Source organism: Thunnus albacares, chromosome 5 (genome assembly GCF_914725855.1).
Source record: "Thunnus albacares chromosome 5, fThuAlb1.1, whole genome shotgun sequence".
NCBI lineage: Eukaryota > Metazoa > Chordata > Actinopteri > Scombriformes > Scombridae > Thunnus > Thunnus albacares.
Window position 1 is genome coordinate 9,527,157 of NC_058110.1, and position 72,089 is coordinate 9,599,245.

General features: G+C 39.9%; 1 protein-coding gene across 1 annotated transcript; it reads left to right on the forward strand.

Annotated features, from left to right (window-relative positions):
• The first annotated feature begins 1,554 nt into the window (after nucleotides 1–1,554).
• tafa5l (TAFA chemokine like family member 5, like) lies at nucleotides 1,555–53,390 on the forward strand. The gene is made up of 5 exons (XM_044350653.1): nucleotides 1,555–2,711; nucleotides 16,994–17,143; nucleotides 29,565–29,692; nucleotides 49,187–49,230; nucleotides 51,448–53,390. Exons 1-4 carry the CDS (start codon nucleotides 2,615–2,617, stop codon nucleotides 49,208–49,210), a joined length of 399 nt encoding a protein of 132 aa, XP_044206588.1. The 5' UTR covers nucleotides 1,555–2,614; the 3' UTR covers nucleotides 49,211–49,230; nucleotides 51,448–53,390.
• The last annotated feature ends 18,699 nt before the right edge of the window (nucleotides 53,391–72,089 follow it).

Below are 72,089 nucleotides of genomic sequence, written 5' to 3' on the forward strand. Positions count from 1 at the left end.
AGTAGGAACTAAACCGTCAGATAAGTAGTGGAACAGAATAATGAAGTAGCATATAGTCAAAATACTCAAGTGCCCCAAAATTTGAATAATACTGTAATTAATCGTAAACTGACAATCTTAGGTCTGACCAAAGATGGCAGCCAAATAACACAGCATAGCATTAATGATCATGTTTACTAAAGCATAATAATCACATATGTCATCATAATAATAATCACATGAATCATATGACAGTTATAAAGCATGTGTGTAAGCATCCAACATGAATAAATTACTATTGTTATCTTTTTAAAATGTTTGTTGAGCACTTTTAAAGCGGCATACAGTGTTGTCTGACTGGCAGCACTATTAACACAATCCACACATGCCTAAATGCAATTAAAAATACGTTTGTATATTATTGGTAAATATGAGGGGTAGAAATAAACTGGCAGAATTTTTACAACCCTGCCAGTCACAGTGATGGATTATGATTAATTACACTGCTGGGACTTCACTCTGACAGACTGAAGCTTGGTTCTTAACTCGGATAGCTGACTGAGCCGCGCTGCAGAAGAAAAGAGAGGAAAACAAACCTCGTCTCAGCCGAACTCTCCCTGTAGTAGCTGCTGCAGTTGGCCACGGAGATGCTCAAAACACCAGCAGGTTTAAAGGCATGTGGAAAATCAGCAAAGTATCTCTTTAATACTGAACAAATGCATAGTCTTTGCAGTGTGTCATTTTTCATGTATTACAGTCATGGTGTGACAGGCCAATACGTCATTATAAAAGCCATTCAGTGAGAGGCTGATAGCACAGCAGCACACCGGGGGAACTTCTCCATCTGCTAATAAAGTGCACATTCACCGGTCATGGGAATCTGGTGTATGTGTGTGTGTGTGTGTCTGAGGGGGGTGAGTTATTGGCTAGTAATGGTGCTCGACTGGCAAGGGAGTCTTAAATGGTGCTCTTTCAGAAGATAGACTGGCATCTGCAGGGCTTTAGCTCACACACACACACACACACACACACACACACATACACTCACACTCACACAGGGGAGCGCCAGTCCTTATGTGTGCACACTTGAGACCTGATGTGATATTACACAGTATATAATAATGTAACTTCTGCTTTAAAGAGCTCTCAGGCACTGCACCTTATAGTAGCACCAGTCCTCCAGTCTCATATTTTCCCAGAATGCCAGTGTGCTAAATGTTAACTGTAGTCTCTGGACCATGTAGCCCTCAAGGGCGTTTTCCACCTATGAAAGAGGGCATAAAGACATGGAGAAAAGTAACATGTCAGGATGTGGGGACGGATGGTGCTGCTTTGTGACTCCCTGAGGGCTGAGATGGGACATCTTACTGTGTATAAATAAGCATTATCATCTACACTGTGGGATTTATAGCCTAGGAGCCCAAAGTTTTAGGAATTAGGACACTGTGTGTTTGTTTGTGTGTGTGTGTGTGTGTGTGTGTGTGTGTGTGTGTGTGTGTGTGAGAGAGAGAGAGAGAGAGAGGGAGAGATAGAGAGAGAGAGAGAGCGAGAGCGAGAGAGAGCAGACATTGTAACTCAAGGCAACAGGGTGCTGTAGCAGCAGCAGTGTTTTCTTTCCATGGATTGAAAGGGGGGGGAAATCTTCTTCGGCGTCGCCTGCATCCAAATGGAGCCGGCTGGGACAGAATAAGGCTGGGTTAACACACTCATCTGTAACCAACACTTGACTTTGCGAGGAGGGGTGCTTATCCTCGAGCCCGAGAAGCAAGGCATCATCCCTGAGATTTTTCCAGAGCCTCCACAAAGGCTCATACAGGTGACAAAGTGTGTCCCTTTGCAACTTCACTGCACCCGTCCGCCCGTGTTGACGCGCTCTCAGTGCGTTTTGTCCAGCGGCAGTGCGCTGCGTGAGACCCGCCGCTCTTGCTTTGACGTGACATTTTGCTTGCGCTGCGTGCCGTGCCTATGTGGCCACATATGACGCATTTGCGCCTTTAGCTGTTTTTCCAAACGCAGTTTTTTGGGAGCTCGACTGTTGTCGGACAAGTTTCCGTGCTGATTGGTAGGTTAGTCATGTCCGCCTGGGTTCACTTGCGCGTTGCTCCGTAGCGCCACACAGCCAGGCTCGGTGCAGAAGTTGGTTGGGAATAATAATAATAACTGTGCGGAGCGCAGAGGAGGGAAAGAAGAGGTGACAGCGGCGTCCAGGGGCTGAATTTACTACCAGCATCATCAGCATCTCTGTGTTGGGGATCAAAACTGCGGGGGACTGCTGCTGCTCACTCTTCCTCCTCTACATACTTCCAGTTTTGTGCAGAAGCCAGCCAGTGAATTTCTGCTCCTGCAACCACAGCTGCGTAAACTTGGCCAGATCTGGTGACATTGTAGCCTGTGTGTTTGTGCGCGTGTGTTGATCACCCCTTGATGGATATGCGGCTCACCGAGGTAATTTGAAGAACAAGGGGGGGTGGGAGGGGGGTTACTATCAGTCCCTCTCCTATTATAACCTCAAAATGGATGCCGACGACAGGCTGTGGAGACGCCACTGGATTAGTCACTCTTCCACTGATCTGCTTGACATCTGAGCGGCACGAGCGTTCAAAGTTTGGATAATCTAAAAGGTTGAAGGTGTAGGATGCAGTCTGGAGTGAAGACGCTCTCCGCAGGTGGAGGTGCGTCACTCTGCTGCCTGCTGCTCCTCTGGCTCATCTACTCCCATCTGCTCAGAGAGGGTAAGGACACTTACAGCTATTTATTACTTTGTCAGCAGCACTACTGTCTCTAAGGGATGCAGCTGCTCATGGTGTGCCCAGATCCTGGGATCCTGAAGAAAAACCCCTATCATGTTCAATAAAACAGCCCTACAGGGACTTGTAAAGTGTCTGTGTTCACCACTGGTCAATATATGATGACCTTTTGGTATTTTTGTATTCTAATTTGGTATCTTTATAGTAATATTCCTGCAGGAAGTATATGATACTGAGCAGCCAGTGTATAGTGACATTACTGGACCTAACAACCTTTTTTATTTTGTCTGGTAGTGCTATAATATTCCCAAGAGCTTGTGTTATATTGCAGTGAACATATTTTCATAATAACATTCCTATTGGACAAGTTTAAACTTTGTATCTGGACATTTCTTCAGTTTCTCCACACTGTAACCTTGTTGCCAAACTACTGTAACCTCATACTTTGCTTTATTCTGATGCTGCAACAGTAGGCTCTTTGACACGTTGTGGAGGGATAATTTGGTGAAACCATAATTAAACAGCTCAATTTGTTTTAATTCCTGGTGCAGACAGCAAATGGCCTGACTTGTACCCTCAGAGCTCTATAATTTCATTCAGGTTAAGGCTATATCCATCCACACCATGCTTTCCTCTTGAATAATACATACGCTGGTGCAATTACACCTTCACCCCGACAGAGAATAGAAAGCAAAAGGATGTTTCTCTGCACTTCACTGGCTGCCGTCCACGACAAAACATTGGGATTGCAGTGCTGTCAAAGACACAGAGAACAGGCTTAAAGCACTGGAACTTGTTGGGAGATGTTGAACACTAAGTTTGCAGATTAGATCTTTTAATCAAGCATTGGCTAGCAGCATAATTACCGCTATGGAGGAGGGATAGTGCCTACATCAATGTCTTTGGCAGCTTGCTGGGAACAAAAGTAGACACTGATGTGAAAAATGAACTGTCTGTGTGCTGAAATGTGCTGCCTTTGTCTCTAATTTGCAGAATTTTCTCCCAAAATGCTGCTGTCACCAGTCTCTTATTGCCACCTCTGAACCTTCTCTCAAGCTTCTGCATATTATCTGAGGAGCCACAGCCCCCCCACCTCCCCCTCAGCCATCTATTATTGACTCGTTTTCATCTGAAAATGATCTCATTAGCGTGTTATTGTACAAAATCGTTCAATCAATCTCTCCTGAACTTTACTACCCTTGATATATTCCTAGAGTAAATAGAGTCTCCTGGGTTGTGCCTAATAGTTAAAACCTCTGGATATGATTTGAGCCTTGACATTTTCTGTATGTCGCTCACTCCTCTTTCCAGCTCTGAGCTGAATTTTAAGAATGAAGCGTGTAGTATCTTTTAATCCATATTTATAATCTTCATATCCTACCAAAATCCTCCTTTGAAATTGGCTATTTTGACCAATCAGTTTTAAAAGTAGCTCTGATCACCGCTGTTTTTTTTATAGTTTCATCAGCTAGTGGTAACCTCAGTTTACGGTATTTTTTTATGTTGGTTTTTGACTAAGTACTAATGGTAGAGTCAAAGCACCCCTCACTTTCCACAACTGAATACCTGCTCTCTACGACTTCCACCCCCACGGCACCCGAGGGTCCTGGAAGCAGAGATGAGTGTGGGTGAACTAGTGGGCAGAGAGGTGAAGCCTTGTGGTGGTAAGAGGCTGCGTCGTCTCCACCCTCTCCGTAGCTCATCTGTCATGGCGGCCAGGACAGGAAATCAAAGCACAGCAGCCCTGTGTGCGCACGCCATTGGGCCAGCGCCCGCCACGATGAATGGCCTGTCAACCGCTTTCTACATTGCCACTTTATTCAACAATAAATTTGGAAATGTCTGGATTTCCTCACTGGACCACATTCCGGTTCAGTGGTGCAGTCAGAGAGCAGTGGCAACTCCTCTCTGCTTTGTCAACCACAAACCTTTGGGGTTGGTGTGTGTGCGTGTGTGTGTGTGTGTGTGTGTGTGTGTGTGTGTGTGTGTGTGTGTGTGTGTGTGTGTGTGTGTGAGTGAGTGAATAGGAGGGGGGATTCGTTTTGAGGTCGGAGCATTTTTAACCACATTTGTAAATTGAAGGTGGACAGACAGCTGGCCTTTGCTCTAACTCAGCGTGCAGAATTCTAATGCTATGAGCCAATGTTTCATCTTAAAGTGGAAACATGAAAAGTCCTTTGAAATAACGTGATTAAATGAAATCATTGTACATCTTAGAAAGTGGCAACGCTAAGGCAAGAACTCATTGCTGTGGTGTTTTTACACCACACTGTCCAAAGATCATCTGTCAATCCAACAATTTGTACAGTAGTACAACTACAAATTACTGTTTGAAATGTTTTTGGCAACAAATCTACAGAGAATTATCACCCAACTCTGCAGCTCTCAGATGTTTTAAAGACCCCCTCCAATGACAATCATTTTTTTTACCATGTTAACATGACCATGGAGTGTTTTTCGTATGCTACAAGACATATCAGGAGCGAAATAAGCAGTCAACATCATGGCTGAGCATTTCCGCTTTGAACCTGCAGTGTACCAAGGACAGTCTCCAAAACATGGATACAGTCAGGCAGGATTTCCTGCGTCAAAAATCTAAGGAACCAATCATTTATAATTAAAGATAATTATATGCAGGGTCTTCCTCCTCGGGTTTCCCCGACAGCTGATCTGCATGGAAGAGTAGCAACTCGTCAAGTTGAAAAGTCGAGTCCGGCATATTGCTGTTTAGCCGAGTGTCTGTCAGGAGAAAACACACAACAGTTCCTCGTCTCCTGATGAAGATCCATGTTATCGAGTGAGCGAACGTTGACCAGAAAGAGCGATGGAATGGCTGGCCTGGTTGCGTTAGCTTTTAGCTTGGCTAACAGACCGGCCTGCTTATCCCTCCTCTCCTCAGGAGCTGCAGTCTGCTGAGCGCTGCTCTAAGCTTTGGTGGAAGTGAGGAGGACAAGTTGTTGATAATATTCAGAAGTTCAGTTGGGCTGTACCTTCTTGGAGTTGCACCGGTCATGCTATCTGCACACTTACTCACGTTAAGAGAAGAGACGCTAACACTCTTTACACCATAACCAGGAGCCAGAGAAGCTGCTGCACTGCTGCGCGCCACCATGAATATATTTGCATATTCATAGATTCTGGACTTTTCAATGAGGGAGAAGAAGTAGACGTCATTTTAAGGATTTTAAAGTGGTACTTTTTTGCGGAAAAACTATATCAGACACACGTTATTGTTCCAAGCAGAGTATCTTTATACGTCTTAATAGATGTCTAGAGAGGACCTTTTAGCCTGTTTTATCCCTGGGACACACTGGATGCGTGAGCAGCGCGTGTGCGTCGCGGAACCTCTTGCTTTTCATTTCGGCGCCCATGTTAACAGGTTAGAGCAGCCACACTGCCTGCATGAGACGCGCGAGGCTGCTGCGTCGCTTCATCTAGAGATTCGAGGTCTCGCCTATTTTCGCTGCATGACGCCCAGGCGTTAGGCCATTGTTTTGTTTTTTCCTGCCTGCCTCACTTTGAGCAACAGTAGGCAGCTGTTTTCAGTAAAAATATTCAGATAATATTCGATTGTTGACTGCCATAGCTGGTGAAAAAACTGAAAGCTGAAGAGCCAGGTATTTTTCTCAAGGACTAACAGAGACTAAAAGAGCATAAAGGAGAGTGAACATTGGACAGAAACACAACTCCAAGTGTTGCTCTGTCTGCTGGATGTGTAAATAAGTAATTGTTTGCCAGCACATTATCCATAACAAGGTTCTAAGTTGGTAACATGTCAGATGTTACAGATGTTATGTTTTCAGTGTGTTCCACTGCCCCTAAATGGCCAAAAAATTAAATTAAATTTTTGATAAAATGCAGCTTTAAATTTTTGGTGGTTGGCACACTTTTCTTTTTTTGCTCAGCATTCACTCCTCATGCCAGTTCTTCCTCTGATATTCCAGATCATTCAGAACCAAATTAAAGATCACTTCCCATGGTGCAAAACAGGCTGATTTACAATGTGGGATAAGGCAGAGATTATTAAAATAACAAGTTAAATTGGACAAACCAAATGACTGATATTCATCTACAGATCTACAACCTAAACTCAGTGTCAAATGTGTGCAACAGGCAGTAATGCTGCTTTTTACAGCACATGTCACATGTCATAATTAACAAGTCACTTTGATTTGTTTGAATAATCCAATCGGGGCTTCTGAACGCAAATAACAGTGTCCTGGAGCTGAGGAGCAGAGACAACACTCCATTCTGTTATCCCGCTCTGCAGGATAAGCTGTCGATGGCAATGACAGCGCACATTTTATGAGATACGACTACAGGCTATGTCACTAAATTTCGAAATGACTCACTGTGGTTTAACAATCAGTACAGAGCTGCTCCATTGATGACCGACTCACACAGTCAGTCCACTCTGCGTTGTGGACTGCAATGTGTCTCTGATGTTTCCTGTCCAAATGTCATTCACAAACCAGACTTGATGATATCCTGGTGAATTATTCCGAATGCTATCATGGTTGCTTTTTCCATTTTTAACAAATCACCTCCTGTGTCAGAGACAGCTAGTTTCATGGGGCACCAGAATGATGAATTTAAAAATCTTTAGTTGGTATTCTCTTTTAACTCGGGGAGCAGGGCCTCTCCATCCAAGCATTAAACTAATCAGAGTAGCAAAGAATTACTGACTTTTTGAAGTGAAAAGGATGATTTCCATTCCAGTCTTCTTCAAGGCGGCATTAAGCATGCAAAGAGAGACCCGCTTTGATTATGACCTTGGCTGTAAATTGTAAGCAAATCATCGAGGCCTGCTTCTATAGGCGGAGGAGCTGTAAAAGTATGAGCGTCTTTATGGAACAAAATGAAAAGAATTTTTACAGCTAAATCAATTTGGCACCACACAAAGCTCATATTTCATAGCTCCCTGAATATGAATTCTTTCTAGCCATCAGCTTTGACCTCCCTTGTGGTTGAGTGTAGTGCACTGCTCAGTGTATTTCTGCATTGTTATTTTCTCTGCGGAAAGCTCTGGGCTTGAAACTGCTCCATCATTGGCAGAGTGGTGCAAATGATTTGAGTTATGTTCCTTCTGTCTTGTGTCCTATTCTATTTTCCGCCTGATGCCGTGATCATATTTTCTGAGAGGGTTATGCTTGAATATTAAAGCTGCAGTTCATGCAATCACGCATTACTGTACAGTACTTATGGGGGCATAATAGTCTTCTGATGCTCACCGTTTTCTCTGTGTTTGCATTAAAGAAGGAGGGAATCCTGGAGGGCTATCTCAGTGAAATTTGAAGTGAGTCACTGTGGCTTTACAGTCCTCTCTGCATTACATTCAGCATAGCTACTGTTATCTTTTACAAGGCATATTGTACATTCCCTCTTTATGCCTCAAGCCTGTATTCACCCACAACCAAATGTCTGAGTGTACTCTACATTGTAATATCACTGCAGCCTGGACTGTGCTGCATCACTGCAACAATTCAAGTCACAAACCTATCAGAAGCCACCTCCATCATGTGTACTGTACAAGACATGTAGCAGACCAGACCTAAATTACAGTGTCAGTCCTAGCAGAGGATGTATGTAAGGGGAATATTTTCTATTTTCTATTTTAAAGCTGCCCTCGGCAATGTCACACAATAGCAGCTCTGAATGACAGAGTGGTAACTCTATGAAAAACTGAATTGCAAAGACATACAAGTCCTATAAAGTGATGTTAGCAAACTCCATGCAGCGCGCCCCTGCTTTCCAGTGAGAAATGAAACAATCTAACAATGTTGAGTCCGGCTTTCTCCCGAGGGTGCGCTATCCTACTGCTGCTACGAGAAGTTTCAATTTGTCATTCCCTGTGGGTGGAGAAGTGTACACACCTGACACGAGAATTAAATTTGGGCAAATAGAGCACATCTCCAGCATCTCAGTTGGTGGGGGTGGAGTGCTTTTCTCTCTTTGGCTGCAGCCGCACCGGGTGCTCGTGATTGCATAAAAATTATGCTTGGTGCAGCTTTAAAAATTCCCACATTCAAAAACAGTTCAGGTACGCATTTGTGAATATGAAGAGCTTTTTAGAGCAGAAACTCCAACCTGTGTTGTCATCAGGATGTGAGAGGAGGAACTGCTCTGCAAAACAATAAATGGTAGACTGACTGTGTGCCAACACAGTGCTTATATTACTGCTTGAAGATAAGTGAGCTTCATCCTGTAATAGCATAACAGACCCCCAACTCACCCCGGCTGCTCTCTCACTTCCCTTTACTGTTTGCTCCTGATTCATTTCTGTCAGCTTCAGATTAAATTGCATACTTAGGTACCATTACAGGTCCTCCGACTTCAGCAGAGAGTTGTTCGCTTGCATAAATATTGATCGCACTGCTGTAGAGTATTCAAATAGCATGTGAAATCAAGCGGTGGTATTCCCTTTAAACCAAGCACATTAATATAAAGCGCATGTTTTTGCTCCAGTGCTCCGCTGCCCCACTTGTTTAGCAGCAGAAGATCACGGCGGCGTCAGGAAGCGTATAGCATGGGGTCAGTCAAACATCTGCCTCTCTCACCTGGTGTTCTATTACATGCTACCTACTGTGCGGCACGCGTCAAATGGTGTTAAGGTAATGAGATGCACTTGGCTGTGGCTGCCTTGACTAGCATATGCTCAGTTGAATAAGATTGCTGTTTGATGTCACCCTGAGTTGTTACTAACAGACAGAGCTGTGAGATGAGAACGGGCATGAAGGGGAGATTAGATCTTAGTGCTGCAGTCAAAATCAGGGCTGCAGTGGAGGGTAAATCCTGGATTGAGTTCATTAGCCGCCTATTTAGGTAACAACACTGTGAATAACAGCATTATGTCAAAGTAAGTCATTTTGATAGTTGATTACTGTTTAAGTTGTCTATCAGCAAAAAATCCAAACAATGGGCTTCATGCCAGAACATTTTCATGTTTTTGTCCTAAACATCTCCATTAGGTTTTCTCATACGAGTGTTTCAAGCTGAATACTGCAAATTACTCTTTGAAGTTGATGAATGTCACCTGGTCATGAGTGGGTGCACGATTTTGAGATTTTATCATTAGAATAATCAACCCCCCTCTAAATCCCCCTAAAATGTTTAATTTTAAAATATAATAAACTTAGCAGTGTCAGTGCTTGTAACAGGGGACCAGAAAACAAAAAATATCACTACAGCTGTCGACACATTTCATCACAGAGCTACTGTGTACTGTGACTGGAATAAAGAAGGAACTGTTTGACATGTAGGCTACATGGGAGACGTGACATAGATGGACAAGAGAATACATTCCGTTACAGGTGCAACCCTGTCTCCTAGAAATCACGTTCATATACTATTAAATTGTTTTCCCAATTTCAGAGTTGACAGTTGATGCTACTGTCAGATGTTACACAGAGGATGTTCACCTGGAGAGATTTTTCTAGCAACTACTGATTTGTATAAACTGTCATGTCAAAACACTCATGCCAATAAAGAAACATTGTAGAACCTCTCAGTAAATTGGCAAGCGTTGATGCACATCACACTGATGCGCTGAACAGAATATTCATTTTAGATTAAGTGTATTTATTTATTTATTTGAGTTGAGTGGGTTTCTGCCAAAGAGAAAGTTCCATGCATGAGAAAATAGCTGAATGCGATGCATTCTCTCCATCCATTAATCGTACGGTTGGCTCCTCCCGTCCACATGCTGAAGTGTCCTTGAGCAAAACACTGAACCCCATATTGCACCTTACATGGCAGCTCCACCATTGTGTGTGTGAATGTGACTCTTTGCTCAAATGAAAAAGCGCTGTATAAATGCAATGCATTTAAATCGTTTGGTAAATCTATAGCCAATAATAAAATAATCATTAGTCGCAGCCCTAAACATTAAGCTTTCAAAGGTAAAAGTATAAATCTGAGAAGTATGAGGAAGGGTGGATGGATGGGGGGGTGGGGTGGGGAGTCAATGCTCATTACATTTTAAAATTTGATAACTGCAGCCACTACAAATCAATTTCGACTGATTACCTGCGGCATTAATATTTATAACATCTCACACAATGTTTTAAATCTTCCATAGAAGATCAGTTGAATTCATATCTGATTTGATACATGTTAATATGATTGTCATGCTCTCTAAACTGGTGCTTTGTTGGCAGCTCCATTTTCATCCTTGAGAACAGCACTTCTATCAAGAAAGGAATATACAATGGAAAGAAGATAATCACTCAGACTTATTATTGTATGCCAGTGTAGTGATTAGAGTGTGATTGGCTCTCTCAGGGAAAACTAGTTAGATTCAATGCCAGGACGTTTAAGCCAAGCCAAGCCGGCACAGCATGGCTGTGCGCTATAGCTGGGTCTTTATAGGGAAATACAATACATATTGTCATGAATAATTAACTGCCCTAGCTTTACAAGAAGTGGGATTTTTAATAAATATGGTTCGAAACTATAGCTCGCAAAGACGCTCTTTGCAATAAAACATTGTAAAACCTCACTTCCATCTTTAGCAGCCCGCAAGTAATTACAATCTATAAAGGGAGATTGTTTTAATATGGAAATGGAATCTTTGTCATAGTTCATTCAGTGCAGCCTGTCATATAATTTTATGGCAAATTCCCTGAGGAGAAGCAGAGCCTTTCTTAACAGCTCCCAATCTGGTTTCAGTTGTACGGGAGTGGTGCAGAGCTGTGATTGCCTGTTAAATCTGATAAAGGTATTCTATCAATTTGGTCTAACTACCGATGTATCTGCACTGTCTTAATTGAAGAGACAAACAAGAAAATAGATAAGCTAGAATGAACTGAATGTTTTGTTGGTAATTACAACTCCGTCTAAATACGGAACAGTAACCAGTTGGAAGAGATTGTGTTGTTAACAGGAAAGACGAAAATTGGTTGTTTTATGTTTTTATGTTTTTTCTATATTCACCCTGCATTTTACCACGGTCTGGTAGTGTAATGTATCTAGAGTTTAATAACCTCATCATGCCACCCAGTTCTCAGTGCTGCTATGACGCACATTGAATCAGGGGAACATTGTGAAAGCGAGTGTGGACTCCTGGCAGCCTATTGCAGACAGAGATATTAAGATATTTGTGCTCCTGTGCTTTGCTGATGTGCAGTGTGTCTGATCAAGTGCTGATATGTGCAGCACAGATGCACATTTTTGCTCAAAGGTGTGTGTTTGAACCCCTGTTTGTGTGTGTATGGGCTGCCACTTTGCACTTGTGTAGTGTTGTGATTCAGAGATAAGGTCATCAGGCTGCCAGTCAGTGCAGAGAGCCAGTGTCTGTGCTCTGTATCGGCTTCCTGTAGCCCTCTAGATGTCATTTCTGACAGGATCCAGAGCCTGGACAAGAACGTGGCGCCATCCCTCACTCGGCACACTCCTCGCTGCCACAGCTGTATGCGCGTTTCATCGTATGAAATAGAGACGAGGCCAAGTGTCTCTGCTGAGTGACAGAAACCCCCTGTCACATGAATTAACTCGTGTACCTATGATGAAGCGCTGGCCCTAGCTAAGGGCACTTTACAAAGCGACCCCCGCCCACACACTACATAACTCTTCCCCCCCCTACTTGCTTTGCTATTCTCCTTCCTTCAGGCTTATTGCATGAAGCCCATTCATCTGTTTAGTGGTGAAACATGGCAGGGAGCACTGATATCTGATGGCACCTCTGTCCTCCAAGCACCCACCAAGCATACAGGGACTCGTCTCAGCAAAAAAAGAGCGGAGGGTGGGCTGAGTGGTGGTGGTGGGTAGTGGGTGGGTAATGGTGGGCAGCCTGGCTAATGCTATGAAATGAAATGTGCATAGCAGTTCTTCGTTGAGGTGATAGTGTTTTATGACTCTCAAGACTGCTCTAGGTAATAATTTTATATAAAAATACAACACCAATCTAATCAGCCTAACACACAAAGTGCAGCTGCATCTGAGAGCCCAACTACTCCTCCATAAACTATGATGCAGTAGATTTGTCCTGTTTGCCTGGCAAAAGTTTGGTGTCAACTATCGTTACTCAAAAAAACTCCACCAAAATAGTCTACCAACCTCTAAAGCTTGACTAGCAGCCCCTAGACGCTGCAGTGTTGAGATGGTGAAGTTGGAGGAAAACTCATGGTCGAAGATGAAAAGTGTTCATCTTATGGAGAGTGTTCAAAAAATATCATGACAATAAGATAATTTGATATTTCATGTGTAGAATTTGGAAAATTTGGGCTGATAGTGGTGCTGGAGAATGGTCGGGGGTTTGCCAACAACAACATTAGAATCCATCCTCCTATGACCGTGAATATTCATATAGACATTAGTATTATTCCAATAGCCGTTTTTAGGATAGCATGGCCCAAAGTGTTGGTCAAGGAGAAATTTGACCTGATTATGAAGCTAAATGAAAGGTCAAGGATCCACCATCTGGAGACTGTGAATATTGACAGCAAAGTTGGTTGAAATTCAGCCATTGCTTTTTGAGATACCTTCACAGGGGTCTAGAGTAAGACTGGATTACCGACCCCTGAAAGCTACAAGTTGACTGGGTGTCCCTTGATTTCTGGTCATTTGATTAATTGAATTTTTAGGGAATATCCATGGAAATCCAATATCAGCTGATATGATAGGGGCCTTAAAGTGACACCTGCATTATTATCATCATTTTTCTGTGTTGTTGAGGGACTGTTTGTCAAAACATGCATAAATGGTGGATATTCTTCAATAAATATGTGTTTAAACAAATTACCACAAACTAATTACCATGCAGTACACAGAGCTGGAAGAATGAGGGGCCGAGGTTCATTTTTGCCCCTTGGCCCATAAATACGTTAATGACCAGACATGGTGATGTTTCTGAAAGAAAGGTCACATGGTCACCATAAGATGTCTTCCTATTAGCTTCCTGGCAGCTTCTGAAACTTTGAAGCCTCAGCAACTCAGCTGAAGTAATTTTATGAACCATTTGTGTTGATCAACAACCCCTTCAACCTTTGCCATTATTACAGTCATTTCATGCAATAGAGCAGTTAACATCTCACTTAATGAAGCTTTAAGGGTGTTGGGAAGCGACTAGAAGCAGCAGTATAAAGGAGTGATGGTTGGTGAATGCCAGAGATTGACCTTACAGGAACTGCAGCACAGACTCTTCTCCAAACTACCTTCCCCCAGCTGATTTTATTTCAGTGTCAGCTTGAATGGCTTTCACTGGCAGCTTTCCATTCAATAAAGAAAAGAAGGAAGAAACTATGTTACTGTTTCCAGATCGTTACAGAGGTGAAGGAAACTTCTGAGCTTTACTGTCCAACCTGGAGCAGAGAGTTCTGTAAATTTCACATGCATTTATGTTACACTTATTTAGAAATGTGTTGAGTTCAAGCTGAGTCAGATTTGATTCACTCACACATATTAATATTATTCAGCTGCAGTTCAGCGGGTTATTGATTAATCTTTTAGTTCTCTCATTTGAGGCCACAACAAAATCTCACTTTGATTTTAAATGACAAAACCGATACGGTTAAATGTCATTTACTTATATTGAAATATTTTATTTTTTTCCAAATGTGTTTTTGAAAGCTGCAAACACCCTCAAGTAATTCACCGTGATTAAAGCTTGTTCATCTATAAAACACAAGACTGTTAACAGTTCATAATTCCCTCAAATATACCAGGAAGGCCTAAATAAAAGACAATTAAATGTGTTCCCTCAGGTTTCCAAATAATTTACCCAAACAAAACTGTTACCTCATCATTTAATGTTCAGTGAAACTGTCAGCTACAAAAGGCCGTGCACAGGGTTCATTTAATAAATCAAAACATTGAAAACATCATTGTTACTGCTCCTCTTTTATTTGCCCATGGCTGTTGGACAGATTTCAGTTGGACTCGTTTCTGCATGGAGGGAAGTGATCATCAGAGCCATACATGGGTGACTGTAGAGCTGCATTCATGGCCACAAAGCTCAATAAATTAATCTGTTGTTCTTATAAATTATTATATATTTAAATTTAAAGAATAAACTCCAAACACTTGTCGTTGTTACAAAATATGAAATAAATTCATTCAAACTAACTTAATATTTAAAATGAGATTAATTCCTGTTTGAATTGTGTGCATTTCATAGCACACGTTGACTAAAAAGTTTTAAAAGTGTTTCACGCTCCCTGACTTTCTGAGTAACTCTCCTAACATGACAATGTGAAGATGATGAAGAAAATTTGCACTTAGATGTTATCTTTATCAAGATAGAGATCTGTTTTTTTTCCCCCTTCCCAAGTTCTCCATTTGCAGTTGAAACATCCTTGTGAATTGTCAGTTTCTCCAGTTTGTTTAATTAATTTAGAGATCACATTTTGACAAACTTGAAACCTTGCTTAACCACAGTTCCCTGGCCTGGGAGTTATCCATCAATTTGTAATGCCTGGAGAACCCTGAAGTAATTCTCTGTGCTTGGATAGAAATGTAAGAATAGCACGCGTGTGCACATACACACACACACACACACACGCACGCACACACACACGCACACACACTGCAGATATTTCTGAGCAAGGTAATCATCACTTAAAGACATTCTGACCATTTGTCGTCTCAGTAGAGCTTAACTTGGCTTGAAAATTGGACTGTTGTCAGAGCGCAGTGCCCAGCAGCGACTGCCATGTCAACCAAATCACACATTATTTCAACCAAATGTCCGTGTTTCATTCACTAGTTCAGGAGTCAAATAAGAAATACAAAAATGTAATGTTCCATATTTCAAAACATGATTTCGTTCCCCCTGGATTAATGTTTAATTTAGATGTTATACTATTTTTTCCTGAAAAATGACTATACTGGTCTCAAACACTATCTTAGGGTATTGTAGTGGTGTTAGTAAAGGGTAAGTCCAAGCATAGCTCTATAGAACCGTGGCAACTAAAAAGAAACACCAGAGCTTAATGATTGTTGACATTTAAATTCTTAAAGTTAAACAAACATAACACTGAATATAATTTAAGTTTTAAAGATAATTAAATATAGAACTATCGAACTATCGTAAAGTTAGAATTACAATTTAAAATTGTCAATTTATCATCATTTAATGGGGAAAAATATATTGGTTTGCTGGTGTTGAGGTCTAAGGATGGTGAAGTTGATCTGTCTGTCCAGCACCAGGATAACCTGGAACCTACTGGCCAGGTTACCAAGATATTTGCCATATTCATTGTATTCAGAGGACGACCCCCCTGACCTTTCTGCTAGTGCCACCACCAAAAGTTCTGAGCATGTATTGGGCAGATTGCCATGAAATTTTCTGAGCACATTCATGCTTCACAGAGGATGACATCTTTTCCATTTTGGATACTCCACAACCCTGAGAACAAACTATCATCTGTGCACATAGGATATTTCCAACAAGTCCTCCAGACTTAACCCCTAAATATGTTGTTTGTCATTGCCTTCCAAAATGCATATAAAAATGGTTCATATGCCAGTTTTCTGATCAGCTATAGTTAATGTTTGGTTAGATCTAGGCACAAAAACTACTTGGATTGGAAACTAACATCAACACCGACGGGAAACGGTCTCTATTGTATTATTGTTGAGTTTTTGCTGCGCTGCAACAAACTCATGTTTCTGACTGACAAAAGCCTTTATTCACACGCCCATGTAAGGTCCTTGTCTGGTACACATAAACAGGTTGTTCAGGCATTTGAACAAACGACCAACGCAGCTGATTTTCTAGTGAGGACAGTCTCAATGTCTCATACTGTGCTGGGTTCATCTCTATGAAATTTTCTGAGCAAATTCATGCTTCCAATCTGAAAAACTCTTTTCATTTTATCCTTAAAGCTCTATGAAAAGCAAAGCAGCCAGTATGTTGTTTCTTCTTTTTAGCAGTTTCATATCGCAGCTTTTAACATGGAAGGCTTGTTAACTTGCAGTTATGACTAGCCAAACAGAAAATGTCCTTTTAACAGATTCATGGAGGGATCTTTGTTTTCCTCATGATCATTTTAAGACACTTTTATCAACAGAGCACCCAGCCATACTGTTTTAAAACTGAAGCCTGCTGTTTTCTGGTTTTAGAGCACTGAAATCAGTTTTCCATTTTTCTATTTGAGACTTTAAATGAGAATATTAAATTGCCAAGTGCTACACAGACCACAGAGAAGACTCTGTGTCCAGGCCGCCTGTTGTCTGCACCTTCGAAGACCATTTGCTCCTCTGTAATATGTTCATTACAGTCTCATTATGCTAATGTGATGTACTTTGTTTCTCGCTGCTGTGTTTGGCAGGCCAGTTGGCGGTGGGAACCTGCGAGATAGTGATGCTCAACAGAGACAGCAGCGTTCCCAGACGGACCATTGCCAGGCAGACGGCCCGCTGCGCCTGCCGGAGAGGCCAGATCGCCGGCACCACCAGGGCAAGGCCGGCCTGCGTAGACGGTGAGTAGATTGACCTTTCTAGCACAAGGGTGGGCAATTGTCCCGTGGAGGGAAGCCACTACAGACTGTAGTTGGAATGAGTCAAAACATCAGGCCAGTGAGGAAATGTCTTGGAAAGGTGAAAGTCCCCTTCTCTTCACTATGACTGTAGTCCCCTTGAGCAGGGCACTGAAACACCAAGTGTGTGTATGTGATGCAGGGTGGTCTGGAAAGAAGCAATGTTCTGTGGATAAATGAATGTTAAATTAATGATAAAATGTTCCTCTGCTGCTCCTTAGGAACATTAAGAACTGTTTAATTTACCTCTAATTTAATTCACAGGAGGTTATTCCATTTGTTGAAAGTATAATCATTACTATTCCCATCATAGGCACCTCTCTCTCACCTCTAGTAACCAAATAATTTATCACTAAACGAACAACATTATAGTGGGCCAAACCCTCACACTGTGAAAAGTTTGTAGTCTCATGTTTGTATGGGGTCCATTGCATGAATCCCTGCCGTAGATCACTCTATTACATGCTCGGCAGTGTTGTGTTTAAATTAAAATTAAAATTACTCTCTGTGCATTTGCTTTGTTTGAGTCAAGATTTGACTTAAATGTGCACAAATTGAACACTGAGGTTTACTTGTGTAATCTTAATGCTTAACTTGTGGCTTTATTTTGATGCAGTGGTAAATAAAATGTTGACGATCATCAGGGCTGCCAAGTTTTGACTTCAGCTTGGAGTGAGAATTTGGGGGGGTGGTACTTAAGTAGTGCTTATTTTTGTTCATAATAAAATGAGCATTATTTTTATTTTAGCCTCTCTCTGGCCTTATCAACCAACACCTTTTTTAAAAAAAATTGTAATTTGCATTTCTACACCATCTAACCTCTTGGATTAAGACAAGAAACAGCCACCTGCACTAGTCTAGATTAGATAGATTGAGGGTGCTATTAAAGGAATGACTATTTCATATTTGAAATTATATTTATAAAAAACATTATGTAGCCTAAAATTTTAGTAGGTTGCAGACTACTTGGCCATCTTCAAGGTTAAACAAAGACGAATAGCCTTTCAACACATCACAATATGATTGGGATACTTAAACCTGGTTAAATAATGTTAAAGCTGAGAGTTGTTATTGTCAATATTCAAGGTCTAACAATTGCAGTACAAACAATTTGGATGAATGAAATTGCCTCACAGTTAACCTGAAAACCTATTATTAGGAATTTGTAGAAAGTTTCAGAGTGACAGAGACACAGAGCGTCTCCATAACCATAGTTATTCACTGTCTCTCCTGTCTGCGTGCGCACGGTGTGAGAGGAGAGGAAGAGACGCTCTGCTGCTGCCAGAAGAGCCGCTGACTGAGATTACTCTGAGCAGCATGCATGGGAATAAATTATGATATAATAGATTTATATATATCTCACTGAATAAATTGCCATTGCATAGTGCTGCTGTCACGCTGTGCTGCTCTGTCTTGTCTGTCTGTGCGCTCTTAGTGTCCTCTTTTCGCATTGCAATGTTATCAGTTAAGAATTTGTTTTTTACTGCGTGAGAAAATGGACGTGTGGTGTGAGAGCACCACGTGAAATGGTTATCCTGATGATCATCCCAAAACAACCAGTATAGTACTTGCCTTTAACATACAGTATAACATCAGTTTGATACTTCTTACTAAGATGAGTACCGTGCGACTCTATAATGTAAAGATTTATGTGAGTCATTCATAATTTGACATTTGACACTGAGACTTAGTTGAGAAGATCATTACCACTATCAAGGAAATATGAAGCTACTGTGAGCAGTCTGACAATAACCCCCTGTAAGGCGGCATTAAACAGACATGACATAACATCTTAATTAATGAGCTTTAGAGGTGCTTGTAGGCGGATGTTGTTACTGCTGGACAGAGCTGGGCTACCTGTTTACCCCCGTTTACAGTCTTTATGCTTAGCTAAGCTAACCTGCTGCTTGCAGTGGCTTCATATTGACAGATATGAAAGTGGTATCACCTTCTTGACTAACTCTCAGCAAGAAAGTGAATAAGCATACTTCCGGAAAGGTAGAACTATTCTTTTAAGGTAGGTGAACTGGTTAAAAAAGAGATGTTGTGTACTCAACTACTACAAAACTACTACAAACCAGCAATTTTGTCTCTAATCAGCTGTTTCTTCCTGGTAACAACAGAAAGATATAAAGTCTCCCATAGCCAGCTTTTTGTTAGAAGCTTCAAAAACACTAAAGACAAAGAAAGAGATCATTTAGCTAACTGCTGGTTAGCAAGCCACACCGCAGAGATTTCTTTTGACGCCAAGTGAGTCACGAAAACATCTAAGCTAGTGTGCTTGTGTGTGGTGTGCTTAACAAGTTACTCACAACCAATATAGTCACAGAAGCATCTGTAGAGGCAATTGGGAGCTCTTTTTAACATCTAGCATCCACATTTTGAAGTATTCTAACAGATCTTATTACAGATAACTACCACAGGGACAGAATACAGCAAACAGGCACTCATAGTACAGCCATCAGACCAGACCCAGTGGGAAACAAACGGAATACATTATAAACAAGATAATGAATAAAATAAAGTAGAAATAAAATATTTAAATAGAACAGTGACTAATAATGCATAATATAAACAGCGATAATGGCATGTGGAATCATTAACTCTGCTACAGCAGCATCCGTAGACCTTTTTCTGGCAGACATTTTGACATAACAGGAACATCATGAAAAATCATTGCAGGAAAAGCACAGGTGTAACTATTAACATTAATGATAGATCCATCCCATTAGGTGTCCCATTCTAGTGAACCAGCATGCATAATACTAGGGCCCTGGATCCGGCACACCTGAATGGACTGTCATTGTTATTTATGTTATCAATTAAACCTGTGCTTTTCCTGCTGTCAGAAATTAAAATGTCACATGTCATAATGTTGTGAGAAGGTGCTGTTGTATTGTGACATCGGGTCTCTACAGCTTTTTGGCTATAGACAAAATGAAAAAGTAGCTAATTCCTTTCTTTTTTAAATTTTTTTGATAAATTACAGAAACAGACAAATTACACAAATTACCACAGCAGACTCACTGGCAAGTTGAGGAGGCAAACTCACGATAAGGTCCATTAAGTAGCTGTTCTGAAGCTTTCAATCATATCACATGATCTTCATCAGCAGATGGATTTTCCTTTTTTTTCTCAAGCACTAAGGAATTATCATCCATGTTGTCTTAAAACCTCAGATTCAAACTTAAACTTGGAGTGAGCAGTTGAAAAAACAATCTCAACACAAGGTCCATTTAGTAACTATTTCTGGGGATTTTGATCATAACACAGATGTAATATCATGTCGCATGGACAACTGAGCAAACTCCATCTGCTGATTAGGATAATGTGATAGAATTAGTAATTGGCAAGTCATCTACCCCTAGACTCTGGATAAAGTCAGGCTTTAAGAACAGCAACAGAGCACACCTGGAAAAAAAAACTAAATGTATTGGCTTCCTTCTTTCACCATTAAAAGCAACTACCGCTGTAATTTGGTTGTTTAACCAGCCAATCGATAATCACTTTGTGTGTCTCCTTTTTGATGCCTCTTAGACTGTTCACTGTTTTACCAGCACATAAGTAATCATTTTGCACCTTGTTCGTTGTCTTCAGTGTGTATGTATCCTGTTGAATTTTTACTCCTCCTCCTCCTCCGGTGTTTTTAATAACTCCAGCTGAATAAAGATCACTTGTAGTGGAGAATGTTCGCTGGTTATTCACTTTGTAGATAAGGTTTTATATTTGGTTGCCCTCTCTGTGTTATCTAGAAATAAGTGAAGTAAGTGATAGATGATATGAGAGGACTGGGAAGAGGGGAGTGACACAGTCCATCTGCGATGCTGATTGGATTTTACAATATCACAATCACATGCATCAGATGCACCATTAGTTCCATCATGCAATGACTCATGTTGGCCTTAATCTAATAACCCTGACATAAGATGCGGTCCCACAGCCGGTGTCACACTCCCCACACTGCTTTTAACCACCTTTCCCTCTCTGCAGATGCTTCTCCATAACACTCCACAGATGCTAATTAACTTAGAGAGAACTATGATTACAGCAGCAGGAAATTAATTATTACTGGCTTCCCGCCGCACCACACCCTATACTCCATTAATAGCCAGTGCATTAAAGACGGAACCTGTTGCTCGCTGGCTCATTCAAATGCTTTCTGCTGACAGCTGAAATGGTGTCCATCATCTCAAGGCTTTACAGAGGTATTTCTGCATATTGCATGAGAATGCAATGGGTCTAATGCTGCCACTGTTCCAATGAATGAATGAATGTTTCTTGTTCTCACGTCTCTCTTAGAAAAGAGATCTTAATCTCAATGAGACTGCCTGATTAAATAAAGATTAAATTAAAAAATATATCCTTGCTGACCTTTAGTTCAGAGTATATTCAGTTGCATTTGCTTTTGATGTGGATTCCTATAAATGCCCCTTTGCCCTTCTAAGCACATAAACCCATTTACTGATTTATAATGTTTATTCATGTTTATTCATTTGTATCTCTCACTGAGGCTTTGGAATATACCAGTTTTCAACACAGCAAAGGCTCACTGTCCTCTGGGTCAGTTTAATATAACTCTCATATCAGCAGCAGCAGGACTGGATCACTGCCTTTTTGATGTGTCTCGATAGAATATTGACCTTTAATGAAAGTTGAACAATTATTGACTGACACTGTATGTTTACATGAACTGTATTCTCTTGCCCCCCATGTTTCTGTATTTCAGTACCCTGTAACCTAATAAAGGCAAAATGCAAGAAAACACCTCTGATAAGACAGGGGTCACTGGAAGTGGCACTGGTCATTAACCTGATTTGAAGCTTCTGTTCTGCCCAAAAAGGGCCCTAGACAGAGGAAGTAAAATAACCTTCAAACGTAATGTTGGAGGAACACATTATATTACTGTCTTTTTGGCAAGTGTTTCTCTAAAGTTGTGATTCACAGGCAAGATAATGCCAGAGACAATAAAAACCTCACAATCTGTTCTGCACAGTCCATCTTTGTTAGCAGTAAAGGCTGATCATGACGTCAGATCTTGTTTTGGATGTGAAATCAGTGATACTGTAAGTGTAACGTTGCTGAATAACACCCAAGTGCAGAGAGCATACCACACACTACTTCATTACTTTGATTAGCTTTTGAAGGAGCATACACATAAACAAAAAGCTTGTGCCAGAGTGAGCATACATAATTAAGCTTGCCACAGACATTAGGCAACCAAACTCATACTAAAGTTCTCCTAAATGAGGCACATTATGCTGGAACAAAGTTTGGTGTCACGACTTAGCAACCAGAATCTGGATCAATGAGCTACATATAATGAGCTTAACACGTGAGACAATATGATGAGGCTGATCAGTCAAGACAACCTATAGGTCATCAGTCTCTGCCAGCGCAGATGTTAGACGTGCACCAGAGACAGCTGCAGAATCAGCACCATGGACAGCAGTCAAGACACTTACATTTACTAACACTTATGATGTGTCCCAATTCCATCCTGTATACTAATCCTAACTGGTTTTAAGTGACAAATTGTGGATGTTGTCCAGACAGTTCCAGGAACATCTAAAAAAAAAAAATATATATATATTTTTACTTTGTCTTTGATAGCATTAGCAATACTGTTCCAATGTTTTGTCACAGTTTGACTGATACCAGCACAAAGTACTGGCTTTACTATAATGATTAGTTTGTAGTTTATACTTAATAGTATTAGTATGTAGTGGAGATGTAGGACACAGCATTTATTTTGCCCTCTGCTGGAGCCCCAACTTGAGCTTTATATAACATCTAAATGAAATTAATGGACAGTAATGGATATGCCTGTTCATTCGCCTGCTTTTTCATCCGTCATATGCAAAATGTCAGGTGGCACTGCCTGGATTTTTAATGAAACTCACAGAAATGACACATCTTAACACAGCGTTCAAGCCACTACCAGTTATAGTGATTGGCATGTTAGTGGTGGGGGGGATTACAAGTCAGAGCTAAAACTTTAATAAACATCCTCTCCTACCCTGCAGGGGTGCACATGCACAGCTATTCTTGCATTACAAACTTACTTCAAGGGCCAGTTTATGTCATATTAGATTTTCCACCATTTTGAATTACCCCCCCCCCCCTACACACACACACACACACACACACTCCTCCAGTATGAAGGAAGAGAGGCGAGTGCACTTATTCAGGCGAGTGTAACTGACTAAAGAGTGAGGAAACTCTTCTGCAGTGTCATAATCACCAGCAAAAGCTCATGCATTCAAAACTCCTCTCTGTCTCGTGTAATGAATATAAACTAAAATCCAAGGCTTTCTTCTCATGTAGCCTCTAGGACATTTTCAAATTTACAATAATTTCCTGCTGGTGGCTTAAAGGAGACAATTGAACAAATATTTTTTATCTCCCTTGCCATCCTGCTAGTTTTCACACTTCCATAATGACACACCAACAAGCCTACCTAAGCCCCACAGTGCATTAAGTTTGTTGTATGTGAGTTACCTAAGGATCTTTTGGCTGATTGGCCCAGATGGCAGCTGCATCGCTGGTGCAGTATGACATGTTTACCCCATTATTCCTTATTTGTTGTAATTCACTGAACAATTTCTCGCTTTGTGACAAGAAGTGAAGTGTATTTTTTTTTTCTCAACAAACTAACTTTTGTAAGTCTTTCTTCTTTTGCCCTCTTTTTGTGCTGCTGTGTGTGTCACTGTTGTGTAGTTTTAGTCTGCACACTGTACACAGGAGGATTATGTGCTTTTCCTTGCTTGTCTCCCTGCTCTCACTAATCTGCTCCCTGACTCTCTCCCTCTGCCTCTCCCTTTCTCTGCTTGGCCCGTTGTTGCCATGCCACCACATCACACTGTAATTGCATGAAGCTTGATAGCCACCATGATAAGAGGCTGCAGGCTGCAGGGAGACGTGTGTACATACTGGCTGCGAGCTTCTGCATTCACACTCATGGAAATGATTGTTGACAGTAAATGTGCAAAAAGTGATGCTGAAAAGAGATTAAGTAAAAGGAATCAGAATTATAATGCAGACATGATAAATCACATTTTAATTTGCTGTTGATGCAAACTCAACACTTTCCCCGTGTTTACCTGTTGTCTTGATAAATAATTTACAGTCCCAGCACTTAGCAACAACATAGTCACATCATACTCACTACTACTTTGTTTCTCTGAGATTCTCTTCTACAATAGAAATACTGTTTTCATTCACTAATTTTTTCATAATACTTCCATTTCTTTGCGATTGCTATTAAGCTACTGTTTTATGAATGAAACTCAACATTCCAGCAGCTCAAAGGGTCAAATCTTTAATTATTTAGCTTTTTATTTGAAGGATATGAAAGAACTATAGAGTTTCACTGACAGCAGCTTAACAGCGATTGCAAAAAAGAAAAAAGAAAGGAGAAGCTACTGGAAATAATTAGTGCTCAGACATTATTTAAAAACTGGTCTTTATTTGAACATTCATGGAATGATTCTTGCACATCTCAAATGGACCACCAGCCCGACAGTGCATTTGGCATCTCAAAATCTAATCACCATAGCCCTAATTATCTGTCCATGTAAACAACAGTAAGACCAAGGAGTTATTTTTCCTGGTAAAAGTGTTTTATAGCCTAAAATTGCAGCAAAGAGACAAATTCATTTGAAATATTGTAAAAATCAATATCTGACAGTGAAACTGCAGACAACAGTGTGTTTTAGTGTGTTTTCCTCCAAGCAACATTTGTAAGTCAGCAGGAAAATGAGCATGAAAGATTTTGTCAAAATTTCATCATTATGAGCAAACTAGCATCACTGTGTGACTGAATCAAACCCACAGATCTGACATTACAGTGTTATTTTAAATTCAGATTGTTAAGATGCTGCCAAACTTTTTTTTCACCTTATCTGGCTAACATCCTGGCTTGATTCAACCTCGATCCACTATACTGATAAATTCTCTACAATCATCTGTTATCTCCCTTCCTAACTGAAATGCTACCAGTCAGAACGGCAAAAAACAAAAACAAAGTCATTTTGAAAACAAGCCAAGAAAATGCAACAGAAAAATCATAGTAATTCCCAGCAACAGCTTGCTCAACAAAACACACAGTTTATGATGAAGTATGGAGTCATTTGTAGCTTGGCTGCTGGCTGCAGTTAAAATGTGTTTAATGTTGGATTTGTCTGTTGTCATAATTAGAAATGCCAGACCATCAGGCCCCTGGTAGCAGGCTGCGCTGTACAGTGGACAGAGGGCTGAAAATCTGGCCACTACAAACTGATACATGATTGAAGCTTAATTAACATCAGCCAGAAAGCCTGTAAAAACCTGTTTCCATGTTTCTGTGGCCCAGCTATAGGCTAGTGAACTAATCTTGTTGAAAAAGAAGCAACCGTATTACTATTATTATTAAATGACTATAAAGGACTCCATTTTTTTTAGCACCAAATTAATTCATGTCGTCTTTTCAATGCAAAGAACCATCTCTTGTGTCTTTCCCTTCTGAGCTTTTGTGAGAAACTGTCTCTCTTTGTTTGTTACACCTCAACTAAATACATTTTAAATGAGCTGCCAGTGGCTTTAGTAAAAATTTGATGTTATTTTTTATATCTGCAGAGGCGGAATTTCATCAGACTAACAGTGTGTCTAGTTTAGGAGACAGTGTTGTGCCTCCTGTCCTGCTCTGAGTCCCGTCTGGCAGTGCTGTGTTGTGCTGGGCAGGGCAGGGTTTGGCACTGTGCATGGGCAGATGGTCTTACGTGTGATCTAGTGGGAGGTCCAGCGCCGTACCCCAGCAGGGACCCTGGCAGCTGACAAGCCTGGCCCGACGTCCGCGGTCCCTGGATGGGACTCCGACAGTGATGGCAACAGGACGGGCCACCCAAGTGTCATCTAGCCAGACAGACAGACAACCAGACAGATAGACAGACAGACAGACAGACTCTCATCCAACCATCACAGCCAGCTGTTTCACCTCTGCTGCTGCTGCTGCTGCTGCACACTGCCACCATCACCATCAGAGCATTACACAACAGGCCCAAAATCATGTTCAAACACGGCACAAAACACATTTCTCATAATAAAACCATAATACCAACATAGCCACAACTATTCTCATCCATTTGCACTAGTTGAGTGATCCAGCAACCCAGGTTTATTAAAACAGCAGCATTTAAAAGATACTTGGGGGACAAAATGTAACAGCAGACAAATATTTTCAGACAGATTCAGCTCAGAAGCTTAAAGTCTGCCCTGGATACTGTTGATGTGTGTGGGTGGTTGTACCATATAAGCTTTTTAATGTGTCTACAGTTTCATGTGCCAGCATATTGGACAGATAGGTTTGATGGATGGAGACGAGATGAAGCCAAACTGCAGCAACGCTGTTTTGTTGCTGCTTGTGTTATTCATGATGTCACTGTTGATGAAGTTATCACGGTGACGCTCTCATCCCAGCCAACGCCGTGCGACCCCTCCACGGCTTACGGCTCCAGGAAATTCATCAAGTCATCATAGATCAAGTCACGCTGTCATGGACGGCATTGAAAAAGTAACAAGGGCAAGCTATCGAGTGCCTGGATGTGTGGCAGCAGCTGAAAAATGCATTTATTTTAGCCAACCTCCTCGACTCTGGGCTGGCTTGCTGATGCACTCCACGGTTAGTCAGCACTCCCACCGCTTTGCCAGCTCAGCTTTTATTCCGTGCCCTGGAAATTGAGTTTTGCTGGCCCCGTAATGTACTCAAAACTACATCTGCGACTGACTGATAAATCTACACTTTGTTACGCCTGACGGATGGCTGTGAAAATAAAAATTCACCACAGCATGTTGCTCTGTCAGGAGGAAGGTCACGTTAGATTTTGCCCCGCTCACTGAGGAATCTCTGCTCAAGATGAAGCCAAAATGACCGTTTTGTCTCAGAATCCATTTGCAAAGCTTTAATATTTTCTTAAGCTTGTTCGGTTCAATGAGATGACAGGTTTCTGGTTTGTTTGGTTCCACTGCTGTGTCTCCTAGCTGCCTGCCTACACTGTGAGGGCAGACTAAAAAAACACTACTCCGCTCCTGATGTGTGAACAATATCTATTATTTGCCGAGGGAGAATAGCTTTATATCTACAGAGCGGTATTTGTGTGTGTGTGTGTGTGTGTGTGTGTGTGTGTGTGTGTGTGTGTGTGTGTGTGTGTGTGTGGTTACATACATGAGGGTGCTGTTCAGCTGGCTTGATAAATACCACAAGATGACAGATCTTTATTGCAGAGCAGCAGTCGGGTCTGACACCTCCAAAGACCAATTTCAGACTGTTAACAAGGCCTGGACCAGGAATACCTCACAGCAAAATGTCACAAGGCCTCCCTTTCCACACCTCTTTACTCTCCCTCTCTACCGCTCCCTCTCCGTTCCGCCCCCAGCTCTCCTGTGGACATTTTTCGAATTGTAGTTCCTCTCTTTCAATTTGCCGACCATGTTACCTCGTTCCACAATGTGTTGCCCCTGGGGATCGTGGGTAGGCAGGAGCAGCGGCCCCGGCCAGGTCCGCAGAGAGCTGATAACCTTTCAGTGTTGCTTTAGCACGTTGTGTAAAGAACAATCAGTGCTTATCAGCGTCGACTACAGGCGAATGCTAATTCAATGTCATGCAGACAGACTGCAGAGGGAGGATGAGAGCATCACTGGCTTTCACTCTGACAGCTTGACGTCTACAGCAGACAAATAACTTTCAGAAAACCCAAGTATGTTATCCACTCCACTCCAATCCACTTTTGAAATTTTACACAAGATTTTTTCAGGTTTACAGCTGTCATGGTAAAAAATAAACCATAAAGTCATGCTCTTGAATTAATAATATGTGATCAGTAATTAATAGACAATATTTGACAATATTGTTAACATTTTAACATATGTTTAGGGGTTCCATACTTAACATATCATATATCTATCTGATAGCAGCCAAAATTGGACAGTGTGACTTAAAAAATGTCCAATGTGGCATCACAGTTATGTAAAATGAAACATTTAATTGATGCAGTAGCATAACAATATTAACATGAATGAATGAAATCAGTATTTGGCACCTAAATACCACAACACAACTGCTAGCCTGCCGCTAACACCCTGTGTGTTCCTCACTAAATGACCTTAGTAGCCACAACAACTTGTTACTTACAGTGTGTTCCTACTGCCACAGTAACTTGACATCAACTTTAGAGCACAAATTAAGAACTTTCAGAGTAGGAATTAAGTATGTACACAAATTTGTATATTGGAGTTCATGTCTGAACCTGAAATAAAAATGTTTCAAAAAAATCTGCATCGACCACATGCTGACATTTAAAGTTTGAGATCTTCTTCTTATAATATATAACAATTTATAGTGTTACACGTGATTTTACAAGTATTCCTAAAGGGCATTCTCTAATTTATTACAATAAACTGTAATCACAATGCAATATTTTGTGTAACAGATTATGGTTACTTTTTGAATTTAACATATAAACATGACAATCTTTGATGTTTAGTATGTTTAGTTTCATGGTTGGTCCTGATTCAGCTTCATCATGGTTCCACAAAGTCAATCCAGTCCCGATTACAGCACTGCTGTTCCTCAACAGATGTTTATAATTTTCTTCTTCTTCAGTCCTCTGAGCTCCGTGGATGAGGTGGCTGGGGCTGTTCATTGTTGCGTACCAACAATGAACCTGCGCTCTGGCTATTCCTGCTATGTAGCTCCATTCACTTCTTGTGTACAGAGCGATGGCCAAGATTCTTGTGATATACAGAACATTGTCTGGCCTTAATGGTGAAAATACAGGTAGCATTAAACCACTTGAAGATAGCACAGAGAAACTATTTGGTGTTTTATCCACTGAATGCAAGTTTGAGAACTTAATTTATGAAAAAAAAAAAGTGTTGTAGCTTCAAGACAAAGTAATCCAACAGTATTATGTTGTGAAATGGTACAAATTGCTTTTCAAACAGAATATTTTACCTTGAATTAAATAGAAAAACACTTTCATGGGAATATTAATTGTAACAAAATGTCAAAGGAAAAAGCTGTCTCTCTGTCTCTCTATGCAGCTGAAGTGAAAGCTAGCATTAGTTGGATAGTAATTTATGGACCGCCAGCTGGTCTATAAAGGTTACTACCACAGGCAATTCAGACATGGTAGTTCAACAAGAACCTAATTAAAATACTGCAGACTTGTAGGCACATAAACTTATGAAGATGCTTTACTGTCTGGTGAGCATAAAAATGACAGTTTTGTTGTTTATTCCAGAAAAAGATGACATTTTGAAGTCTCTCTCTGGGTCTGTGAATGTGTCTGTCTAATCTGCCTCTTTGCCCTCTTGTCTTTCACCCTCCCAGCGCGAATCGTGAGGAGCCGTCAGTGGTGTGAGATGGCTCCCTGCCTGGAGGGGGAGGTCTGCAGCCTCCTGTTCAACCGATCCGGCTGGACCTGCACCAGGGGCAGTGGTCGCATCAAGACCGTCACGGTAATTTACAAGACATGACATTAATATACGCCATATGCACTTAACACATACATTTTTAGCTTGGGTTACCCCCCAAGCTGATAGTGTCATGTGAAGCCTCATCTCAGGGCTAGAGGCAGCACACTTCAGTCAAACAGCAGGTCAGCTTCCAGGTTTCAAAGGCTGCATCAAGGCTGATTCACAAAGGGCAGAAAACTAATATCGCACTGCTCTCTGTGCTTTTCCTTCTATGACAAATCAAATGTTCTGCTGTGAAAAAGAATAAGATGATACATTATAAAACCTTTAGTTAGTTCAAAACAGAGCGGCTAGATTAGCTCTGCACTGTCCAGATCACATTACCTTAGGACTGAACTTCATCTTAGTATTCTGCCTTTTATCACGAACAAACATTTTTCCGGTAAACCTAAATTATCTTCAGCTCAGTTTAAATACACTAGCTACAAACACGGCATTTTACTCAGAAGGCTCAGTTATCCTCTCTCAAACCTAAAACAAATATTCTGAAAGACACCATTGTGCACAGAACCGCCTCAGATTTTAGTTTCCAATTGCTAGAAATTGCAATTGAAATATGCTGCATTTTAGGTAATATCGTCAATGTAATTTGGGTTCAAACCCTGAAGGAGTAGAACCCTATTGAGTTTGTGCCAGTTTAATATTATTGTCTTCTGCTGCAGCTCAAATTGTTGTGAGCTGGAATAGCCTAAAAAAATTAAACTTGGCCTAATAACTGGAAATGATGTGCAAATACTTTCCCAAGAATTATGAGCCCAATAGATCCTATTCACACTGTGGCCATTTTCCTCTGATGGGTGGAAATCTGTAAGTAAAGCCTGTGTGAGAATGGTGAACTTGATTTTTTAACTGTAAAATTGAACTACATGAAAGCATTACATGGACCCACACTTGTAGTTTTACTTCTTTTTGGGACCACAGTTGTAGTTTTCTCAGGCTGGTGCTGATGCAACGCCACTGACATAATGTTAGCCTAGCCTGTTAGCACCTGCTACCGCCAATGTTACTGAGAAAAATACGCAAGCTAACTTTGTAGTCTTCTATTGGATTTTTTATTTCTTTCTGGATTATGTATGTTATGTTGCTTTTATTTTCGCTGTTTTTTACATTCTTCCTGTTAATTTTTTCCTTGTCATTTGTGTAGCAACATTAAAACCACAAAAAACCTTTTTCTATTTTTATTGTTTTTGCTTTATTGAACAATGAAAGAAGACAGGATAAACATGGTATTAAAGGTCCTTAGCATGTATGTAAGAAAATTACATTTAAAAATTGTAAACTATTTTAAATTTAATCAAAATATTACATGTATATAGAATATTAATAATAATACATCATTATTGCTATATAAATTATAAATAGATTAACTGGTCCTCAATTCAAATGGTTAGTACAGTCAGTGTCTATTAATTTGTACAGTTTTACACATACAGAGTATGACAGCAAGAAAAGAAGATATGCTCCGTAGATTCAGAATCTGTTTTCCAAGAGGAACAAACATTACTTTCAAAACTGAATCCTCATCTAAGGAATTCACCAGGTGGACATATAACATTGATTTGTTTGAAATGATTTTTTTGCTTAGTCTTTAAAGACAAATACTCTATTGAATTGGTTTGGATAGACTGTAAGTCACTAGTCAGCATCTGATCAGACAGGTCTTACATTTAGAAATTTGAGATCTTGAATATACAGATCTGGTAATGTTAATATAATATTGAATTAACGTAATGTTAATGTAAAATCAGTACTTTAGTCAAAAGTAAGAATGATTTTGGATATCATTACTGAGGTTAAAAAACTGTTAAGGTGACAGAAAAATCAAATTTACACAAAAATCTTTGTATACAAATAAATTTCCATTTATATTTAACAGATCCAGTATTGACCAAACATTTCTGTCCATCCATTCTTTATAAAACAGGGATTTATTTTTGTGCATGTGTTATTCCACAGTAACGTGGAATGATGAGTAAGATAATGTTTGGACAAGCTGGATAGTTCAACAGGTAGCTTCTTCATGTTATAATCATCTTTCAGAAGGAAAAGGAAACAAGTGCTACATGTTTGACAATTTCCAATACGGGGCAGTTCAGCTGTAGTTTTCAATGTTGATTTGCGTAACAATCAAACTGACCTGTGTGGGCAATTATCAGAGGTCCTACTACTCTATTCTCTCTACTCTAAAACTTCTGACTAATGCTGGATAATTTGGATTCAAGTATGCATATAAGCAGTTGTAAGTAATTGCCTCAAACAAGAGAAGTAAAATATTGATGGATCCAACATTTATGATCGAAATGTATTGCTGAGGACAATGATAATAGCTGATAACAATCTATGACCTCTTCCTGACTGTGGGAAATGTAAATGATTACAAAGCATGTTAATTTTTTAAAACCTTCAATATGGTGTCATCTGGTCCTCTGTAGGCTCCTCTCACTGTGCAACATGCATCCAACGCCTCAGAGCTGCCAGTGCTGCAGTGCTGACTGAGGCTTTGCTCTGTAATTAACTCTTATTTGATTCAGCAGTGAAACAAAACACAGGGAGCACAAAGCCATCGCACTTTATCAGTGAGGGCTACTAGATCTGTACTTTTTGTTTGTATCATTATGAAGGAAGTATCATTGTAAATGTGTTTGAAAGCCAAGAGTGAAAAGGGAGCTCTCAGGACCAGTGTTCCCTCTTAAGGCGACTACAGATTGGGCAACAATAGTCGCTCTCCGGGCACTACTGCTTGCCTAGTCAATGACTCAGTCGCCATGGATACAGGTCTCGCTGTCACTGTGTAGTTCACACTATGAACTCTCTACTCACTAGGAACTCTATGCTTAATGGAAATGAAGGAGTTCTCTGTTCTTTCTGTACTGAAACCAGGCAGGCTCGTTTTCTCACCAGGTGACCAAGTGGCCAAGAGACATAATTATACTTCCTCCACAGTTCCACCAGCCATGTCTCTAATCTTGGCTTCACTGCTGATGTATGTATATATTTTCTTGTATAAAATGCACTGCACAAATTCAGCTTTATTGGTTTTGGCTTGCACTTTCTCTGTTTCATGTTTCCTTCAGCTCGTATTTCCTACATTTGCAGTCATTGCTTGGTTACAAAGCTGGAAACTGTCTACGCTGCCATTAAAAACCACAGGGATACATGTGGATCTTAAAGGGTCAGTTCACCCAAATAACAAAAAACAAAACCAAAAAAAAAAAACAAAGATATTTTTTTACATGCCTCAAGTAGTGTCTAGTCATGCAGATGGGTTTGGTTTTATTTGACCATGTTTTCAGATTTCTGCCCCTGAGATTTCTGCCTCCATCTCAATACAATAGAGGTGAATGTAATTTTGTATGTGATGCTCTGTGTATTGAAATTTTGAAAGAAATTCAACAGCAACTTGACCTCACCAGTAGCAATGTCCCTTTCACTCTCAATACTCCATACTCCACTCCTTGCTGCAAACAATTTATACGGAAAATAGAATCAACCAAAGGAAAAAAGTAGGCCTCAGCCTGGAGGCACTAGAGGTAAGCCAGAAAATGTTATTTTATTGAACTGACCCTTTAGAAGTGATTCAAATCAACCACAGGATCTGGTCAGCAACAAGTGGGCACCTACTATAATCTCAGTCTCCATTTACTGAGTCATTATTTTGACAAAATAGTAATATATTATTAAATATTATAGAAATATTGTAAGTAAGGCTGGATGATATATCAAATTAATTTAATTGTTTTTGCATGATGTCTGACATATCTACATTGCAAAAATGAGCAAAATGTTTATTTTAAGTCAAAAAGTAACATAGATGGTAGCTAGCTACATCAGCCATTTTTAGTCATGACAGTCCCACAAACTGGGATATGAACCTACATCCTTCTTTGAACGTTATCTGTGAATTACACTACGTGCACATTTGTGGGACTGTTGTCTCTCCAGGCAGCAGGCTGTCTCTGACTATGTCATAGTGAACTTAATGGTCATATCTATGAGAAGGACAGACTGAAAATGACTCTCAGTTTATGTTAGTTGACAAGGTATCATCTCTGGTTATGAGAGTCAAAATGCAGTTTCTCCCTAAAAAAATAAAGATTTTATTTTTTGGCCATATTGTCCAGCCCTGATTGTAAGTAAGTAAATAATAATAATAATAATCTTATGTATGTGATGAACCTGCAGCTTCACCCAGCTCTGTAGTTCTCTCAGCCTGCAACTTTACTGGTTTTGTTATGTAAATAATACTAAATAGACTGAAAGACTATGTCAATTATAATTTTCCACCATTGTATGAATAAATTCAATAAATCTGGTTAAACAGCAGCAAATACACAGATATCTGCTTTAGGTATGATGATGTCACAACAAAAAGAGACAGAGAGACTAAAGGAAGAAGTAGAGGGATGTAACTTACAGAGACAGAGCAAGTGAAACAGCACAATACAGCATGTTGATGTCAGCAAGAGATGACAAGATGGACAGAGCAGGAGGGAGTATTGTCCTCATTGTCAGGTGCACACGGTCAAAGGTCAACCTGTGACTGGGTCCATTGATTCTCACTCTCTCTCCCTTTTATCTCACTCACTTGCCGTCTCTTCATCTCTCGCGCTCCTACGCCTCCTCCGTCCAGCGGCTCTGGGCAGCTGCGGCAGATTTCACGCACGTATTCCCATCGCTCTGTAATCTTCTCTGACAGCACACTTAGGTTAGTGTTTTGCTTGTGTGCATACATTTACAAAAATGCAGATTACGTGTTCCACTGAATATTCCCAATTAGCTGTTGCTGAGGAGAGTTTTACCGGAGAAGTTAATCGCAAGTGATGCTGGTGGGGTTTTTTTTTGTTTTTTGTTTTTTTTGAGGAGGCAGGGAGAGGGAGGATTTGGCAGCAGAAGAGAGGAGGTATCCAAAGGTATTTGTTGTAATACCTAAAATGGGAGGAAAGCACATTCAGGAAGTTAAATGAAAATGAGAAATCTATAAAGAGGATTGATCAGGACTGAGCGTGGAGAGAGAGAGAGAGAGAGAACAGGATAGAGGACCAGGCTGCCACTGGGCCACTGGCCAAGTTCTGTCTGTCCACATCTGCGTGCAAGTATCTGTGAGACAGAGAGTGTAGAGAGGGAGTTTTAATTGTGTGCGGATCTGTCTTCACGTATACATAATCAAATTACACCCTAGCATTCAGTGTGACTGTGGGTTTCTGAAAGCTGATAATGGCTGCACTCATTATTCATGCTGTGCTGTGCAGGCTTCACGTAGGTGGAGTTAGCTGCTAAAATAAAGTGACAATTGTACCTAATGGTGGCATACCATGTTCCTCACAACAACCACAGGCAAGTAGAAAATCACGCATCGAATAAAACATATAATATACCGGTAATATCAATTATACATAGAGTTGGGGTAGATAGCTTTTTATCTCATCTAAATCCATTATTTAATCTATTCTTTAAGTCCAGCTTTCACCGTTTGTAAGGTAGCTGAAGGTAAGAATGACTTAGAGATTCAATTAAGATCTGTATTTTGTTGGCTTTGAACACACTTCAGGTTTGAGTGGAGGCCAAATTAATGTTCACAATTCATTTTCTGCTACATCCTGAAAAACGATATGAGTATCAGAGGAGATGAAATGTTGATTAAATGTATCGTATGCATTGAAATAACAGGTGTAATCTACGTACTTTTTCACCTTATTTTTCTCAAGGTTGTAATGATCAAACATAGTGCATTTGATTAAATTTTTGATTAATTGTAGGTGATGACTTGTCCATATGGGAACAACATGAGACTAAAAGGTAAATCTGCATATTTAATATAAACCTGTTTGGAAAAATGTTGTCAGTCAGAGCATGTTCAGGGCTTTGCAAAGGCAATTAGTGTAAGATGGATCGATTCTGCAGTAAATATCAATGAAACAGGAAAATATTTATGTTTTGATAAAACATCAACTTGATAAATTGATAAAGTGATACATACACACACACACACACACATTGCAACTCTTTCTAAACACAGCCACCTCAGCCTCCTCTCTTCCACCCACCCTCCTGTGTGTGTGCATCTCACTGTGGCACTGCCAGGTCACACACTCCAGCCTAACCTGCTAATGGAGTTTTGCATATGCAGCCTGCTCTCCACTGCCAGCTAGCCATTAATATGAATCACTCTCTGGAGGCCCCCCCAAACAAGCTGGCAATTTGTCTTCACTAGTGAGGCACTGAAAGGTCTACATATGATATTCTCCGAGGTGAAGGAGGGGAAGGGTGGGGCCGGGGTGTTATTAGGTTGGTTTCATACACTTGACAGGGGGATGTGGATGTGAATTGCTAGGTCACACAAGATCACAGTTGTGTGTTGGATGTTTGTGAATGTATGGAGGCTGGAAATGGCAGTGAGGTAGAAAGTTGACAAGGCAGAAGGACAGAATGAGTTTAAGACAGTAAAATATTTTTTCCTCCATTCAGGCGAGCAAGAGGGTTGTGAGATTGTATCAATGCTTCCTGCTTGGTGAGAGCACTGTTGAGAGTACTACTGAGCTCTATTATCAGGCTTTGCTAATCAAGTGATGGGCTCAAATTGAAATCAGAAATGCCTCTTCAATGCAGGATAAGACCAGACTATTTCTCCAAATATCATCTTCAGGGCTCAAATGTTACTTCACAGGCTAGAGGGCATTTAAATTATGAACTGTAAGTAATTGAAAGCCCGATTTGATCATATTCAGGCTGCAGTTTCATGTGCACTCCATCCCTTAGACGATACTCAACAGTAGCTAGGGAAAAAAAGGTCTTGCTCCACCCACACAACAAATGCCACTGCTCAGCTAGTGTGTGGCCTGGAGAGAAACACAACAGTTGCAGTTGGGCGATGCGAAGAGAGAGATGCAAAATGAACAGCATACACACACACACACACACACACACACACAGCACGACCCAGTAGGTCAGAGAGGTTTGCATCATGGTTTTTTTGCATTTTCTGTTTTTTCTGCTCTGGTGGTCCTCCAGCTATTGATTTTCTTTTATTTTTGTGTCACGCACACAAAGTGCCCAACCCTTACGAGTTTACAAGATACCAAAAGTAGAATTGCAGTGGCCTAATATTTCATTTCATTGCAAAATTACAGATTATTATACAGTTTGATCTTGTACAAAATATTCTGCTTTCTCTCCCAAGCTTGGCAAATAAAATCTGATACAAAAAAGGTTCCCTGAAGCACAACAAAGTTTTTCATAATCACCCAAAGAAATCAACATAAATGGAGGACATTTTACTAAAAAGTAAAATCCCTTATGTCCTCATAGACAGGACAGTAAACAAAAAATGAACCTCATTCTCAATTTCATCTAGCAACACAACAAACAAAGTCTTTCCTCCTCTGGAGTCACATTAAACCTGCTGGTCTCTAGGGCTAATGGTAATGTTCCTGAACGTAACTGTACACATAGGGATCCTTGTCTTTTGTTAAAATGTCCTATATGTAAAAGTTGTGAAGCAATTTACCTGTATTAATCGTTTTTTATTGCCAATGAGTGAACGGGTTGTGATCTAACTTAAAAAATGAGACCCTCCCTGACTTTCTTGGTTGTCTGTAACAGCCTATGGACTAATTTCTATGTGAAGGACTTCTATCTGACTAGAAACACCCTGCACCCTCAATTAGCTCTCCAGCTAATAAGACCGCTACCTACCTCCATCAACCACTATTCATTTCACAACAAAACACCCCCGCAATGACAAATCGCCCTCTCCAGAGCACACACAGCTAAAACAACATTATTTCCTCAACAAAGGAGCAGAAAACAAACTCCAGAGCAAAAGCAGAACATAGCTTACTCATTTTGTTTTTTCTCTTGGTAGTCCAACGGTGGTAATAAGGACATTTCACAACAAAACTGCAGCATGTTGCTCCCCGGCCTTATAGAGTTGTGTATAAGTATGGAATCCCAGATTACCACATTGCTTAACTTTGTTCAGTACAGATGTTAGTGCTCTACCCGCTGACTGAGCCAGATCACTGACAGCTTCTTTAAATGTCATGTGCTCGTCCAGCGTCAAGCCAAGATATTTATACTGATCAATATATGACAGACCTATTGAATCAAAATTAAAAACACCTGAACTTCTCTCCAATGATTTTAGTACTATTTGTGTTTTGTCTTGATTTACCACTAGTCATTTCTAGCACCATTCTGTGACAATATTCAGCATTATCTCCAAATTTTTGTCATGTTATTTCAAGTAAGACTATGTCATCCGCATATCACAATATGCCTACAAGCTGATCATCAACTTTAACTCCCAAGCTAGAAGCTTTAATTTGAAGACCTAAATCTTTAACATAAATGGAAATAAATTCTTGTGAAAACCATCCAGTTATGTATTCATTAACCTGAACACAGGGAATAGGTGCTTGATAAAGAGACTTAATGGCATAATATAACTTCCCATTGAAACCAGAATTTAACAAAGTATATTGAAGTAATTTTCTATTAATCCAGTCAAACACCTGCTTGAAATCAATAAAACATCTAAATGTAGACCTATTCTCCTTAATTCTTGCAAGTGTTATGGAAGTGACTGCATATAGTATATGATCAATACATGCTCTGACTTTTCAAAATCCATTTTGCTCATCCACAAGCAAACCTGTCCTCTCAAGGTGGTCTACAAGTCGGCAGGGTGGAATACAGTTTACACACACAGCTAATAAGACGTATACCCCTCTAGCTGAGTGGTAGCTTGGGATCATTTTTCAAAGATTTAGGAATAAGTTTCATAACACTCTCATGCCACTGTGCAGGAATAATACTACTGTCAAAACAACACTGAAACAACTCAAATAACACATTAAGCAACCTCAGCAACAATCGGTTATCCTCATCTGACCAGACTCACTTAAAGTGGACTGACCTTTAAGGTGGACCAGCTATTCTCATTTTAGTGACCATCTCAGCTGCTTCTAACGGAGAAATGTCTGGCTTCTGAGTCTCTCCCGAGTTTTGCTCTCCTCCACACCACATTTGGTCTTTACAAACAGAAATGATGTACGTGTTTATTTGCATACAGAGCGGGGAAGTGAGATCCGATGACAAGTGGTCACTCGAGATGCATGTGGAGACGCATTCTAATGCCAGGTGTGAACAGGGCCAAAGATAAACAGCCTCCACATCAGACAGACTAAGCATCTGAGCAGTTAAAAACCCAAAAAAGGAATGAGAACCAGTTGATCTTGTGGATCCTTCTGGAGGTAAAAAGCAGGTGAAAATAACAAAACTGTACTCAGAAAACCTGTTCTTAAATTGTAGTGCCAGTATCCCTTCCACTGATTTGTCCTTTACTTTAACTTTATAAAACTCTAAACAGTTTGTTCTTAACTACAAAACCAACCTCCCAGATCCTTTAACTGCCTTATGTACATTGTTTAGTTTAACAAACCAGCTATAAGCCTGTAAGTCAATGGATTCATTGCATTTTAAATGTGTTTCATTAAGCGAAATATTATCAAGGTTAGGGTCAAGTAGTTTTCTTTTTCTGAATTCACAGTTCCAGATGTTTATGTTCCAATGCCCTTATGTGAGATTGTCAACATCTGACACAGTAAGATTGTCAACATTTACGGGTTGGACAGTTACTGATCAGTTCTCCGGATTCTCTCTCCTCGACCAACAGGTCCTTGTGCTACAGTACTGGCACTGTTCACTTGTCCCAGCTGATCACGCCTCAACAGTCAGGAAATACTCCTTTCCAAAGGGGAATTCACTGAGAAGAGTTCTTAAGTTCAAATTGATCAGCCTCTCTGTGTGTGACTCTGCAGAGTGAATGAAAACGTGACCAAATCTTTCATTATCCCTCAAACTCTGCTTATGATGAAGCACAGCCACTTTATCCTGCTAGGTTCAAATTTCCACCCTGATTACAACTGGTCCCTGTCCTCTTGGCCTCATCTACTCCACATTAACGGTCTCCGGCACAGGATCACAGTGTAATCCCTCAGATAGTAAAGATTCACTCTCTCCAAAGGGATTTCCCCTTCAACAAACAGAAGGCACACAATAATGATAAACACATCAGACTGGAATTTGAAAGCCGGGCACTTTGCTTCATCCAGTTTTCCCTCCATGGTATCCATTCTAGCAGTAAGATGGCCAATATCCAAATCAAGATAATCTTGAATTTGCCTTACTTTATTGTCTATCTTAGCTTTCAGCTCCCCTCGGTTTTCAACAATAAGTCGCTCAAGACGTTCCACTTTACAGTCCAAAATTTTTTCGAGGGAGGTAAGCACATCATTAATCTGTGATTGAGTGAGACTCATCACGGTGCTACCTGCCAAAATAGTGTTCATGTCACTGTTTTCAGCCTCTTTCTTCCCCTTTTGCCGTATGGAGTGGTCTCCTTTATCACTCATATTGTATACAAGCGTCAGACTAATTTTAGCACAGAATTATTGGGTTTTAACTTGATATATTTACTTTTTCCACCAAGCTTGTGAACAATTTTCTTTCACACAATGCAACGCCCTCGCATGCACAGTCTATATCAGTTTCATAGCTAGGTGCTATTTGTTCTAGTGTCAGCCAGGGTGTAAAGCTACTGTTGTGTGTGTAGTCCTGCCAGTGCTGCTGTAAACATGAAGACATCATAGCCAGTTAGCTTTACAGGCTCTTTGAAAGGATGCTCTGTGACTCATAATCTTGATTTGTATAAGAAAAAGAACTAAAAGGTGTCCCTTTATGAGTAATACAGAAAAAGAAAACAGGTGTTTGAATAGAAAACACTACAAATATGATATAAAACAAAGAGGAAAATAGGATTTATGGCACTGCATCAATATAAATGTCCCTGTCTAGCTATGAAGGAGCTATAAAAGTCTCACCTCTTATGAAAGAGGTGAGAAAATTACATGGTGTGGTTCAACAGTGTCATTATGCAACGCTGCCTAGCATCCCTGTTTTAAAGGCTTCAATGTCTAATACAAACAACCAGGCAGCCAAGTAGTCATGTGTCGCCATGGTCACTGCTGTGCTGGCAACCCATCTGACCAGAGACAGACTTCTAATGAGCTCGCTTCTCAAAGGCAGAGCAAAACCCTCACAGGCGCTGTCACAAACACAACTGCTTGTGTGCGGCTTTTAAATGAAATGTTGATTAGTCAGTGAGGTTAGAGAGATGTGGCGGAGATGACAGATTCCGATTGGATTGGTATCATTACTGTAAAAGGATGGAAAAGGATGTGGCGTCCAAGTAAGAATAAACAGAAAGCAATAGGGTTTAGAATTGAGTCTCAGGTGCACTGCCAAATATATCTTAGCTAGTCATTTATCTCAAACAGTATCTTATTTTTCAAAACAGCTTTATTGTGGCAACATAATTTCTCTTCTCCTCCAACTGCAATTCAATGTATTTCTACAATTTCTTTGATTTGATGTAATTTCTTTTTTACTTGTGAGTTATTTCAAACTGCACCAGAAGCATGTTATCTCAGCCCTGCTGGCAAAATTGTACACTGCTATCAAAGGACAAATTGCTGGTGATATTCTATATTTTTCTTGTTATCAACAAATCCCATGAAGAGACCAAAACCAACAATGAATTGATCCTAACAACAAGTATTGTATATACAGCTAATGCCTGATGTCTTGTAGTCTATTCCTGTGTGCCACTTTGTTTTCCTTGTCAATCTTTGATTTAAGGATAAGACGCATTTTATCCTCCAGATAAACAGAATTTTTAAAAAAACAAACTACAAAAATCACCAGGCAGCTGCAACTCTCAAGTTTAGAGACAAATATGTCTACGTACATCTGGTCAACATTTCCACAGACTTCCTGAATAGCACAACACTTAAATTCAAGAAAAGAAAAGATAGTATTAAAAACAATTACAATTAAACATGGTGAGGTGACAATGATGAGGTTTTAACATGACGAGTACAGATCCTTTCTTTATATCTAGATCAAAATCCGCCTTACAATCCACTATCCCCTCCACATTTAGATACAGCTATAAATCTACAAATCACAACTGAAAATATCTTCAAAAATATAATTTTATAATCAATAAATTATAATTAAGTTTTGTCTCTCTAAAGTCATGATAATCGGATAATAGGAGATCAAGAAATAACTTGTTTTAATCTTTTTTATTTCATTTATTACATTTTTGTGGAGCGTTTTCCTTACAAGATGCAGAAAATAAGTTGTATGTCAGAACTTTTTCACATTGCTTCATCAGCTTATTGCTTACTTGCTGCTGTTGCAAAACTACCAGTTCAGACCAAATACGACATTAGTCAACCAGAAAAACAAGTACTGATTTATCTCTGCTCTTTCTCTGAAAACAATGTTTGCACAGTATGTTATATTTAAACCTATAATCCGCATGTAGTGATTCATATACTCTACACATGTGCCGCGAAATAGCATTTTGCCAACAGAGTGATGTATTACAACAGCATTGAAAACAACCCATCTGCTTTGTGCTAAAGACAAAAGATGATCCTGTCGTTGGTACTGAAGGAAATGTTTTCAAAAGACAAGCAGATTCAGCTGAAATGAACGTTGCAGGTGGTGAGAGGTCATATCAACAACCAACCTTTTATCTGTGCAGTGGCGGACTCAGGCTTTCTCAGGGGCCCCACTTCACAATGTTTTTCTCTCATACATCCTAATTCTGCACTTCAATATGTTAGACTGAAGTGCAGAATGAACCCTAAATTGCATTTTTTCTATTTTTTCTTTTTATGCTCACTAGAAGGGCACCCATATAGAGCCTCCAGCTCACCTCCTTACAACAGCATCGTAGGGCATTGCATTACATCCTCTTCTTTTGAAGAGCACATAATATTTTCTCATTTTTGGGGGTTCTTTTCAGGGCACTATCACATTTTCTTCCACTGAAAGGGCACCATGAGGGCACTTCCATCCAGATGGTTACATATAGTGGCCCTCTATAGGGCATTTCAACCTGATTTACCCATAACTAAGACAGTAATTACAGAACTTTGGTATGTTTTCTCCTTTGTACGGGCACCTTAGGGGACATTTTATCATAATGTGGGGGCATGTTAAAGTGCACTTTTGCGGTATTTTTGGTCCTTGGGGGCACCAAGGGGGCCAGTTGCACCAGTTTTGAGAGGTGGTGCCTAAAATCTAATTATCAAGAGGTCCTTCAGTGCTCTTTTAGCTCTCAGTTTAATTTGCCAGTTGCATTAGTGTGACTTTGCACTTAACTTTTACCTAATTTGACTGTATTTTATGTGTTTATGCTTTTTGTTCTTCTAAAACTCTTGTATTAGTCTCAGAGTTGACTTCTGAACCTCTTGCATAAGACTTGTATTCTCACTGGGGCTCCATCTTTAGATAAAGGTGGTCTATGATGGTGAAATCACTTTCATTAGTTGCTGCAGCACTGGTACCAGCAGTATTCATTAAGCCTAAATAAAATGCATAATGAGAGAAGCAGATTGTTTCTTGAATAGTAAGTCCTTGTACTGAAGGATACAGTACAGCAAAATGTGCCCCGAGTAAAAGGATGTGTTATAAATGGTCTTGTTTCTAATACAGCAGGAAAGCGTAAGCAAGGAAACCAGGACTGGAGGTCATTAGAGAAATGTTTGCATCTTCCAAATGCATTGAAAAACCAGGCCAGAGCATTTTCAAATATTGTATATGCGCTGGTAATAATTGATGCTGGGAGAGTAAAAGCGAGCTGGGCACATATTTGCACATGATCTGGGAGTGTCCCACGGTTCACCCATTCTGGTGTAAACTCTCAGAGATATTGGGGAGTTGGTTGGTTTCCACTCTGCCTCTACACCCACGGTTTTGTCTCCTTGGCAACAAGACAATGATACCTATTATAACGAATAAGAAATTCAATATTTTAAAAGTTGGTATTATTACAGCTGCAAGACTTACACTGCAAAAGAGGAAGAACTCTAGTTGTCTCACTGTGAAGGAACGGATTGATGAAATTATTAAAATTTCATCATATGAGCACATGTAAAGAAGAATTCATAGTAGGTAGTAAACAACAGAGACATGGGTTCAATTTTGGTTGCATGTTAAACTGAACTTACAATAGAATGCAAATACATTAATTAATGATAGTACATTTTTCATGTCCATGGTTTTATTTTATGTTAAAGGATGTCTGTCTTTTGTTCTATGTAAATGTCCTGCACTGTATCTGCTCCCTGATAGCTACACTGCTCCAAAAATAAATAAAAATTTGATTTATAAAAAAAATTAGATATGCATGCTGTGCACCATGTCCTTCAATGCTCTGCTGCCTTTCAGTCTCATTTGCAGAAGAAATTATTAAATTCTGTGCACCAGCAAGTAAATTCCAACAATCGTGCACAACTAATAGAATCTACTTCAGCTGTCTTGGATTAAAAGAAGCAGAATTTTGCTTTTACTGTTTGTTTCTTGCAGCAGCAGCAGTGTGTACTGAGAGAGATGCAAATCAGCAATAAACTGAAATTACTATTTTTAATTCATTTGTAATCTGATGGCTTGCAAGCACCACCATCCTCTCATTGATAGCGACATTAGACAACAGAACAATCCAGCTTTTATGTTTGAGATTTTCCTGGCTTACCTCCAGGGTTTCATATACATTCCTGTTTGTGAGCTGACAGTCCTCCTGTCATATTATATCTGACAGCCTCTCTCTGAAACTTCAGGGATAACATATTGCAGCCAGAATGCTTTGCCTTTGGATGTACATTTGTAAAATGACTGACATTCAAACAACATGCATGTCCCTGCCCAACATACACACAGTACACAGAGGTTACGCTGGATAAGCAAATATACTCTTTATTTCTGTTTCATTTACAGATCTTCTATTTATCAAGCGGAAAAGAAAAATGCACTCCTTTGGCTTCTCCTCATCTGTTTGTCGGATGCTGTGCCATGATCATCAGTCTTGAGTAGATAGTGTGTGGAGTGATGCAGAAAATATATTGAAATAGGGTAGATTGATAGAGATGTTCAGAGAAGAGAGAAACTGCCAAAGCAAGCCCACCTTTCCATTCCCTTTTTCATTTGTGTTGTCATAGGTGTTGTGTTGTGGAACATACAGTATAAACCGCAGGAAGCTCCATGATTTAATTTACAGTATATAATGTTTCCTTTGTTTTCACTCACAGGGCCTGGAAAAGCGATGCATTGTGTTTTTTTGTTTTTATTTCCTCTGGTACTGCCATCATCTATTATATATAGTTCTTTTTCCAGTTTGCCTTCACTGGGCATATGTTGCCACCCCCCCTTTCTCTGTCGGAGACCCGGAGTGAATGTGGTCCCTTCTGCTGTCACTTTCAGCACACTTTACCCCGCTCCCCTATTTGAAGTTCTGTCATTGCCAGGCTTTGAACTGTCATTTGTGTTTTACTCTGCACACTGTTTGTCTCCAGAGCTTCGTCTGGTGTGAAATTGTCAGAGCCATAGGCCACATTTCAACACAGGGTTTTTATAATACGTAATGCAGAGAGCCCGTCTATGGACTGACACATTCAAGCATGCTCAGCAACATCGTATTTCAAAGCTCTGATGCTTTTTGTGCCCTTTGGATCTTTTGTTTATACATTTTTAATAAACTGTTCAGTGCTACTAACAGTGATGAAGGCGACCACAATCTATCAATTTTGTCCAATTTAGGATGCAAAAATGACCCTGAATAGATTACCCCAGATCTGTTTCCAGTGGTAGAAGGCAACTTCAGAAAATTACTCAAATACTACACCTTTACACTACAATTTTCAGGTGCTTTACACTTTATGCTATTTATACAACATCACATTTTTTATGGACAATGTCGTTTACCTCCTCATGTGAAAGCTGTAATTAGTACTAATTACTTTGCAGGTTAGGATTTTATTGACCAAACATGATCAAAATATGATGCGTTGTTGCAGATGAAACCACTGAGCAGCATATAAATACTTAAAATAACCTCCATCTTGACCAGCCGCAATATTGAAATGCTGCTCACACGATAATGTATCAGTACTAATATTATAAGATATTATAACGCCAACGGGGCATTCTGGATAATCAGTATTTTTACTTTCGATACTTAAGTACAGTTTGTTGATAATAAGATAAAATCTCAACTTACCATTTTGTAACCCATGTTGTTGTGTTTTAAACATTTAAATGTGTTTTCCTTCCATACCAGACATCCATTGCTTTCTATTAATTGCCTTACTATATGAAGATCAATACTCTTGAAACCTGCTTGACTTGTGTTATCCATCACAACGAACATTAAGTCTGCATTCAGTTTTTGTCAGTTACATTATTATTGTGAGGTACAGTGAGGACACTGATGACTTTTCAAATTAACCTGCACATAAACTGAATTGTTACAAAAAGATAATTTACTTGACTCGATGCTCACTGCAGTAATAACACACTTAAAGCCAATTTCAAAAGCTAGTTTCAAGAGCCTGCTTATTGTTATTCATACGATACAGAGATGAATGGAAACTAATGTCAGCCTGGGGAAAACACATCACAAAGTTTACATGATTTGTAGTCAAAGCTGCACTAGTTAATATTTTATATTAAGAATAGATTAAATGGATATGTGTAATGTGAAAGGGGTCACTTATAGTAACAAACTCACAGATTTATCTCCCAACTTTGCAGTTCCTCTGAGCTATCTCTAGGTTTTAGCCTTTTTTAGCCAATTGTTTTGGTTTTCAAGCCTGCAGATCCTGCTCTCATTAAGTTCATTTCCAGCAGCAGCAGACGGCTTTTTTCAGCGAGAAAGCTCTGATTAACCCACTGTACGCCACTTGCACAGCACCAAATGGCAGGCAAAGTTAGCAACTAGTTGGTGAACACAGTGAGGCATTTAGCAGCGAGAACAAGATATTTTTCTTAGGAGTTGGTGGAGCCCAAAATAGAGCAAAAAGGAGAGGGAATGTTGATTATGACTCCAAACTAATACTAATATTGATCCATGTTCCCTTCTATGTCAAATGTAAAAAAATGCAGCTTTAAAGAGCTAAAACCTGCAATATCACTTATATGGTCCCTAATTTTCATGCAGGATATTGACCTGTAATGGAATATTCTTACATTGTGGCATTACTGCTTTTACTCAAGTAAGGGATCACAATACGTCTTGCACCACTGCCTGTTTCTGACATCAGTGACGGACAATAGATGCAGGATTTTTTATGTAGCTGCCTCCCCAGAAATAATGCAGCCACGCTTTGTAAATAATGTTGGTTTTGGTCCTGTGACACAGCTCTGTGTTTCTGTTGCTTTTGTACATCAGGCTCATAGTCTGGGCATGAAGCATCCACTCAGGATTTTCAGTGTGCTATAGCTGTGCTTGTTAGCCTAATAACAACAGCAGTGCCAGTGGCTGGTAATGACTGGGACCTCAATAAGTCTCCAGTTGATGAAACCAACAAAGTCCTCTGCAGGAGTCCACTTGTTAGAAGAGACCCTGGGGAAAGATTTTTAGTTACCACAGTGATGGCTGGGTGGGCTGCTGGTGAGAATTTTGCAGCTTGAAGTGTCACCAAATATGCAGTCTGTGCTTTGTTTCCCCCCGAGCACTGAGCAAACAAGCTGTCTGCTGTAGCTGCAGTGGCTTTACCTTGTGGCTACAAAGATTTCTGGGAGTTGTAATGGTACCTTGGCTGAGGATTTCATTTGTGTAACATGAGGCATATACTGTATCTGTATAATACTTTGATTCTAAAATATGCTGTGTTGATGATAAGGAAGGAAGTTAATTGAATCCCTTAATATTTTTGCCAATCTCCACTGGCACGCTCTTAAAGATTCAGGCTGTGCACCTCATTTGAACTGTGAAACTTTATCATGTATGCACAGGGCTCAATGTTTACAAGTGATGATGAAACAAGGGCACCTCCAGCTCAGAGACGAGGTCCAAATGTTTCAATTTCACCGCAACATAAGCAATTAGCAAAACGCTTAGTAGTATGCTCTCCGCTTTCTCTCTCTCTCTTTTGCCCCTTATCGGCTGATCTCCCTCATCCCTCGTGCCAGTAGGAGATGAATATGTCTTCGATGTCCTTGGATTCCTGTCTTGTAAACATCATAGGAAGTGAGCACTGTTTACCGGTGTGCATGGCAGGCAAATAGCCAGCTCTGTCTCTTGCACAGTTTGTCCTGTGGGGCCAAACTCACCTTGTTACCCTTTTAATTAGTAGGAGCAGTTAATAGTGCCGGCCGCTTCTGCCACCTCAGCACTCTGCTTCGACTTCAAGAATCCCTCCGATCAATAGCCAAGAGTTGAACTGAGACAGGGGTAAGAGGAAGAGGAGGGGTTATTGGAGGAGCTCAGGTAGCTTCATGATGATTTTTAGAGAGAAATCAAACAACATAGTATTTTCTTTGAAGGAACCTCTGGGGTCTGTTTATCAACAACTATCCTTTCTTTTTATTCCTTGTACATTTGAAAGGATAACAAGGTCTTGAGATTCTTTATGCACATTCCTCTCCCTCAGATTCTCCTCTTCCACATTTCCTCTCCCTTGAAAATGAGTTTAATCAAAAAGCTAAGGGTTAGCTCTGCAGATTCTATTGTACCCTTATAAGCTTTCAACGGCTCGCCCCCTGTGCTCATTTCTTTTCTTGTTTTGATTTAAAGATGCAGTGGAAGTACTTAGCATTTAGATGACATGCTGCTGGAGAGGTGTGATGGATCAGCGGCTTTTCAGAGGACTGAATTTCTTCGACAGCGCCAGGGCTAGTCGGCTGGTCGGACAGACAGAGCGACAGATCGCAGGACGACAGGCCGGGCGGGCAGCGGAATACCAAGTCTGCCTCGCTGCTGCAGAAAGCCTGGCACAGCCAAGAGGAAAGCAGCGGCTGCTGGGAATGCCAATGCGCTGCCCAGACTGCCGTCTCGCCTTGGCTCCTCTGATTGGCTAAACAGACCATTAGCTTCTTGATTATGATTAGCCGAGTCATTATCTACACAAAAGTGGCTCATTCACCAATATTAAGAAGGGAAGGGAGCTGTTTTCAAGGGGAAAACAATGTGTTTTCATGTGTTCTCCTAAAGATGAATGTAGGAGGCAGGAAGTTGTTGCTCACAGAGAAACAAAGTGGGACACTGTTTATCACCCGGCCCTACAGCTAACATGATAAAATGTTCTATCTGTGTAATGCCATTGATGGAAGAAAGGAAAGGTCTCTCACTCGTTAATGTGGATGATGAGGTGGCCATTTCTTGTTCGTATTTTCCTGCCGAGGAGAGTAGCGATGTCCTCAGAGTATATAAAAACTGGGAGAGAACAAAATAACCTTCCGCTTCCATCATCTCGCCTTAGATATAATTGGAAGACATGCCATCTGTGCTTTTAAATGGACATATGCTGCTCTGTGTCCAAGGCCAACTGAGGGAAAGTTGAATAAAACGTTAGTGAAGGCTGGCCCTCTGTTCCACCAATATTGACCTTCTACTTTCTTTTCCAGCCTTTGCCCAAGGAGCCGTCGTAGGATGCAGTGGAGAATGGCAAGTAAGTGACTTTTTAATGATGTATTTTATTCTAATTTGCATGCTGAGTGTGTAACCTGGGTTCAGTTGACTGTGACACACAAGAAAACAAAGACAATGCGATTGCTGCATATTGTGGAAAGCAAGGGAAACTTGATGAACAGCAGAAGCTGTGCCTCTTCTAAGCTGTATAAAGGCTCAGAGCTGGAATGAATCAGCCATTAGTGTCTATTCATCATGCACTCTCTAGTGCCGCACTCACCACTGAGCTTAAATAAAGGTCATCCAGGACTTGGAGAAGACACAATGGAATCCTTCATTTCCCAAGATGCAAAGTCACTTTGATGTATCTATAAGCAAAAGAAAATGGAAATCGGGGAGTTATTGGAAGTTTTGAAATGCATAAGGATGGAAACTAAAAAGCCCCACTGTGGTTACATCAAAGGGAGAGACTTCTTCAAATGTCCACATTTTCTTTTAGTACAAAGGTAGAAAACTGATATTTATGGAAGGATGTGTGAGACAAAAGTGTTGAACAAAACAAAAAGCCACCATTTTAAAAAAATCATTTCCTAAATGCCATAGTTACAGATTCCTTTGATTTGATTGCCTGCCTCACATTCCTCCAAGTCGATCGATGGGTAAACTAGACTCCGGAGCAGGTCAGCTCAACTCTGCTGGCAGGTTAAGCTCACTTCCACAAACATATTTCTTCTCTCAATAAAACAAGGAGTTCTACTAGAGATTTAGCTGAATTCCTCTCCTGAGTACATGACCAAGTATCTGTGAAGCTTTTATATTCTGCAAAACCACGGGCATTTGGAATCTGCATGCTTTATGTCTCCTAGCCAATATTCTAAGATTGATTTTCCTTCTTCCACCGAGAAAACAAAATGAATCACGCACAATTACCAAGGACAGGGAGAAAAGGGGAATTGGGGGCGTCATAAATATTTATTTGCCAGCCCTGGGAATTTGTGCAATTCTGTGTGGATTTGCCAACTCATATTTAAGTGTCTGAATGATTTATATGGGCAGTCCTTGGTGTCACATTTGTCCACTGTCACCCTGAATCATTTATGTATTAACATTTATGTATTTATCCATATAACATATTCATGGCCGAGTTCTATTATCATTCAAATGGGTTTCTTGATCAAATTAATGGCTAAATGAAGTCATTAACTGCAGAATTTCAGTGGAGGTAAAATGTATTCCATGTGGAAAGGAATATATTAGTGTGTACACTTATAGACGCCATCCCTGTAAAGAATTACTCATAAAAGTTGTTTTGTCAAAGACATTTTGTGAAGGAGGAGCTAGAAGACTGTCCTTAAATAAATCCATTTTCAAACATGGAATACGTAACATTGCTGGTTTCATAATGGCCTTTTGTCATTCATCCATAGATGTCTGTGATGTAAATGTTACATGATGGTATTAGTCAGAAGTGATAGAAATGATCCACACTGCTAGCACCATGTTTGCCACCTGCCATTGGAAAGGTAGCGAGGAAATGTTTAAAATGTAAAAATATGAAGAAACAAAAGTGTTTTCTGTTGTCTCGTAGCCTCTGTCACTGATTTAAAACACTATTTTGCTGTTGAAGCCTTAATCTGTGACCATTGTTAATGTGAGGGACGTTCAACAACTACTCACAGTGAACCCCCTGTAACATTTCTCATTACTTTCATCATTTATTAGATACACAAACACAGGCTGAGACGTTAAATTGGGATTCTCATTTAGATCTTAATTTGCGCACATGCTGTCTGTTAAGTGTTTAGTTGGATATTTATAATTTCTTCCATGTAGTTGGCATGGATTTTTTTCTTGCCCCTCACTGTGAGAGGAAAAGCATTTTTATAGACTGATCTGATGTGGCAAGAATCTCCTCTAAAGCTTAAAATTGGCACATTCACAGTGTTTTATGGTTTATTAAACTGTTTTTATTTTCTTTATGCATAAGAAATTACTAAGCAGTTTATTAAATTTAATATTTTGCTCTCAAAAAGGTGGAAGACATTTGTTTTGTCTTAACGTTACTGTGATAATATTCAATTCAGATATGTACTGGAAGTTTTACTATGTTTACTGCTGTGACTTTAACACAAAAGTGACTTAAGCGCTTATTCAGACATGAGACCAACATGTAAAGTTGTTGTAAATCACATTTACATAACAAGACATAATGATTTAATTTATCTTATTCTTGTCTTTTTCTTCCATTCCTCAACAGGTTCATTGATGTCCATGCTACAAAAGGAACTGGGGCCAATCACTACACCAGAACATTGTGTCCATTCACCAACGAGGCTCCCAAACTTTACACCAGGCCTGACCTCCAGTAAAAAAATAAAACAAAACAAAAAAAAAAACCCAGAACATCTCCAATCACCACAGTGAAAGGCTTTCTGCTCTTCATTTGGTCCAGACACTTCTGAGAACTCTGAGAAGTCTCAAGTGAGCAGCACATTGAATCTTCACCACAGCCAAATTTACGGACACATCATAGAACAAAATCCCTGTGAGGAACAGTTATCAACAGAGCAGTGGATTATTCATTAAAATACATTCTTTCTTTTTTTTTTTGTTAGCCACTGTCAAGTCTGCAGGGGACAGCTCCTTGAAGATTTTTCGAACCTTTGTGGCTTGATTTAGACTTGTCAGAAGGTCTTTCAAAAGTCAGTCCCTTCATCTTCTTTACTATCGCCGCTGTGAAGCCGTCCAGGGTTATAAGAAAGTTTCTTTAATGACAGCTCGCTGCTAAAGAGTCATGACTTTACTGAGGTTCAGCCAGGCCACCATATCGTCCATTGGATTCTAGCCTTTATCACTCTCTCTCATTTAGCTGGGTGAAACTTTACAAAATCTCTGCATACACACAAAACGGACATTGTGAAATAGCATTAAAGTCTACTGGAATGTCACAGAAGAGGAGACGACAGAAATGAGTTGACTGTCTTTACTCAATGAATGAAGGTCACGAAGGTGAAATGTGGACATTTTGGATGACTTAGCTTGTAACTTATGTTTTTTTTTATGTGGTGCCAACATAGACTAGAAGAGTAGTTTTTGTCAATGAACCTCACATATCATGTACACACCATCGGGAGCATTAAGCAGATGTGGACCCCCGGCTCATTTTAATGGTCGATACTCTGTGTGTGGGCGTGTGTTTGTGTGTGCATGTTTGCATCTGCTCTATGTTCATGTGTGAATACGTGTGTGTGCTTGTGTGCCTGTGCGTGTGTATGTGTGTGTGTGTGTGTGTGTGTGTGTGTGTGTGCACATCCAGAGATACACTGTGAAGTAAGTCATATCCAATGCATTATTCATACTATTGTATATTTTTGGGACACACCCAGACCATCTGGTAAAAAGAAGCATTTGTGATTTTACAGATGTTTGATCTCATTTGAATCTTCACAGATGAATCCTGAGTTTGCCTTTTCTTCTCTTTCTGGTCTTTTCTTTAGTACATAGAGATATTTATATTGGGGAAAATATTATTGAAACTGGGGGAAGATCTACAGTATGTCACATAAGTTAAATTCTGTAATTAAAATCAATTAATGTGTGATTAAATGTATTTCAGAATTCTTGTCTAAATTGACTATATTTTGATATGAAATGTTTTGCCCCGCTGGAAGTGCTATTTGCTGATTTCAGATGCTTGATATATTTGAAATTATATATATAATACTAGTATTATTAATTGAATATATATATATATATATATTTCAATTAATATATTTTATGTTCTGTGGGTCTTATTCCAATAAGTTAGAGGAGTAGTTGAAGAAAAGGAGGAGCACAAGAGGAATCCTTCTGAGAGAAGTATAAGAGGTGCACACAATAACACGAACACCAGGAAGACATTTCAAAAACAACAAAAGCATCTGCTACAATAAAATACAATCCAAAATAACACAACACACAAGCTACAGTGTGCAAGATGAATTAACATCTCTCTGAAGCAGTCACAAAAACTAGGCCTCACAGTGGTTTGTCTTGTAAGGCAATTGCATTGAATTGCATTATACTGCACAGGTGTTCCTGTTAATGTGTCAACACCCTGTTTTTTTCATTTCTTTGTACTAAAAATCCTGCACATCTCCATCTTAATGTATGCATTTGAGGATATAAAGAGAGTCTCTGCTCCCGGGAGCTGCAGAGTGTAAATTTGGTGTGTATGTGTGTGTTTTCCAGGTCAGCAGTGGTCTGTGTAGTGAGAAAATACCAATTTCCACTTGATCCCGTACCTTTGATTTCATGCTGCCTTTATTCATCGCTTCTTTGGTTTGCGCTCACCATAAATAAATTGTCCCTTTGATTTGAGTCACTGTCAATGCAGGAACTGCTGCTACAGCTGCACTCTGCACAGTTTTGGCAAAGAAGATCAGATTTTAGTAAAACATAAATAAGGACAGAAATAACCATAACTGGACCAAGAGATTCAGTTAGGCTTGTAAAATGGTCAATATCTCAAAAATGTTAAAGTAGCTTTTGTTCTTCCAGTTGTAGCACTACGTCTCAAGCTCTGGTGCAGTGTGGTGGAGGGACGATAGGGCCCCAAGCTGAGGGCGTGTCCTTAAATTGTTTTGACTATCAATGCCTTTTGTGGTCCTCAGATTCTCTGTATAAATATTTTATACATTAACTGTCCTTGTTTTGAAAAAGGCTTTGGGTTGAAAACTACAAAACCACAAGCCAATTATTTCCCAAACATGACACAGCAACTGCATCTAAGACAAACTGAAACAAAAAAAGAGTTTCTCTTGTGCATACTATAACAAAATTGGGTAATACTTTCCATAAAGCCCATTGATATGATGTATTATAATGTAGACTACTGCATAATGAATCAAAACGGCTGCATATTACATTACAAAAGTTGCCATAAGCAGAAGTAAATGTTTTTGTCATAACTTCACAGATGCTACATCAGGGCCATGCAGTTATCTGAAAATAATGCACAACCTCAAGCCAATCTAAGTTCTAAATATTTTTCATTGCCACTAATTAAAATATAATCATCAAAATATCAAAGTATCGCAGTCATTTGTAATCACTCTCAACCCATTCAGTAGAAAAGTGTTCTATAAACATCATGGTGGTTTAAGTTTGGGACAAACCAGACCAGCTGAAACCTCCAATGACTGGACAAACCACACATGAAGATTATTTCCACCACGTGGTGCAGATTTCTTAGTCTTTGACAGTTCAGAAGGAGCAAAAACCTTATGACAATAAATACTCTAGAACGATGTCATTAACGACTGAATGATGTCATTAACGACTGGATGACCCTACAAATTCAACAACAATACCAGTCGCTGCATGTTTTTCTACCAAAACAAACTCTTTACAGTTTCTTCTTCTTTTTTTGATTTACTGTTTTAAATGTATTGATTTATTGTCACTTGTCTCCCTCAGGTGACACACAAATGATGCCACCGGTTGCTGAGACCAGTCAAAAATATGAAACATGTTTTAAAAAATCTTTTATAAGAATGACTGGTGGCGACTGGATCTTGAAGATTTGAGATTAGAATCTGCTGATTGTCAACACCAACTCACCACAGACCCGGTTAAACTTGGTTCGATCAGTCGTTACAGCCAAATCATATTAATAATTGACTCAACAGTCGAAATGTGTGTTCACGCTTTTAGGTAAAGCTTTATTTTATGGGTCTGTAAATTTCTAAGAAGTGTCCTGGATGAACAATATTGGGCAGGCAATTTGGCAGTAATCACTGGGAAAATAGTGGATGTGCAATTTGTTACACTTTTAATTAATTAATACTTATTAATTTCTAAGCTAGCATAACCATGAGTCAATGTTATTATTAATATTCATTAGTCAGAACACAGCAGGCCACCTGAACATACAGAAATTTGCAATTTGTCTACATGCAAGCTTACAATTCAATATGTATATTAATAATCAAGTTTCCAATAATAAATGATTAATATATTTTTATTTTAAATTGACTTTATATTGATTAGCTCTTTCAAAGAATTCCCTCTTGAAATCAAAAACTGCTGATTAACTCAACACACCTAACTAAACTCTAGTAATAACTATCATAACTTTGTCTCTGTTTTCCCTGTATTTAGTGCCAAATTATGAATATATATTTAATGTGCCTGTAAAATAAAGTATTACCATTATATTATAACCATTATTGACCAAGAGTGTTCTTATGTTTGCCATAATGTCTTTATGACAGGCAGTAATAAAAATAGATGGTATTTGCTGTAATAAAGGTGAAAATGAAATCTACAGTATCTTCATGAACATTGTGTGTTCCATTTGGCTGCAGAAACTTTGAGATGTGTGATTTCTGTGCCAATATTCCCACTCAACTCCCACCCAGTTAGACAGTTTCTTCCAACGAGGCCCTGCTGTTGCCTTCTTCCATTTTGAACGTCTGTCTGGCTGTCTCGGGGTTTCGAATGTGGGCTGCTGTCAGGATCAACAAATGGTACGTTGGTGGTGTCCTGCCCCTGCCACCTATGGTACAGTACAGTATGTTCTGTGGATATCAGAAAACCCTTTCTTTACCAGCAACAGACAATGAGCTGTCAGGAAGCAGTTGAGGAAAGCTGCAACCACACTCTCTGTGCATCCCGGTTTAACGAGGAATCACGGTACTCATTAGATCTTATAATCTTTCATGCAAAATATGTTTATTAAGCATGAGTTATACTTGACCTAATTATTTGATTATTCTTGTAATGCCTAATTCTGGGGAAAATGTGGTTTCATTATGAGACTTCTGCCAAAAACCCAGTCATTGATGAATGAAAGAATGTGTGGATATGTATTTGAGTCGTGGATGGATAGAGATAACAGTAGTGTGGGAAAAGAAGAGGGGGTAAAAGTCATCACGTCTGTATGAGAGTTTTATTTTCTGGGCTACACACTTGCTCAAGTGTTATCAAATAGCTTCAGTTTGAGTCAGTGTCAATCCCAGAGAGTATCAACCATCATGTAACAGAATAACACCTGACGCTCGATGGGTTCTGACCTTACAGGCTGTTTTCTGTTTTCAAAAAAGTAATTGTGTCTGCACTTGTGGGATATCTTTTCCCTCTTCAATAAAACCTTCAGGTGCAGGATTGACAAATGTTTCAGCGCCGGTGGCCTTCGTCATTGTATTTATCTTGTGCCACTCCTTGGTGTCCACAATAGATCCCTGGCCGAACCTAATGACACACAAACAACCCCCCACCCACACCCCGAGGCACAGACTGACTTGCTAAACACAGCGTCATTGAACAGCGCCGCAGTGTAGCAAATTAGCATTTATGCCCACATAAAAATCCATTTACTGATCCATTAGCTTAGCATAGTGCTAATGAGTTGCGGGTGATGACTCGCCAGGGACTTTGGTTAGCTAGCGTATCATCATTAAAGGTAGACTCTTACAGGGCAGCAGCTTCATACATGTAAAGAGTGCATGGTCTATGCTGTCTGTGCCAGAACATACTGTATATTAATCCCACCTCATTCAATTAGAATAATTAATATTTTTTACATTATGCCCAATTCTAGTTGTTTTTGTATCTCTTCCCATCTCAGACACCTGCATGTTTGGCTTGTGGGAAATGGAAGTGCCGCTGTCACATGAAATCTGTTGTACCATCCCTCAAACTAACGATGAGGAGGTGGCTGCACTCAACAATTACAACCCGTCTCAGATAAGCAGAGCAGCACTGGCTGCTGAAAGCACCTCATACACGCAGAGTAAACTGTAGAATACAATCAAAAGTATCAATGCACAGAGCCCTAAGCAGCTCATATCTACCAGGAGATTTCGGGAGAGATTTCTGACTTTTTCTTGGCCCTTGCTCTCTATTATCACAACAGACACTTCAATGTCAAATTCAGACCTGCTTAGGTGAAAGTGTGTGCAGCACGGCACCATGCCATACCCACTTGACACCGAGAATGTGAAAAGCAGACATGCAGCTGAATTAAATGTCAATCATACCACTGAGTGATTTCCTATGAGGAGAGAGGCAGGCAGAATGATATCAGCGTCATCTGGAAATGTTTCCTCGCTGCCAAAGCCTCTCAGTCCAGGACCCTTTGCAGTGCTTCCACACTGAAGGGGACTGCAGCTCCAGGGGGAAGATGAAGGTATAAAATGGTCGCTTTACTAGAGCAACACAAGCTAATTTATCATTCTCCAGGGGTCAGGCGACGCTCCTTTGGTTGTGAATTTTAATGTTGTTTTTTATGGGTCTTAATAAACTCTATTTTGCTGTGAGCGTTTATGCAGAAGAGCACAACATCCTTCACTCGGCTCATTTAGTGAGTCAAGGAGAGAGGGGGCCAGAGCCAGATTTAACCAATGGAGTCATCATTTTATTACACTAATAAGACACAGTGAGGTGAAATATTGAAGTTTTTGGAAAAGGTATGGAAGTCATTCACATGTTTTAGTGAAGATCATTGCTGCATTGTCAGATTGTGCATACTAGATAATAGTTCTCTTTACCCAGAAGAGGTAATTTTTCAAAAGTAATGTTGATACTTCACTGTGAACAGCTCATTATAGCGTGCATTATAAATCTGTTGCTTTATCTCTTTATGAGTGTAATTCAGTCTCTTTCCCTTGATTTCTAGTGCTCTTTTGTGTTATTTTACTGTACAAAGTAGTGATAATACTGTAAATTAAACTCAAGCACATAAAATTTTCTTTGATTTTTCATCTGTGCTAGATGAATGTAAAAGAATAATGACAAAGAAAACAGCAAGATGGGATTGGAATTTCATGTCTGAATAATTAACATTGGTAATTCAGTAATTTATTACATTTATTTATTATTTATGTATATATTGGGACCATGTACAGTATTAAACATAAATTTACCATTTGATGTACTGAGTGATGATGTACCAGAGTTAGCTTATGGCTAATTTTCATCTGCAGTTCTTTCAGCAGGTCACAATTACACACACAATAGCACATCACACACACTCACAATGTACACTAGAAATTAATAATGTAAGCTTGTCAAATTGATAGAAAGATTATTTGCCTTCATGAGAAGACCGTGAGATGAAATTTAGAGTCAGTGGTTACGGAGCTGAGTAGTTTTTAGCAGATTTTTTAATTTTGTTTTAGACGTACTGATGGAACTGCAGCTCTTCATATCATCAGGTAGGACGTTCCACTGAGTTGTGGCTTTCACTGAGAAGTAAAATAACTGGTGTTAGTCCAGTGAGCAAAGTCCCAATAGTGAAAGCACTGTGGGACTATAATGCACAACATTAATAATAAATTGTCCCTTTAACTGTCTGAGTGTCAGCCCGTCTCTTGGATCGTCCTGAAAAATGGAAGTCAGGGGTCACATTTTGCCATTGACCCATTTACGCAGCAGGAAATTCACTGTGATGAGGGTATAGATCCCCATGCAGGCCTACTGACTTGTTTATCGAATTCTAAAAGGTTGAGTGGCACCATTTAACACCAGGGTCAATTCATCACATGATTGCTTCTTGCCACATCTGTCTTACTGATCTCCAGCCCTGCATGCAGACAATTAAAAGGCCTACTGCTGAGGACTCACTTGTTTTGAACTATTGCCTTTGGACGAAACAGCAGCTACTCGTCCCTATAGGACCCACACAAAGAGAACATACAGATGTCACAGAGGACACAGGGGGAACAAAGGGTACGTAAGGAAAAGGACAAATGTACTTTTTATTAGGGCAGCAACAGGGGGATGTAATGAAACACAATAGTTGCATTACGAAGAAGGCAATAAACCGAACTGGAGCTGCAGTGCAGTGATTGTGTGATTGCTTTACTCTGTGATGAAGTGTAGGGTAAACCAACCTTAGAGGATAAGGCTGGTAATATTCAGGATTTTTCATTTTGTCCACAAATCTCATGAAAAGACCAAAACCAAAAATGGCTTTAATAACAAGTTTTAGTCTGTGTAGCTAAAGCCTGATATATCTTATTCCTCTGTGCCGTATAGTACAGCTCCATTGTATTTTCAAAGATACTGAGGTGGCGTGTCATTCACACCACTGTACTTTCAATCCCATATACACCATCCTGTTGCCATAAATACTCACTGAAGGACCAAATGTGTATTAAGCAGTTGAAAGTAGTCCCCAATAAATGCACTATTTATGCCTGTTTGAGTAACATTTGCTAAAAACTACAGTGCCCAGCTGCTTTAGGTAATTACTTAGACCTTTTTTTTCTTTACCTGTTTTTAAACATTTGTGTCAAGAACAAATAGAAACTATCTCTTTTGTCTTTTCATCGGATTAGTTGACAATAAGAATAAATATAAAATAATGCCAACCTCCTTCTATAACTAAGTTTGGCCAGGTTTGCAGAATAAAGTTCACTATTTTCATTCATATGAATATTTATCATATATAACCCTAATATATAATTCTCCTCTTGATTATATGTTGGAACATATCCCGTAAGTCTTTTTTACATTAAGACAGACATCATAAATTATTTTCTGAATGTACTATGACTGGCCTCATTTCTGCTGTTCTTTAGCCAATTTTCAGTGATTGACACCCATAATTTATAGCTCACAACTTTGAGCTGCTGTGATAATAAAATCTTTTCCTGTACTTTTTCTGAACCAGTAAATATGGCTGAATAACCCCAAGCTGTCTATCCATTCAGACTTGTGCCTCAGTCCCATGACGCGCGATTAAGCATAATCCGTATTTGCCCAACAGGACAAACTCTGTTTTCCATGCCTCTAAACAAAGAAACAAGATATCCTCAACTGTGAAATATGTAAAAGTAAAAAAAAAATGTCTGTCATTGCAGGCAGTCTGTCATTGCCAGTCTTGATTAGCTGAAACTCTGCTGAGCTCAGTGTACTGTCCTGGCCCTCCTGACTCGAAGACGAGGTCCTCTGGGTTTTAGCTGTGACAGATTGAGGGTGTCAGGAGGGACTCCCAAGGGTGTGTGTGTGTGTGTGTGTGCGTGTGTGTGTGTGTGTGTGTGTGTGTGTGTGTGTTTGCCTTTGTGCACCAGTGCATGATCTAATGTGTGTTCATTTGTGTGTATGTGCTTCCTGCCCACATACTGTACTATAAGTGTGTGTGCATGCACTTGCTGCATTACATGTGTCTGCGTGTGAGTGTCTGTGTGGATGTGGGTCTGTGTATGTGGTTGGAGGCTGAGTGTACCAGGGCCAAGATCTCGTCTGTGAATCACATGTCTCCCATCAGTCTGACAGCATTAAGCCGAGCCCAATCAATACCCCGAGGGCTCCAATCCCTGCAACTGAACGACAGAAACACAAGAGGGTGACTGAGAAATGGTGAGAGAGGGAGACAAAGAGAGTGAGATGAAAAAATGTCTTGTAAAGTGATGGATAAGAGCATTAAGTCCAAGGACACGTCCACGTGCAGCTAAAGTATCCCTTGTTTCATTTTTTTCTTCATATTTGACTCCGGTAGTCTGATATTTTCTTAGGCTTAATGGCAAAAAATGTGCAGTCACATTGTTAAGTGCAATATGATTGTGTGGTAAACAGTACAATCAGAACCTGTCAACTGCAATCCATGTACAGTACTTCTATTACGGTAAAAATAATACACAATAACAACAATAATAACAGTCACAGTTTTTTAAGTTAAAAATAAAATTCTGAACGAAAGAAGGCAACAAATTTCTGGTTCCTCTTGACAAGGATGTTTGATAACAAAATGATGCATTTTAATCACACTGCTAGCATAGTAAAGCAAACTAAACAGCTTGCTTAAGGAATTTGCATCCATACGGGTGGACGTGAAAAGACGTGAATTTACATAAATTTAGGCGAAGATGCATCTGCTTAAGCAAAAAATTGTGTCTTTCCTGAGGCTTTATGACTCAAATTTTTTGAATGTATGGAGATGAGAAGATAAAGGTAAGAGACTGAAGGAAAACAACATTAAAGAACTGGAGTTCCTTGTAAGCTTTGGCATCAGTCCGAGGCTGAGCTACCACACAAACACACAGACACACTCCCCACACTCAGCTTCAGCTACATGTCTGTACAGTTGGTACTTTGGATGATTATGGTGAATAAACATAGATTGCAAAAACAGTCCTCTAGTGAAACTCATGAGAATAAATTAAGGCAAATATTTGCTTTGCTTCCAATCTGAATGTACCTTTAGAAATATGTAGCAACCATAGCAGCTTGGTTAAATTTGCATTAACATGAATGACTGTGGCCATGCAAACATTTTAAAGAGCATTTTTGACCTGATTTCTGTTTTCAGGGGTGGACAATAGTTAGCCCTGACTTTGTGTGGATGGAGAAGAAGGTAGTAGAAGTTTTCTTCAAATGTATCTGCATGATGTAATGTGCACATGACTTATGAACTAGACCATATAGAGAACAACAAAAAGCCTTCTTCACTGGTAATTAGGGATTTTCCTGTGTTCAGGCAATCTGCCAATATAAAAGTAAAATATGATGAAATAATTCAATATCTCAATTCAATATAATAATTCAAAGTTCAATATAAATTTGACTGCATGACATGTTACTGTGGTTCAGAAGAGTCATGAAAATATAAAATGATATGATTGCACATCACTCAGTCCACAGGCGTACTGGTTTAGTATTCACAGACAGACAGACAGACAGACAGACAGACAGACAGACAGACAGAGAGACAGATAGATAGATAGATAGATAGATAGATAGATAGATAGATAGATAGATAGATAGATAGATAGATAGATAGAGAGTAGAAGAGGGAGAGAGGTAGACAGACCAAGAATGTTTTCCGCTGTGTCCCCTGGGGGGCCCATGTCCAGATGGCTCATTGGAAAGTATCCTCCCCCCCTTATCCACTAGAGTCCTGTCTCTCATGCAACACAGAGGGCTTGTTATTCCTCACCATTCCTCCATAGTGTGGTCTTTCGTCTTTAATCTACAGGCCCCACCATGTATTTGATGTACTCATCAGCTCTTTCTGGAGTTCTGTGTCAGTTGTTGTGTTTTTTATTAAGTCCTCACTCCCAAGCAGAATAGCAAGTAAAGAACGCTGATGTGTTGATATGTGAAATGATATGTTTGAGCGCAAACGTCAGCCTTAATAAAACCTTAATGAAACATATTACCCTTTGCAAGTGTTTGCAAGGCTGCAAATGATTAGGGGGAATATTCATCGTTTGGCTCACAAATGGCTGAATAATTTTTTCATTTACTATCAGGAGGTGCACGCTTGGGAAGAAAATTTAAATTCTCTTCGTTCTTTGATTTGAAAAAAAAAAACTCCCACTCAGCAGTACTGCTTTTCATTGGGGTTTTTAGTGTGTACTTCTTTGGCATGCAAATCAATGAGTTAGCAAAGCGGTGATTGGAATTCCACACATGTGGGCATTTGATCAGAATTTGCACCAAGATCCATGGGGCAAGTCGATCAAGGGTAATTCACTATGAAATATCCAGAGTTACGCTTCGGCAGGCGCATCTGGCCCCCGCCATTCATTTTGTTTAGCCATTCCAATGTGGCAATCAAAATGAATTAGCATGACAATTTTATTTCTGAAAAGGCTTAGGGCGGCCCATTTTTATTGATGAATTTCAATAAGGACTTGACAAAAGGTCCTTTGAAATTGACTGCCCCCCCTCTTCCACTTGACCTTCACGTATCTGTGTCTCTTCTGTGTATGGATGTGGGCACCGTGAATGTCCATATCAGCCGTAATCATTTTATATCACCGTCCAGAGCTGTATTAGTCAGGGCTTGAGAAGGTAAGCACCCGAGGTGATGAAAAGGTCTGAATAGATGGTGATGATAGTCATAAATCTCCCAATGTGTTGTGTTAGAAAGCCGTACTGCTCATTCTAATCTTTTCCTCAATTTGTCTGTGGGTTTAATATATTGTAATTGGGATGATTAATGGGTAGTTTTCTACAGTATTAAAGGTGATACAGGTATATAGAATATCACTTCTAATTATGTTTTAAGATTTAATATTGTTCTACTATGGATGTGGTATAAAGTGTGAAAGGATTGGAGCCAAAGGAGATTATACAACCTAAGACTGTAATAGTCCAGGGGTTGAAAATTGTTTTTAAGTACTTGATCCACTAGTAGACCTTCTAACAAAGTGTTAGAACTTCCTGTTTATTTTTTGTAATTACTTTGTTCCCTACAGGTCCTATTGCATCGTAAACCATACAAAAAGGGGGGATCTTTCTTTGAAGTGCTCAGTTATGTTATCTGTTTATTAATGAGGGTTCTAAGGAACCAAAAAGTATTGTTGTCTACGCTAATTTCATTTTCAGTTGTAAAAACTTTCTTCACTTTATGTGGGGGAACAGAGAACGAAGTGAAACCAGTAATCAAATAGTGAATTAGCATATTGTAGTCTCTCTTGATCATTAATTATTTGTGTAATTTATCACTCAAACAACAAGTACAGCTGAGGCTGATGGTCATGTTATTAGTTCTGCAGGTATTAGACAAATTAAAATGTTGACCTGCTGGTGATGATACAGGACACATCAAGGGATCACTGAAGCCAGTAGGATTCATCCTCTGGGAACTATGAATGTCTGTACAACATTTTATGGCAATCCATTTCATAGTTGTTGAGATATTTCGGTCTAGAGCAAACTGGTGGACCAACTGACTGACTGACTGACTGACCAACACCGGCAACGTGGCTAAAAAGAGAGTCGACTGATTGATTAATCAGACCAAAACACAGATAAAAATATCAGTTGAGAGTATGTGCATGGAAGCTGTTCTTTCCCAAAAATACAGACAGGACCTTTCAGATGTGCTGCTGAAATTCACTCTGAGAGCATTCGTGGGTTGGCCCAGACTTCTGCCACTCATTATGAATCATATACAGCTTTACTCCACCACCTACATCACAGTGTACCCCAGCAGAGCAGCTCCTAAAATGCCCCTGGAAGCATAACAGCCAGCAAAATGTACACCCACATTTCGCATCACCACAGCCAAACGACCATTATTTATGGTGCCTCCCGCTAGGAGCCATCAACAGGATAACTGCAGGCCTGCTGCCACAGGTTGTCATGGTTTTCCAGTGATAAGCCGATGGGTATCCGATACCCTGCGATCCTTAGCACTACCACCATCTCTGCTATCATCAAAGAGCAGCTGGGGTTTGATCTGGTTTGGATCAAAAGGTGAAGGACACAACTGTCCTGCGGTGCTACAAGAAACGTAGGGATGCCACGCAGAGAGAGAGAGGGAAACTGTAGAGAGGAAACGCTGTTGTACCAAGCAGTGCCTGGTATAATTGAGACCAAGGGGAGTCCATGTTGGGTCCTCAGGGTATTTCCCAAAAGTCCTCATCTGCGTTTCTTCAAAGGCAAGAGCTACATGTCACTCAGCTCATAGATCTTTATCCTCCACAACTCTTGAATCCGATGAAGATACTAGCAGAATCACATAATTATCATAGGGAAGGAAAGATGACTTGAGGGGTGGAAGCTCTAACAAGTTGGCGACAGCCTCTCATTGGTTTTTCTCAAGAGGGATCTTAACCGACTTCTGAGTAAAACGTTTTTTTTTCTTGTTGTTTTCAATCTCAACCCTGTTTGTGTCCAACTGGCTTTGTTCTATTGATGTTCGATGGCCAAGGAAGTAGCTTTTGGCCCTAATCATTTGAAAGCACATCATCTCCCTCCCGAAGGCGCATTCTCATTAGCTTCAAAAGTGCATCAAAGAAAACAAAGTCAAGAACATGTGAAAGAAAGGAAGAAAGAGAGAGAATAAGACAGAGAGGGAGAGAGAGATGTGGTTTGCCTCACCATTCATCATCATCCATCTGTCTTAAAGGCTTGGCTCAGATCCCTTGTATAGTGGAATATGTTGATGAGGAAGAAAGAAAGAATAGCAGCGAGGGAGATAGAAGGAAGGAGTGATTAGCAGAGTGAAAGGAGGAAAGGAGGAGGGGCACTGGATAAAAGAGAGAGAAAGGAAATGAAGCAAGAGGAATAGAGGACAGATGGATGAAGGAAGAGGGTAAGTAAGAGACAGAAAATGTTCTCCATCAGATCAATGCTGCGTCTTGGAGGCCGCAGCAGCAGCCCTAAGTGCAGAGATGCTGTCTGCAGTCAATTAGACGAGCTGCTTCACCTCCTCCTGTCAGACGCCGGTTAAAGCCCCCGGCAGTCATGGCAGGTCTTCCTCTTCCACCAGACTCAGACAAGCTTCCTATTGCTCTGTGTTTGTGTCTACATGAGGTTATGTGATGTGCGCGTGTGATTCAAGGTATTCAAGTGTGAGCACAAGAGTGTTGATTCAAGTCTGTTTGTACTGTTTGTCTATCATTGTTAGAGAAATACCTTGAAAATTGTAATCAATTAATCACATTACTTTATTAATACCCTATCAGCATTACTTTACTGGTTACTCTTCACACAAATAATTAGTTATATTACTTAACTTTACATTACTCAACCTAGCTCTGTCAAAGGTGTCTGTGTTGTTCACATATATGATGTGTTTTTCAGTAAAGCTACGCCACCTTGTGAAGCTTATATATACAGTCAGTCTTCATGGTGTGTGACTCAGGCCAGTGAAGTTAATAAACTATGTTGCTGTTCAGCACACTGTTGTTTACCTGGTCGCCTTCCAACAACTCCAATGCTGCCACACCCACACGTCACAGCATCTGTTTTTAACAGTTGTAGAAGAAAAACAAAGTGACACATTATGGTTTAACAAGCAGCCAGCCAAAGTTTGATGTTACTACTGAGCATCAAAGCTATCTTACCGCTACCTTTGGAAAAAACCCAGCTCATTAATGAATGTAGTTCTACCAGTGGCTAGCTAGCCAGCTAGCAAGACACAACATGTAGATAAGACAACTTTGGATGTACAAGCAAGCGTGTTTCTTCTCTTTTGATGGTAGCAAGCTGCCTGCACCATCTTCAGCCCAAGCAGCAACTACCAAGACTTGAGGTTGAAGCCAGTGCAGAAGTACCTTAAATTGCAATACCATTGATGCTGGCTCCAAAAATTCCCTGGCTCCAATTGACTCCCATTCAAAAAGCGTCAACTTCTCTCTAGAAATACTAAGTCAATCATTTTTTTCAATGAGTCACTATGGTCTCAATTGCTAAATTCAGGCCTTCTATTAAGTCTGGCAAGTTTGATGTTTCTTGATTACGATATGTGTAAAAGCAAACAACCCCAAGATGTTGAAGTAACTCAGTGTTTCTGTGATTAATAACTGCAATGTGATAGCTGAATTACAAATTGTAGTCCCTTGCACTACTTCTGTTACTGAAAAAATAAATCACATTCATTACTCTGTAATGTTTTACTACCCAAATAACACTGAGGTGTCTGCATTTTTCATCAACTGAGTGTGCACGGTAAGAAATCAATCTTAAATCATTTTGCCTGGTATTGAGTGGCAAAAATCTGCCACTGTGATCAGATAATTTCATGCACATCAACCTTTTTAAAGAATGTCCTTGAAATCACACGTCACATTCTGTCAATACCATCACTAATCTTCTTTATCATGGTTTCTTCCGATGTGCAACTTTGTCTCTGGCAAATTCTTTAAACATTTCAAACTGCATTTAACACCGTCGGAATCTTACCTTATTGGCATGTTTCACTTGTTTTAAATGCATACTGAGTAGATTTCTGCTGTGTGTGGCTTCTAAACGCCGCTTGCAAAGTGACCCATTTCTCTCCAGTTCAATAAGATGCGAAGGTCACAGCCTCTTGAATGCAGCTGCCAGACTTCAGCAGCAACAGTGCCGCTGAATCCTTACGGAGCTGCTCGGCAAGGACATACCTGAACAAGCCTGAGTGATAAGCTGATACATGTGGTAACAGCTTCAAGTTGCATATATAATTAAGTGTTTTTGTGGCGTTACCTTTCAACCACTGTGCAGTGGGTATGATTATGGGTCCATACACCCACTGCCAGAAGGTTGACATGACATTATCAACATTTAAATACATCTGAAATGTAACTAGTAGAAATACAAGCAGAGGGAAGGTTCTCTACAAATACACACACTGACAAAGACTGGAAGATCATTTTGCAGAAATTTAAAGAGTAAACAGTTCATGAAAGCTTTTACAAGAGTACCGTAGGTCTTTCCTGTAGGAGGTGATACATTTTATATATGTGTTTTTGGAAAAAAAAAGAAAAAGAACTGGGGAGTGGGAAAGAGTTTGCACAAGCAGTGATAGAAAGAGACAAGAGGAAAGAACGCTTCAAAAATGAATCAATGGAAAATGTCATAACTGTCATAATTACTGACCGCACTCATTTCAAGTGATCTTGAGAGATTTGTAAAATGAAGACAAACTTGCATATCAGCACTTGAAGAAAATCCTATGATTAGATTAAATACAAGACTAATTTTTGCAGCACATTTTCACTCTGGCCTGAGTATGTATGTCTGTGTGTGTGATTGTGAGTGTGGTCAGTTTTTAGCACAACACAGGGCGAGTTGAGGGGAGTGCGTGTGATTGATTGAGAGAATTAGTGAGTCCGACTGAGTTTGAAGGAGTACGTGCGCACCAGTAGCCTCTAATAAAGTATTAGCAGGACAAGCAATTTGCTTCTTTGCCAGGCTCCTTGGCATGAAAAGAAGGACTTTTACAATAATGAGAGAAGCAGAGGGGCAGTGGAAATGAACTCTTATCTCAACTAAAAGAGGAAAAGAGGGAGACTTAAATAGCATAATATATCAGCATAGCACAGAGGGGGGAGAGAGAGGGAGATAAATACAGACAGAGAGGGAGGAAAAGCTGATTATTCACAAGTTAGCCCTTTTTAACCCCTGGTTAGAATGAACCAATTACATTACAGTAACATCTGTGGTAACACTGTGCCCTGCAGAAACACAGAGTGTCAAAGATGTCTAAATTACATTTCATTATTACACTGACAATTAAAAGGTATGAGTTTCAGAAGTTAAACACATTGATATATGAAACAGCCCAATCCTTACATGGTAAACATGAACAACTCTCACAACCAAAAGTCAGAGAACCTCAGACATCAACCTGTGACGTCATCAGGATGTAAAATTAAGAGCCTGATTTTATTTAAACTACAGAATATTTTAACAAATCACCCCCTGATGAATAAAACAAATCAACTGCTCCATCTGGAGAACACCCATGGGTGCTCTGTTTCCTTCCCCAGTTTTATTATTCATTGTTTCATAGGTTATTCCTATCAGTAAGATTTTATTCATCAAATGAATTGGTGCAATTTGGGTTAGCTGCAGCAATGTTCAAATGGGAAAGAAACACAAAAGAAAACACCAAACAGTTTATCTAGATAATCTAAACCCCTCTTATTGGAGGTAACACTGAAAGTGACCCCAAAATGTTGTGGCAATAAACCCATTATGCATAGGAGTTACTGTGTATGTGCACAACTATAGTTGTATTTTGCTTCTTTTTAGCAATGTTGCAGCATTAGAGATCTCAACAATCAGCTTTGTATGAATGGTGGCCAAAACTACAAAAATAAGACCCAAGTTGTAATAAACAGGAATTACCCTTTAACGTCATCTTTGAAAGAGTGCTGGTTTGATTTGACAGAATAAAGAAATTCATATTTGGGATTTACTGTATTTGGGAGTATCTCGTTCCAAGAAATATTCTGGCCCCTATGGGCAATGTGATGGGTTACTGTCAACTCACTCCAAGCAAATGCTCAACTCTCTCAGTCAAAGCCCTGTATTTTTCTTTACCTAAATTTTATTGGTGTCTTGTGCTTTAAATTTTCATGCATTGAGGGACTGTGGAGTGGTGGGCGGGTTGGATCAGAACAAACACTGGAAGTGACTCAGACAAGCTGGATGCCAGCCTGCATTCAGTAACAGAGGACCACAGGCCTCCTCCAACACCCATCACACCAGGTACTGAAAGACTCACGCTGCAGGAAGCCGAGGGGGAGGGATGGGAGCGGGAAGTTTTGTCCTGGGTGTAAAGCCAAAACTAACAGAATGTACTGCTGCAGCATTCTGGTACTTGTGTGTCACTTTTGTGAGTGTGCAAGTGTTAAATGATGAAATGTTGATTATCTGTGGTGGTGGTATAATTAATTGGAAAATTCTGTACACCGACTGGTACAACTTGACCATATGTTGTTTTCTCATAAGTAGCTTTAATTGAATTTTACAAAAGGGGCCACGGCTGGGGAACCTGCGTCGTCGTCTCTTCGGCTGTCTGTAGACTTACATGCAAGTGATTTCACTTTCAAGGGTATTTAGTAGCTGTTGTTAATTGAAACTCACTGCAGTCCTCACTGTTAGTAGTCAGTTACACAATAGTGTGTCGAGTAGTATGTCATACATTTTGCAGTTTACAATAAAAATCTGTAAATATGCCACGTGTGAAAATTCTGCTAAAAGCAGTGTAAATTAACAGTAATGTGTATTACTGTTAATTTTTTTTTTTTTAACTTTTCACAAGTGGCATACTTACAGATTTGTACCATAAAGAGCAAAATGTACAACTCAACACACAATTGTGTAACCGTCTACTAGCAGTGAGGACTACTGTGAGTTTTAATTACCAACAACTTCTGAATACTCTCTAAAGTCAAATCACTTGCATGTAAGTCTACAGTCTATTGGCAGAAACAAATGTTTGTATAATGTTTGTGTGGTACCTGTGTTAGTGAGGGGCTTGGCTGCTAACTGCTTTTAGCAGTATTTTTCTGTAAATATACAATAACAGTTTTATGCTGTATTTATAAAAGCACCAACAAACTGAATTTCAGCATGATACTGTTGATTTTGCAATAAATTAATGGCAACCCTGCATTTGCTCAGTAGTACTGGAGGGAAGGACATTGAAAATATCTCAATGACTCCCCCTACTTCGTCCGTCAACTCAGCAGTTGAAATGGGGAGTCAAAGGTAATGCACCGGCCGACGCACGTCCATCAGCAGCCCACGACTCCTATCCACTAACATTTGATTGGTGTCTTTACTATTTTCTTCCTTTCAGGATTTTCTAAAAGGTCTGACTTAGAATCTCCCTGTAAGAATCTTAGTTATCAATGGTTTAAGATCTGGGTAGGTTTTGGTCACTTCACAATTAGTTGATTTAGTTTTATATCAAGTGTTTAGGTACTATTTGGATTCCAGTTTTGGATCAATCTTGTAATTGATAGAATTAATTTTTTTATGGGACACATCTTCAGTAGTGCACCTCAGGATCACCAGATGTTTCGGCCATTATCACTAGACATCCTCACCCGAGGGAGGCCCTGTCGAGGTTGATCGAGCCCCGGAGTGTGTCCCATAGCCTATTGATTGGAGTTGTAACTGTCGTTCCTCCGGTAAGTAGGTCCAGGTAAGTATAAGGAGTTGCTAAGATCGGTCGGTATTTAAGTTAGGTATTATGAAGATAGGTATTAGTTGTTGAGGTGCTAATTGTTCCTACAGTAAGTACTTAAGGTAAGTATGTATTTTTTAGATAGGTACCTCTATCATGGTAAGTAATGAGATAAGCATTAGGATAACGGTAAATAGGGTAGGTATTAAAGTATTTGAGGTAAGTATTTGCACAGCGGTAAGTCTTAGAATAAGGTAAGTAAGGTAGGTATTACTGTAGGTTAAGGTAGGTCCCAGACTAAATTAAATTATTAAAGTCAATATTAGGGTTACATAATAGGGTAGGAGGGAGGGGAATGTTAAGTTGGGGTTAATTAGATAGCTAATCAAGCAATTCTGAGGCTAATTGTATAGGGGAATTCTGGGCTGAGGCCTTAGAGTGAGAGTAGATAGGTCTAAAGGTAAGTTAAAGGTTTCTTAGGTATTTTGGAAGTCTAAGATTGGATCCTTCCAGGCTGTGGTTGAATTGTCCTCCAGAGTCTCTTCAGCCTCTATGGTCAGTAGGATTGTCCTAGGTCCCGGTGCATCCATCGCCTAGCCACCTAAGCTGGACTAGGGGATGGAGAATTTGGGGGTTGTGAGAAAATTTGCAGGAGATCGATTGTTTGGGGGCCAAGGTCAGATTCGTCGTGTGTGGTCCATTGTGGGCTGTTGCATGAGTGAGGCTAACCCTCATAGAAGACTGGGCCATGTTCAAGGTCCTGCCGCCCTGGACCACCACACCCTGTGTGCTGTCCTATAGTCGGGACACAGGGGGGCCGCATACTTACCACCTGACCGCCACCGGCTATTTGTTAACACCACTAGGTTGCCCTAGCCTGGCCAGTCAGGTCTGACGATCCTAGGTCTCGTGACTTTTAAAACCGGGTTGTGGAGCCTATGTTGCCTGTGTTCCATACACCGCATGACCCCAGGAATTGCTGTTTTTAAGCTAAAAACTAAGCAAAAGTAGTGGTTTTGAAGGCAATTGTATGTGCCCCGTACACGACCCCAGGAAATGCATGCTATCTGAGAGAGCCAATTTGTAGATTAAGATTTTTAGAAAACTAATTGTTAAAAAGGCAAGATTCTGTGTTCCATACACCGCACAACCCCAGAATTTGCCATTCTAGACCTATGAAAAGAAATTTTTCTAAATATAAAATGAAAAAGATACTGTTTTTAAGAGCACTTTCCTGTGCCCCGTAAACCGCATGACCCCAGGATATGCCATTATACTTACCATTATACTGCAGGAACGGAAATTCACTACAAAATTCAGTTTGTAGGTGCCTTCATAAATAGAGCATAAATCTGTCATTTTCTAATTTTACAGCAAAATACTGTTACAAGCAGTGTAAATTAACAGTAAATTGTGTATTACTGTTAATTTGAACTTTTCACAAGTGGCATACTTACAGATTTTTACTGTAAACAGCAAAATGTACGACATACTACTCGACACACTATTGTGTAACTGACTACTAACAGTGAGGACTGCAGTGAGTTTCAATTAAC

What these genes read in the sequence shown, in the direction of transcription:
- tafa5l (XM_044350653.1), top strand. Translation starts at nt 2,615, where the DNA reads ATGCAGTCTGGAGTGAAGACGCTCTCCGCAGGTGGAGGTGCGTCACTC. An exon ending in CTCCCATCTGCTCAGAGAGG is followed by an intron (nt 2,712 to 16,993) that starts GTAAGGACACTT and finishes TGTGTTTGGCAG; the next exon opens with GCCAGTTGGCGGTGGGAACC. An exon ending in GTCGCATCAAGACCGTCACG is followed by an intron (nt 29,693 to 49,186) that starts GTAATTTACAAG and finishes TTTCTTTTCCAG; the next exon opens with CCTTTGCCCAAGGAGCCGTC.